The sequence below is a fragment of the Nicotiana tomentosiformis genome, chromosome 8 (assembly GCF_000390325.3).
Source record: "Nicotiana tomentosiformis chromosome 8, ASM39032v3, whole genome shotgun sequence".
Lineage (NCBI taxonomy): Eukaryota > Viridiplantae > Streptophyta > Magnoliopsida > Solanales > Solanaceae > Nicotiana > Nicotiana tomentosiformis.
The window spans coordinates 57,180,677-57,252,405 of NC_090819.1; the positions used below are offsets into that span (position 1 = coordinate 57,180,677).

The 71,729-nt window shown below is 35.6% G+C and overlaps 5 protein-coding genes and 3 long non-coding RNA genes across 15 annotated transcripts; 3 read left to right on the top strand and 5 right to left on the bottom strand.

The window, feature by feature from the left end:
- The first annotated feature begins 6,408 nt into the window (after positions 1-6,408).
- On the top strand, positions 6,409-13,153 carry LOC104095940 (syntaxin-22). Its single transcript, XM_009602192.4, is given in 8 exon segments — positions 6,409-6,981; positions 8,244-8,337; positions 8,566-8,705; positions 9,157-9,231; positions 11,086-11,243; positions 11,325-11,425; positions 12,833-12,839; positions 12,842-13,153. Coding segments are annotated over 8 exon segments (825 nt in total). The 5' UTR covers positions 6,409-6,793; the 3' UTR covers positions 12,904-13,153.
- Positions 13,154-13,861: 708 nt separating this feature from the next.
- On the bottom strand, positions 13,862-17,012 carry LOC104095941 (uncharacterized). 5 transcript variants are annotated; one of them, XR_001969224.3, is made up of 7 exons: positions 16,778-16,909; positions 16,510-16,569; positions 15,640-15,727; positions 15,103-15,445; positions 14,862-15,028; positions 14,283-14,642; positions 13,862-14,188 (listed from the first exon to the last, which is right to left on the bottom strand). XR_001969224.3 is itself a non-coding variant. In XM_070182354.1 (6 exons), the coding sequence occupies exons 3-6, from the start codon at positions 15,718-15,720 to the stop codon at positions 14,349-14,351; spliced, it is 885 nt and encodes a 294-aa protein (XP_070038455.1). In that variant the 5' UTR covers positions 15,721-15,727; positions 16,510-16,569; positions 16,778-17,008; the 3' UTR covers positions 14,304-14,348. The 5 variants fall into 5 exon arrangements, 1 of the variants encoding a protein (XP_070038455.1); XR_686213.4 differs by lacking the exon at positions 16,510-16,569 and having other exon boundaries at positions 13,862-14,159; positions 16,778-17,012; XR_686212.4 differs by lacking the exon at positions 16,510-16,569 and having other exon boundaries at positions 16,778-16,999.
- A 3,725-nt stretch (positions 17,013-20,737) lies between these two features.
- On the top strand, positions 20,738-21,311 carry LOC108945093 (uncharacterized). Its single transcript, XR_011410041.1, has 2 exons — positions 20,738-21,023; positions 21,117-21,311. It is a non-coding gene; the product is annotated as an uncharacterized lncRNA (long non-coding RNA).
- Positions 21,312-36,084: 14,773 nt separating this feature from the next.
- On the bottom strand, positions 36,085-36,683 carry LOC117276710 (uncharacterized). Its single transcript, XR_004506981.2, has 2 exons — positions 36,271-36,683; positions 36,085-36,181 (listed from the first exon to the last, which is right to left on the bottom strand). It is a non-coding gene; the product is annotated as an uncharacterized lncRNA (long non-coding RNA).
- A 1,840-nt stretch (positions 36,684-38,523) lies between these two features.
- Positions 38,524-43,412, bottom strand: LOC104095943 (uncharacterized). Of its 3 annotated transcripts, XR_001969227.3 has the most exons (4): positions 42,725-42,880; positions 42,476-42,596; positions 40,135-40,211; positions 38,524-39,030 (listed from the first exon to the last, which is right to left on the bottom strand). It is a non-coding gene; the product is annotated as an uncharacterized lncRNA (long non-coding RNA). The 3 variants fall into 3 exon arrangements; XR_011410352.1 differs by lacking the exon at positions 42,725-42,880 and adding an exon at positions 43,257-43,412 and having other exon boundaries at positions 38,524-40,211; XR_001969226.3 differs by having other exon boundaries at positions 38,524-40,211.
- A 1,321-nt stretch (positions 43,413-44,733) lies between these two features.
- Positions 44,734-47,355, bottom strand: LOC104095944 (uncharacterized). Of its 2 annotated transcripts, none has more exons than XM_070181907.1 (3): positions 45,596-47,355; positions 45,082-45,506; positions 44,734-45,002 (listed from the first exon to the last, which is right to left on the bottom strand). In XM_070181907.1, the coding sequence occupies exon 1, from the start codon at positions 46,831-46,833 to the stop codon at positions 46,246-46,248; it is 588 nt and encodes a 195-aa protein (XP_070038008.1). In that variant the 5' UTR covers positions 46,834-47,355; the 3' UTR covers positions 44,734-45,002; positions 45,082-45,506; positions 45,596-46,245. The 2 variants fall into 2 exon arrangements, with proteins under 2 accessions (XP_070038008.1, XP_070038007.1); XM_070181906.1 differs by having other exon boundaries at positions 45,082-45,515.
- Positions 47,356-49,282: 1,927 nt separating this feature from the next.
- On the top strand, positions 49,283-52,537 carry LOC104095946 (protein SAMBA). Its single transcript, XM_009602196.4, has 3 exons — positions 49,283-49,545; positions 52,157-52,267; positions 52,347-52,537. Exons 1-3 carry the CDS (start codon positions 49,380-49,382, stop codon positions 52,403-52,405), a joined length of 336 nt encoding a protein of 111 aa, XP_009600491.1. The 5' UTR covers positions 49,283-49,379; the 3' UTR covers positions 52,406-52,537.
- A 12,977-nt stretch (positions 52,538-65,514) lies between these two features.
- On the bottom strand, positions 65,515-70,030 carry LOC104095947 (heat shock factor protein HSF8). The gene is given in 4 exon segments (XM_070182355.1): positions 65,515-67,506; positions 67,600-68,130; positions 68,133-68,382; positions 69,639-70,030. Coding segments are annotated over 4 exon segments (1,443 nt in total). The 5' UTR covers positions 69,897-70,030; the 3' UTR covers positions 65,515-67,102.
- Positions 70,031-71,729: the final 1,699 nt, after the last annotated feature.

Genomic DNA, 71,729 nt, shown 5'->3' on the forward strand with positions numbered 1-71,729 from the left:
CACTAGGCTGAAACGACAGAACACCCATGCACAAGGCGACGATAATAGTCCACCCAAATACGCAGGGAAAATATCCTGCACCATATCTGCATCGCCACTACAACTCTTCGATGCCCAATTGATAACAAGTGCTCAACATCGTATAAGAATGAGTAGGAAGGAAATGAAGACATAATCTTCAATGAAATCAAACTGCACGACGAGTAAATCAAGAAGGAAGTTCTCCTAATAGCCATGTAGCCTCTCAAAGATAAGTACAGATGTCTCTGTACTGATCCGCAAGACTCTACTCGACTTGCTCATGACTCGTGACACGTAAGTGAACCTAGCGCTCGGATACCAAGCTGTCACGGCCCAAATTCCATAATAAATCATGATGGCACCCAACTGTGTTGTTAGGTAAGCCAATGCGTGAACCTCCACTAGATAATCCATTTTAATTTTTAAAATCAGGAATTTTGTTAAATAAATTAAATAAAATCTGGTACTCATAGAAACCTGTGCTTTTCATTACCAAATTTTCGAATATAAATAAATCATAAAGTGAACTACAATAATGAACATCCACTAGGAACCCCCCCAAAACCTAGTGTCACAAGTGCATGAGCATCTACTAGAATAATACAACACTACTACAACATCTGTCTGGAAATATGAATTAGACAGGATAAAATAAATGAACATGATGGAGACTCTGTATGCTGCGAATTGTAGCATGGAATGCAGCTCACCATAAAGTCCCCTCAACAATGCGCCAAGATGACCACCTAATATACATGCCTCAGTACCTGCACATTCAGTGCAGAAGTATAGCGTGACTACATAATCAATGTCGACCCAGTAATTATCTAGCCTAACCCCAAAGAGATAGTGATGAGGGGTCGATATTGACACTTACTAGTGGTCCAATAAATCAAATATAATAAGGTAGACAAGTATGAAACATGGTAAGTAAACTGTGAGAACAGATATAGGCAAATAATACGATTTACAACTGAACAGTGGACACAAAGTCCTCAATTACGAGATACCTCCTCAAATGGAATATGTAATGATCAACACCAAATTAACGGTCACATATCAAGTCAGGAAAACTCATAAGTACGTTGACTTCTCATCAATTATTTCACATAATTCTGCCTAGGCGAGCGGCCCGATCCCATAAGAGTAAAGGCATGTATTCCTGTCATGGTGTACGACCCGATTCCATAATAGTACTGTTGAGGCGTTCAACCCTATCCCATAATGGTGTACACTGTCGACGGTCGACCGGCACGAACCATAATGCATCTCATAATATTGGCGAGGCGAACGGCCCGATCCCATAATGATACTACTAAGGCATTCAACCCGATCCCATAGGAATAGTAAAGACTTGACGGGCCACTGGCCCCACCCACGAATGTATGTGTGAGTTGTGAAATTCAAGAAACTTTCGGACAAATACGTACAACTCGGGGAGAATCCGTAAAAGGAAGTGTAATCTATACTACTAATCAAGTAGCTCACCATATATCACAAATCGTAAGTTTGATACTTTACGCAAGTCTAGTCTTAGGCAAAATGTATATTAAAGCAATTAAACATGCAGGAATAACTCAAATATTAATTTTAAAGTATGGTGTGAGTCTAAGTCTACCCGAACCTAATCATGAATTCTAGCAAACGCACGGATACCCATCACTTCATACGTGTGTAGCCCCCACAACATGTAGCACATAGCAAGTATAATACCTACGGGGTAAATTTCCTCTTACAAGGTTAGACAGGAGACTTACCTCGCTCTGAAATTCGATAACCGGCTTCAACACCTCTCTAACTCCTCAAACTGATGCCAAACGATCCGAAACTAATCAAACAACATACAAACCAATCAAAATATACTCTAATACTCGTAATTTAACAATTTGTAATAATTCCCAACTCAGCTCGAAAAGTCAACAGGGTTAATCCCCGGACCCACGTTCCCAGATTTCACAAATTATCAAAAATAAATATTACCCTTAACTTTTATAGTATATATCCAAAAAATTATCCAATTTCATCCATGAATTGACCCTCAAATCATGGATTTACCATTTTTCAATTTAGGGCTCAAAACCCTAATTTCTACCATTCAAGTACGGATAAAAATAATAATCAACGAAATAATTATGGAAAAACATCAAAATAAAGGTCAGATATTTACCCCTTTTTAAGATGAGCGCCGTAAAGATCACCTCAAACGGAGTTCTAGAACTCAAAATATGCTCAAAATACTAAAATACTCGGTTTAAAACACTGCCAGATAATTTTTGTTCCTCGCCTTCGCGGGACACCTTCGTGTTCGCGAAGAGAAACCTTTCGCATTAACCAGTCAAACCAAATTTCCTTCTTCGCATTTGCGGGACCTCCCTCGCGTTCGCGAAGAACAAAAGTTTGCACCAGAAACCAGCAATCTTTTCTGACACGAAAATGGGCATAACTCTTTCGTACGACCTCGGAATTCGATGATTCTTATTGTTGTGGCTCCATAATTATGATACAGATCTAATGGTTCAATCCAATCACAAATCAAAGATTGTTTTCTCAATATGGTCCTATTTATGCCGAAAGAAACGACATTGAAACATCAATAAGAGCGCGATACAATTCAAACCCATCCGAAACTCATCAGAATTTAACCAAAACTTGCGGACAAGTCCAAAATCATCATACAAACCTGTTGAAACTTTTAATTCATGAATTCGAGCTCGTTAAATCCACTATTTGATCGTGGTCAACTCATTTTCTTAAACATAACTAGTATGCAACTTAAGTGTCCGAATCACTCTTAAACATTTCGGATCATGACCAAACTTCACACACAAGTTCCAATCAATAAAGTGAACCTATCCAAGGTCCCTAAACACCACCCGGAGTCCGATAACATTAAAGTACATTCTAAGTCAAACTTAGCAAATTTCAAACATTCAAAATGTAAACTTCCAATAATAAGCGACGAATCGCTCTCGGACCATCTGATACTCAACCAGAACATACGCCCAAGTCCGAAATTATCTTATGAACCTATAGGAACCTTCAAATTCCGGTCGTTTACTCAAAAGTTAAACCTTGGTCAACTCTTCCAACTTTAAGCTTCTGAATTGAGAATCAACTCCGAACTTCTCGAAAATCAAATCTGACTACATGTGCAAGTCATAATGCTTGAAGTGAAGCCACTCAAGGTCTCAAACCGCCGAACGACATGCTAGAGCTTAAAACAACCGGTCGGGTCGTTACAGGGGCTCAAATACGCAAAATAATCGGTCGGATCGTTACAGTATTTCACCCAAATCATGAGGGTAAGTGTTCCGAATCTATTTTGATTATATATCATGAATCTCCATAATTTCTACGCCTAAAATATGGAATTTCAAAGTAAAATTTGGGGGTTTTGGTACTACACTTTAAGAGAGTATATTTTGGAGATTTAAGTATCGATTTGGTCTCTATTTTGAAATCTAATCATATATTTGATCTCGGAAGGTTATGATTCATTGAGATTTTGTATTGGTTCTAATTTCGGGCATGCGAGCCCAAGTTGATTTTTATTGACTTTTTGAGAATTCTTTAAGGATCGAAGCTTTATGGATTGGGATTGATTCTTATAGCATTGGTTGACTTCCTTGGATGATGTTTGGCTAGATTTGAGTCAGGTAGAGATGATTTCCCAAGAAAATATGACTTTGGAGCTTTAGATTAGCCCGAATAAGGTAGGTGTCTTGCATAGCTTTGATTGGGAGAATTTTTTCTACTAATTTATGTTGTTTGCTACATGCAGAGATGATGTATATATGAGGTTACAAACGTATATATATGTGCCATGAGTATTCATGCTCGGGGTAGATTCTATATTACTTTATGTCTTGTTTGGTTGCGTATTCTACTTGATTCTATATTTACTCAATTGATTGACTACGTGAGCATGGTAAAACATGCTAGGTTTAATGTTGAGGCTAATGGTACCTTATTTTGAACATGATAAACTATTCTTGAAATCATTGTTATACTTACTTTAGACGTAATCACACGTATATTATGAACACACACTCGTACTTGTTATTCTTGTGTTATGCCTTAAATTGATATATGATTACTTGAGTACTTTACCCATGTTAAAGATTATGAAATGGCTTTTAATGCTTATTAGGGCATGATGATAGTTTGGATGACGTATTACGTGTTGGGTCTATTGTCATATATATTATAGGCATACATCCTACCTAGGGATCATCCCTTGTATACATGCATACATCCATGCATATTTATTTCTCTGTCTATGTGGATTTTTATTATCATTTATTCATATGCATACATCACTACATATGGTTCTTGGATATGGACTGAGGTTGTGGTGTGAGGTTTTTTGTTGTGGATATTGTGATATTATTATTGATTTGGGCACGAAATTTTTGCTATGCGAATACTGTGATATTGTTATTGATTTGGGCACGAGGTTTCTGTTGTGCGGATATTATGATATTGTTATTGATTTAGCACGAGATTTCTGTCGTACGGATATTGTGTTGTTATTGATTTGACACGAGATTTTTATCGTGCGGGCTGTGATGTGATATTATTTTGGATGAGGTCTTTGCCGTGCGGACTGTAATATGATATTATTTTGACACAAGGTCTTTGCCATGTGATTAATATGATTATGACACGTGAATTGTCCGTGCAGTGTATGGGATAAGGATCCATCCCTCTAGGGTCTCCCTCTCATGTTTCTCACTTGATGGCGTATACGTAGTAGTGAATATTGTACGGATTGATAGGAAATGGCACGAGGTCTTTGCCATGCAGATATGATAATATCGTCATTGTTATGGCACGCGGTGTTTACCGTGTAGATTTTGGATATGAATCCATCCTCCTAGAGTCACCCTCTCATATTTCTCTCTTAATGATGTACACGCAGGCCATGAGAAACCGACGAGTTTCTGGTTGATTGTGATGTGGGATTCTATGTGATGAGTTATTGAGCATAAAGTTGGAAGCTTGGCCATTCAAGTGATCATTTGTGCATATTCATGCATTTACATGAATTATTCACGCATATCATACATATGCTAGTTGATGCATTTTACATATGTACGAGACTTGTTAATGAGTTGTTGGACACGTGGAGAGTGGCAGATTGATGTAAAAAGAGAGTTATCATCGTACATTGAAATGTTAGACTCATAAACCTGGTATTTGGAAATTGATACGGAATTGGATCATTGTTATGTACAGACTTACATTCATGTATGAGTATTTGAGCACACACACTACTTGGTGCATGTCTCTTTGTGTGCGGAGTTGGTGCAAGTTGTATTTGCTTAATTTGTTTAATTGACAAAGCTTGTTTATCGCCCCTACCCCAATTGTGTACCTTTAATATTGATATCCGTTATTCCGTGACTATCTTTTCTGGATACTTCTCTGTATTGTATATGTTATTGAGCTACACAGGTCACTCAAAGTGAGTATCTTTTTTATTTAAAAATTTCGTGACTACTTCACCGAGGTTAATCAAGATACTTACTAAGTACACGGGGTCGGGTGTACTCATACTACACTTATGTACCTTGCGTGTAGATTCTGGAGCTGAGTAGCTATGGAAGACGAAGTTTAGCATTAAAGACGTACCAGTGTTCCAGATTCAAGCTGCCTCTTGTTCATGGTAAGTTTAGGACTTCATTTGTGTTTATGTACCTTTAAAAAGATATTGTATTTATTCTTCATTCCAACTTTGTAAATTTAAATCTTAGTAGCTCATAACTTGTACTATCAATCCTTGAAATATTGTATGGATTTTTACCTTCTTATTATTGTTATTGATGGTCTTTCATTTGAGTTATATCATATTGTTGGGCTTACATAGCGGATTGGACTAAGTGTTATCACGACCTGATGAGATTTTGGATTGTGATAAATATCCATATTAGGCAATGTATCTATTAATTAGATTTGGTCAAATTAAATATTTTGAAATATTAAAATATTTTAAGGTTTGTCATTATTAGTTAACATGCCAATAAATATAATATTTTTAATGAGGGAAGAAAGATAATTTAAGACGTTATTAAATATATTGATACACAGTATATAGAAGCAAAATGATCGTTGTAATTTTATCGAAACGATGGGATTTAATATGCTCAAACAAATAAGAAAATAATTTTTTATGATTAATTTCTTTTAACAAGGGTTGTGCGGGTTCTTATGCTAATTTAAAATTAAATAGCAAAAAAGAAATTAATCAGAAAGAAGGTTAAGTTGGGGGAGAAAAAATAAGGTTAAACAACTAATAAATGCTAACAAATGCATAAAAAGCTGCCGACATCCACCTGTTATACATTATATAACCACGAGTCCCGCCGCCTATTACATGGCCCCTAACCTTCGCACCCGGATCCGAACGCATTATCAAATCATTACGTCCCTTTCTCCACTATTTCCCCCAATTAAAAGAGTAAATCATTTTTTTTAATTTTTTTTGTTCAGCTCTACTCCTTCAATTTCTACCTCAATTGTCGCCCAATTCTTCTCTTTTCCTTTGCCCAAAGTTCCCAACCTCCTTTTCACCTGACCAATATAGCAGCTGGAAATTTTCCTCTTCTCTCTTCCCAAATTCCGCCCCAAAACCTCCAAATTCTAGGGTTTTCATTTTCAATCATCTGTTGAACTTTGGATCAGTGTTTCATTTTATTTCCCTTTTAGAGGTTCCGATTGTTGGGTTTGTGGGGAATTTTGGGGGATTATTAGAAATATATAAGAGAAAGAGATGAGTTTTCAAGATCTTGAATCGGGTCGGTCGTTGGGGCCCCGACGGGGATATATGAATGGAAAGCAAGACCCGACTCAAGCTGTGGCGTCTGGAATCTTCCAGATTAATACTGCTGTTTCAACGTTTCAAAGGCTGGTCAATACACTCGGAACACCCAAAGATACCCCCGAGCTACGTGAGAAATTGTAAGTTTTCGTAAATTTTATTGCAAATTGTTATAAATTGAAGTTGACTTGCGTAGGGTTTTAGAATCTATTTATTAATTAGAATTTTTTGGATTAAATTTCATTTTGTAATAGGTTTGGAATAGGATTCGTTACGTGTTGAATTTGATGTTTATGTTGAAGTTTGGCTGTTTCTTGTTTTGTGGACTTATTGTACTTTCAATTGAGGATTAGTTTATAACTTCTGTGGTGATTGAGGTCGTATAAACTTGTTCAAATGATACTATTTTAGGTTTGTTCTTTGGGGATTTCATCTTTAACTGTTAATTCGTGAATGTTATAAGCGCACACATTGAAAGACAACATTATACTTGATATTTTACATTTTGAAGAAGGCTCTGCACATGCTAAAAGTGATGTCTAATTTATCAATGGACATGTGCAGATGAATATTTTTAATGCTTGAGTGTTTTGATAGAGAGAAAAAGCAATAAGCTTGATGAAACATTATTAAACAAAACGAGAAAAAACCATGTTCTTTCGTCCACCTTGACTTTGTCTTGATGATTAGGAAGGACTATTTTGTTCAATACATGCTTCTGATGAACGATAAAACATGTTATCGTGGGAAAAAGTTTGAAGTGTAGGTTCATATGCCTTATAGAGGTTCAAAGCTGTGCTTGACCCCTTTTCATCGTCAAAGTGGAATTGATTTTCCGAAGGCATTAACTAGCTGTATGGTGCACAGATTTTCTATGGAAATAAATCTAAAAGTGCTGCTCGCATACTATGTCTGATACTGAAACATTTTTTGTGTGCGCAACCGGTGCTTATTGTGCAACATTCTACAAAATAGCATTTGAGTTGTTTAGTGAGTTCTGGTAGGATGACTCAAAGAGGTTTGCCTATCAAATGCCTCTAGCCTGGACTGCTGTTGAATGTTGTGTCACTCATTCCTATGTGAAAAGTAAATAGAGTTGGTGATGGTCACTGGGAAAAATTGGGGTGAGGACAGAAATAATATGTGACCATCATGAATCATGAATCAGAATCTGACATTCACGTTTAACCATTACATGAGCAGATCTCTATAGTTAATACTACCTCTTCAGTTCTATTTCTGTTTTCCCGTTAGTGCAGCAATGCTGCTGCTATTGCTGCAATAATGAGATTTTATATTGTTTCAATATGGATTCTCTGTTATCCTGTAGTTAGTACTGGTTATCATTCGATTAAAAAGCTTGGTTTCTGTTGGCGCTTATGCTGATTTTGCTCAAGTACAGGCACAAGACGAGGGTACATATTGGTCAATTAGTGAAAGATACATCTGCAAAACTTAAGCAAGCCAGTGAAACAGATCATCGTATTGAAGTCAGTGTAAGTGTTAAGAGCTCACCTACTTCCTCTTGCCTTCTGTGTTTGCCTTTGCTAGTGTGCACTTTCATGACATATTTTCTGAACACGCATGCTCTTCATCTTCTGTTCTCACTATTTATATGAGGTTCTCATGATTTTGGTTGATTAGCCTTATCTCTATGTCTTACTCTTCTCTCGTCTAACTTTTCTCTTTCACTTATAACATATACTTCTGCTTTCAACTATCAGGCTAGCAAGAAAATAACAGATGCTAAACTCGCTAAAGATTTTCAAGCGGTCTTGAAGGAGTTTCAAAAGGCTCAGCGGCTTGCAGCTGAGAGGGAGACAGCATATACACCTTTTGTTCCCCAAGCAGTTCTTCCTTCTAGGTAGTACTAATTTTTTCCAGATGGTGGTTTATAGTACGAATGTTCTATTAGCTTTATAAAAATAGGAATTGTCTATTAGAAACCCGCACATGAAATACATATAAGCAACACCCTCTAGGGCTTTGGTCTAATGGCAAGAGCGGAGCGCATGATGTGTGGGTGAGGTCCGCGTTGAGGGTTCGAACCCTGCCGTAGACAATAGCCTGGTATTTAAGTGGAATTTAAGTGGAGAGGGTAGAGGGCAAGTCTATTGTTCGTCGAGTTTCGGGCATTGCCCCTGTAGCCCTCAGAGATTTCTAGGTTATAAAAGAAGACATATAAGCAACTTCTGATGCAGACTGCAGTAATTATAAATTCATGATCTCTTTAGTTTACAATCTCAAGTGAAATCTTTTATTTTCAAGTTCACGCATACCTCTCATGTTCTGTTTGATGATATTTTGGTAAACAGTTATACAGCCAGTGAGATAGATGTTTCTACGGAAAAGAGTCCAGAACAGCGAGCTCTCCTTGTGGAATCTAGAAGGTCAGTTAGCTGATCAGGTTCTTCTACAGGTTGAATCTTTTGTGCTTGTCTGTGGGATTGTTAATATCATAATTATCAAATTCAGTTATGCATTAATTGAATAGACACAATGATGATTAGACTAGACTGATTGCAAAATGTAGCAAGCAAGACTGATTTCAATCATATCAGGAGATTAATTGATGTCTGAATTTGGATCCGAGATGACTGTTGGGTAGAGTAAATTTGATGGAGGATTTTCTTGTGCAGCATAGAGAAGTTAGATGGCAGTTGAAGTTTGGGGCTTATAGTGTTAAAATTTTAGCATGCAGTGTAAACAACTGGAAATTTTGTTAGTGGTAGTATCCTGTGAAGAAAATGTCCAGAAGAAATGTGTCATTTATGAGTGACTCAACTTGCTGTTTGCTCACTACCTAAGTCATTTGGTTAAAGCAAACTAAAACTGGTGATCCAAAATTTTGGCTTGTTCTCAACTGTCAATCTGAGTTGAGCAACTCCTATACTTTTGTGAAAAGACGAGGTAGAACTGTGTGTTAATTGTTTAGGCATTCAACAAATGATAAGGAATAAATTTGTTACATGAATGAGAGGAACATCAGAGGATGGTGAATTATATATCCCCCTTAATTTGGGCAGTTTTTAAAAGCAAAAGCTCCAGAAAAAAGACTAGGCGTTGGGGCTTCGGTGTTGCAAAAGATTTGACTTACTTTTCTTTCTATAAAATTCACAACTTTCAATTATTCAAATTCATCTAACTATTCAAGTTTTGAAATGTGATGTGTTATTTTCTCTTTCAAACTAGCTTTCAACCATTAATTTAATGTTCTCATTATCACTATGCAATACAAGTCAAAATTAATATCTTTAGCCGTGTCTAGTCAATATTGTCATATAAAAAGTGACAATAGTACAAAAATCAGCTAACATATATGAATTTAGTAGACATTGAAATGCAAACAACATTGCTAATTTCAATATACAACAATGACAATGTTACTTAGAACAATTAAAAGGAAAGATCATCTCAATGTTATTTCAGCAAACCTATAGAAAGATAACTTCAAATGCAAATTAACTTTCAGCTTTGAATTAATCACTAATAAGAAGTTAAATTCTAGCATTCAAATTCATATTCAGTTGCCTTCATAGTCATACTAATATTTAGTTTCAAATGGACAAGTATTTTGTTAATGTATCATCACAGAAAAACATATTTTGTTAGTATATATATATATATATATATATATATATATATTTCTGACAATTAGCCTAGAAACCAAGAATAGGAGAACAGAATGTGAAGAAAATACAAGAAAAAAGAAAGGAATAATGTTTGACAGCAGATAAGAAGCTTAAAGGCAGAATTTGTAGGAGAAGAGGCTTCACGCAAAAGAACAAATAGAAATAGTTATGTTTAAGAAGAAAAACAGAAAGAAAGAAGTAAATCAATACAAGTAGGGAGACTGAAAAAGAAGAAGAAGAGAAGTTATTATAACGAGAAGAATATTAGAAAGTACCTGGATACTGACTCCTTGTATTCATATTGTATAAGGCCTGCATTTTCTTCTCCTTTTTCTTTATCCTGTTCATGCTGCTTCAACTATGAGAAAGTGGTAATCATCGATGGGATAATCATTTTTACTAACATTGAAACTGCAGGCGTGGATGTGGTTTTAATGAAGCTACATATCAGAGCTCTCCTCAGTTGGTCATATGTTGAAGTCATATTTTATTGAGCTTAGATGTGCTATATTTTATGATGTTGTGATCTAAGATCAATGTTGTTGCCTCATCAGAAGTTGTATCTCCTTCTCTTTTCTGTATTCTGTAACTTTATATTGCATTGTGCTGCAGACAGGAGGTTTTGCTATTGGACAATGGGATTGCTTTTAATGAAGCAATTATCGAAGAAAGAGAGCAGGGAATACAAGAAATACAACAACAAATTGGTGAAGTGAATGAAATTTTTAAGGACCTTGCTGTGCTTGTTCACGAGCAAGGAGCTATGATTGGTAGATCACTCCTCTTTTGTTTTAGTATTCAAATCTCCATTTTGAACATCATTTTGATATTTACAATTCTGTTTTCTGCAGATGATATTGGTTCCAACGTTGAGAATGCTCATGCTGCAACTGCACAGGGGAGATCGCAACTTGCTAAAGCTGCAAAGACCCAAAGATCAAATTCATCTCTGGTACTTCATCACATTTAACCATTTATCTTCCTGAACATAGAACCCTATGATTGGTATGCTTAAGCCTATTGCGTTTTTGTGAGATGCCTTTTAGTGGCTCTGTTGAACTTGTATCACTTATAAGACTATTGGCCGAATGCAAAGCTTCTACAGGTTTATGATTCTGATACTTACCACCACCAACAACAACAAAAAACCCAGTGAATTCCCACAAGCGGGGTCTGGGGAGGGTGAGATGTACGCAGCCTTACCCCTACCCTGAAAGGCAGAGAGACTGCTTCTGGAAGATCCTCGACTAAAGAAAAGATAAAAAGAAGTAATGGCAACAAGTATAAACAACAAAAAGATAAAAAGAGGATCAAAGCCAAGGTAGCAAGTAAACGGTAGTAATAGCAATCTAAGAATAAAGAGATAACAAATTTACTTTAATGGTATCGAACTGAGGAAGACAAAGGGAAACGCTCGACTACCTACTAACATTTTACCCTAATCCTCGACCTCCACACCCTCCTATCAAGAGTCATGTCTTCAGTAAGCTTCAGCTGCGCCATATCATGCCTAATCACCTCTCCCCAAAACTTCTTTGGCCTACCTCTACCCTTCCTCATACCCACCGAGGTTAACCTCTCATACCTCTTAACTGGGGCTTCTGTGCTTCTCCTTTTAACATGCCCAAACCATTTCAACCTCGCCTTCCGCATCTTATCCTCCCAGGGGGCCACTCCCACCTTATCCCGAATAGCTTTATTCCTAATCTTATCCAACCTAATATGCCTACACATCCATCTCAACATTCCCATTTCAGCTACTTTCATTTTCTGGACATGCGAGTTTTTGACCGGCCAGCACTCTACCTCATACAACATGAACGGTCTAACCACTACTTTGTAGAACTTACCCTTAATCGCGGTGGCACATTCTGTTATTGACCGACTACCACTAATTGCGTTTTTATGCTATACTTAACGTTATTGCTTATATAGAAAAAAACAAAAGTGAAAAAACAGTAAGACCATTTAGAAGATGGTGAGTAGTGCTTTGCACTTGGGCATTATCATCTTTTATAACTTTTACACTTTAGAATATGTTTGGTATAGTTGTTAGAAGGTCGATCATGGCAAGGTGTCTCATTGGTCATGTTTTCTTAATGGAAGTCATGAAAGGAGAACTTGGGGGTAAGGTTGGGTGTCCATCTTTTTGGGGGATGCTTTGGATGGTTTTGATTTTAGGTCATATGACCCGTTCTATTTTTACATGATCCTTTTATCAAATTGGGGCGAGAAACCGTTCATATTGTTCATTTTCTTTCCCCTCGGAGTACAACTTCTAAATTTTGCACTTAATATTCCTTACACTGAACGATATACACTCTATAGATGATTTCCTGACCTGTACTATTTTCTGCAGACTTGCTTGCTCCTAGTGATTTTTGGAATCGTGCTCCTCATTGTGATTATAGTACTTGCAGCCTGAGCTGAAAATTACTGGGATATAGAAAAAGGGCCCTACACTCTGTTCAGTCACAGAAGTGATTGTTTTGATTCGAAAAAAGGTGACTGCTGTGATTCGCATCGTTTCAAAGGCACCCTGGAGCTCAGTCATCCTGATCCTTGGTTCTTCTAGTCATAGGAGAAGTTGCGTAATTAGGGAGGTGGGAGACCAAAGGTTTCCATTCAATGTAAACCTGGTGCGATGGTTGCAAGATGTGTTGCTTTGATGTAATGATGGGTCTGTCAATAAAAGTTTATTCTTGTTTGGAGGGGCAACCTCTTCTATTTGCACTTTGGGTACTCTTAAACCAGTTGACATTTGACATTCAATTCTTTGTTGATTCTTGTGTGTGAAGCTATCATTAATTTGATTTGTTGATTTCCTTGTCTTGCCCTGGTGGATAAATCCTGCATGGAAGGTTTCCTGCTTCTATTTTCTGAAGCGACCTGATTTGTTGGAGTACTACTTTGCTCGAGCTTCTTTTCCTTAGAAAGTAGCATGTTCACTGTTGCTGGAAAGGGGACAATCGGGGTAACCGATTTGTACGTAGAATTAAGATCTTAAGGTGGTACGAGGGTAAGATATTAGATTTATATACTTCATGTACTAAGGCCCTCAAATTCCTGAATTTCGAGAATATAGTTTTGCCATCATAGAAAATGTTGTTTATTCCATGGAAATGAGAATATAGCCGTGTACAACTCAAGTAGAAAAATATTTGAGATGAGCTATGGTTTAGTCAAGAGAAGTAGATGAATCATCGTACACAAGTATTTGAGGTGGCCAGGAATGATATAAAAGGTGCACAGAGGTCGAGCATCTGAATGCAAGTTGATTCAAAGAGTTGCTTGTCTAGGCGAAGTCTTTGTTACTGTGAGGAAAAATTGAATTTGCTTATACGATCAGCATGCATTATTTGATACACGTTCAAGAGTATACCTAGTATTTGATAAAGTAATAAGATTTATTAATGTTTGGGCAAAAACAATCGCTCTTATACAATAAGTATACCAAAAAAGTAGAAAACCTACACAAAATAAGATTTTCGACATACTACACTCAATCTTCTATAGCTACAGGGATCTCATGGGTGCACCAAAAGGAAATAAGGATAAGAGAGACTCCTCAACTGTACATAATTCTTCTCTACCCGTCAAAAGCTCTTCTATTTCTATTTCTTTCTCTCCATACAACCTACATAAGTGTTAGTGGAGCAACATCCAGAGCCCAGCTCCTTCTCCGTCTGCCAATGTTCAGTGTTGTAACTTGTAACTATAAAAGTTAACATAAATGTAGTTGATCTAAGAAATTAGTAATGACAAAAGCAACAAAACATTTTTAAACATAGATAACTGATGGAGGTTACCTAACATCAAGTGAGTTTCTCTTGCCAATGGTTAGTCCAGAAAGGGGAAAGAATAGGTTGCCAAAGTTAATCATTATTCAGGGCTGTTTCAATCGCTGTTTCACCAGAATACGTAATAGAGGCAACAATGATGAGAAGAGCTGATACAACAGCTAAGATGAAAGTAAAAGCAGATACACTTTCCATGTGTTGACTACTTCCACATGGTACTTCCCACAACGGATGACCATCATTTGATTCAGCACTTTGTTTGTCTAGCGAAAACAAACAGCTCATGTCATGTTGTTTTCCTTTACTGTTGCAACGCAGAAACAAGTCAGGTGCAGCAAATTCGACTTTTGAGAATCTGTGTCCTAGTGGCTGCCAAGAAAAAGTTGGGATGTTATAGTAAGTCAATAGTTGAGAAGCTTCTAAATAAATGTACATGTGGCCTCCTCCCAGATTAAAAGGGCCCAAAATTATGGTAACTTACATCTTTACTTGTATAAAGTATCAAATAAACTTCAAGAGAACAAAAATGACTACCTTGGATGCTTGATACGTACTTCAGCGATTCCTACATAATTTTACGTGATGTACCTGATAACGTGCATGTAGAGGAAGTTCCATGTGTATTTCCTGTTCATCCTTTTGTTCTGATATTAAATTGGAACCCATTTCCAGATGAACCTCAACAAGTGACCGGTTTGACCGAAATGAGGGCAACTCTAAATTTGTATCTCCAAATACAGCAGCTTCCCTAAGAACTGCAACAAAACGTGGCAAGCCTCAAAATCAAGAGCTGCAGTGTTAGAAACCTATAGAATCTAATAGTAATTACCACCACGCTGCACAAGGTGTTGTAGCTCAAAAGGATCTGCAAAGACTCCAGAAGGCAGTCTTTCAACAATTATCACCTCACAAGATTTTGGAGGCCTGGAAACGGACTCCGATGACATCTTCAATCTGAGAGATGATGACAGACGCCTATGGGAGCCTTCACCAATCAGATTTCGATGTAAAGCAGATAGTTTTGGTGCAAATATGATGTTGTCTTGCAGGGATACACATGCGCTGGACAGTACGTCATGTGCAATAAAATCTTCAAACTTCAAGTCTTCCAAATTGTCATGTTTCCAAAAGTAGGATTTTGTAACATATTTGTCAAGATAAGGTGCATAGACCTGAAGAAGATGCGAAAAGGAGTAAATCTGGTGAATTATGGAAACGAATTAGTGGTGGTCTCGAATTGTGTCTAAAGTTTTGTTGCCGACTAGATTAACAGTTTTCTGTAAATTTGTATATTACTAAACACCCTACTGCACGTATCAAGAAGTAATCGCACATCTTGAGATTGTTTAGCAGCTTGGTCACTTACTTCACTTGATACTGCAGTATCGCTGATCCTAGCAATTAGTATCACTGAAATGATCATTGCCAGAATATCATGAAGTTCCATTGCAAATCTGAGCAGGTTGAATGGAAATCAGGCACTGACTATATATTAAACACGCAGAGGCACTAGATATATTAAGAATTTAGATTTACACTTGTAAATAAAGATTGTAGCATCCAGCATAGGTCATCGGATATTACCACATTGGTCAATTCACTAATGAAAGAAGAACTTCCTACGCTTGTATAAGAAAGTCAGATGACTTCCTCCACATGACAGTTGCACATAACTTTCCCATACTAACATCGATTGAGGCTTATTAGATTCAACTCAAAAATCCATTGCAGCAGGTCAAAGACAGAGATATGATTTAAGCAGATATTAGATGTGAGGGAAGATTAGTTAGATAACTCAAAGTTAGTTACATAATGCTTAGTGAAGATGTGGGTACACATCAACATCAAATAAACTAGTTCATGAATTAATAAAGGAGCAGTGGAGGAAGGTAGCAATGGAAATCTGACAGTCTCTTATCTAAAATTCTCTTCTTCTTCCACTAGCTCTCTGATTCTCTCTCTTCCTTTACCTATTCTCTCGCTTTTTTCTGAATGTCAGTGTTTGTACTTACTTCTTAATTAGAGTTATAATAAAATTCATTTTTCCCTCAGTATTGACTTCTTATGGGTTTATAACAAGATTGAATTCTATTGTATTTTCCTAGCATTAGAATTCAAGCTCCACCCCCATATGAACCCAACGCTTTGTTCAATCTTGGCTCCATTATACGAAAAGAAAGAAAACCATTTTCAAGTGAAAATTCCCAATTTCAGGCCAACAAGAACAAATTAGTACCTGATCGATTCGTGAAATTAGAAAAAATAAATGCAACTTCACCACACATTCACAATCTACCTGCAGATTGTAGCATTACTATAAGAAAAAAGACTCAATATTTTAGGGAAAACCCATCATTATACTTCAATATCCAATCTTATCAATCAAGTTTAAGCGAGCCAATATTAAAAATCAAATGGGACAAACAAAAGGTTAACGATTTTAAGGAAACCAATAAATTTGAAAGTTCAAAGATGGAGAAAACTTGGCACAAATGGAAGCTTACAAGCAGAATCCGGTCTGATGTTTGTAGGGAGAGAGAGTGAGGTGTAGAAGGAGATGTTGCAGCAAATCAGATCCTATTCCAGGGGAGGAGCATTTGGTTGTGCTTTACTAGAACACACATAACATTCCGGTCCAATGCAGGGCCGTTCGATCAGTTCCTCTTTTTTTTTTTTTTCCGAGTTAATACCCTCTCTTTGTCAGTTTCCTATCTAAAGCATCAACTATCTCCAAAACCCACCCCCTGAACTATATCTCATTCATAATAAATACCCCCCGTCTCCAAAACCCACCCCCTGAACTATATCTCATTCATAATAAATACCCCCCGTCTCAATCTTACTAGCGCGTATGATACACACTCTAAATAAATATTAAAATCTGCTATGTGGCATGCCACGTGGATAATTAATTACCTTAATCTTAAAATGAGCTTAATTAGTATACATTAATTTAATTACGTGATAAAAATTAAAAAGGAAATTTTAACTTACTAGTCGGTCATTTCTTCTCGGTAAAAATGGTCTCTTTGCTCTCATCCGAAAACTTCTCTCATTGGAGATGAGAGAAACCTTCGATTTCTCTTCTTAATTACCTTAATCTTATTGTTGCTACCATCGATTTCTCTTCTTATTGTTGCTTCTATTTCGAATTGGGAGTAAATATAGGGTTTTGCTGGTGAATCGGTATAAAAAATTAGGGTTTATGGTACTGAAGATTCATTTAGTTCTGAAGATTGTTTGAAGATTCTGAAGATTATTAAAGAAGATAGCTTCAATACAGGTCTTATTCTTTATTCTCTATTATTTTTGTTGCGAAATTATGATAGGTAGGTGCTGCGATTTGGTTCGGAGTAGAAAAATTTGGGTCTTTTTTTTTTGAGTTGTTATATCTTTCTACTTGTTGATGTTGGTTTGTCGAATATATAGTTGCATGCATGCATGCTGCTTGTTGTTAGTTTTAGATTTCGGGTCTTTTTATGCTAGCAGGGTTGTTGAAGGTTTCAATGCATCTTTAGGTTTCCAAATTGAAAATATTAATTCTAGTGGTCAAATAGAACCCCCATGAACAGTCAGATGTTGTAGAAAAACTTCCTAGATACTCCTTAGTAGATGAGGATGATTCTGACATAGAAGATGAAGATTTAGAGGAAGATGATACAGAAGTTGTAGGTGATGCTGCAGATAGTGATAAATCAAGCAGTTCTGATGATGAAGAGCATGAGCCTGATTATTGTAGTGATGTGCATGAAGAGTTGAACATAGTTAAAACAGATTTGAGGGCTTATAAGAAGAAAAAAAGAACACCAAGAAAGAAAGTTGTTGCTGAGTGTTTTCTTGGACCAGTTGGGATAGATCCAGGTTTTGAAGACATAGATAAAGGGAAGAAAAATGTTTCTGGTAAGTTAGTTGGTGATGAGCCTTTTTATGACAGTTCAGATGCTGATAGTTTTGAGAGTGACAATGGGAGTGGTAGTGAATCAGGAAACATAAGTGGTAACATGAAAGCAAGGAAGGAGAACAAAAGGGTAATGTATGATCTAAAATGGGAAAAAGTGGTTTGGAAACTTAACATGGTCTTTGAAAATGTATATAAGTTTAGGGAAGCTGTCACCAGGTATGCAATAGAAAGAGGTTGTGAGCTAGAGAAGATTACAAATGATAAAAACAGAGTTAGGGTAAAATGCAAAACTAGTGGATGTCCTTAGTTATTGTTGGCAAGCAGAAAGCCCAAATCTGTTGATTTCATCATTAGAACTTATAATCCTAGGCAAAATTACAACAAGACCAACACAAATTCAATATGCAATACCAAGTATCTTGCCAAGTACTATAAAAGTAGGATAATTTCACAGTCGTGCATAAAGGGATGGAAGATGCAAGATTTGGCAAGGGGGGATTTGAGTTTGTATGTTGGGAAAAAAATTTGTTTGAAGGCTAGGAAACAAGTATTGAAAGAAGTGATGGGTGATCATGTGAAGGAGTTTGGAAGGATTTATGATTATAGAGATGTGTTCATTCAATCAAATCCAGGGAGCACATGTGTGGTAAAAGTGACAGATTCTGAAGATGGGAAAAAATTATTTTACTCCTTCTACATTTGCTTTGCAGCAATGAAAAGGGGATTTATTGAAGGGTGCAAAATATTTGTTGGGTTAGATGGTTGTTTCTTGAAGGGAATATCTAAGGGACAGCTACTTGTTACTATTGCAAAGGATGGGAACAACCAAATATTTTCAATAGCATGGGCTGTAGTTGGGACTGAAAGTAAAGACACATGGTGTTGGTTTATAAGGATATTGAAGTCTGATTTGGAGATAAATGATAAAGGAGCAGAATTGACAATCATTAGTGATATGCAAAAGGTACTATCTTATTTAAACTAACAGTCTCTTTGTTTTTAAACTAACAGTACTATCTTATTTAAACTAACAATGTCTTATTTGTTTATTATATTATTTTACAGGGTTTGTATTCAGCAGTTCAAAATATCTTCCTGAATGTGAGCAAAGAATATGTGCAAGACATATTCTAGCTAACTGGCAACAGGAATGGAAGGGTATTAAGAGAAGAAATAGATTTTGGAGTTGTGCAAGGTCAACTTATGAAGCTGAACTTAAAGCAAACTTGGACAAGCTAAGTAAAGTAAGTCACAAGATCTGTGAAGACTTGGTAAACTACAATCCTGAGAAATGGAGCAAAGCATTGTTCAGAACTTCTTCCAAGTCTGACGGTGTGGATAATAATATGGCTGAAAGCTTCAATGCTTGGGTTTTGGGTCCTAGGCACAAGACAATCATTATCATGCTTGAAGAAATTAGAACAAAAGTTATGAATAGATTCACTAGAGTAAGGGCATTTATAGATACTTGGAATGAAGGCATATCCCCAATGGCAATGATGGTATCGGTTACAAATATGGAGAAGTCAATGAAGTGCACAATACACTGGAATGATGATTTTGGGTATGAAGTTAAGGGGGCTACAGGATTAAACACATTGTCAAGTTGATTGAGGGAGCGTGTAGTTGCAGAGCGTGGCAACTGAAAGGGATACCTTGTGCACATGGTGTAGCAGCAATTCATCACAAAAGACTTTATCCACTTGACTTCATTTCTGAGTGATACAAGAAAGAGACCTACTTAAAAGCTTATTCTTATTTCATACAGCTAGTACCATGCATGGAGATATGGCCTGAGTCAACAAATACAAAAGTTGAACCACCTCCTGTTAGAACAATGCTCGGAAGGCCCACAAAAAAAGAAAAAAAGAGGTTGGGGAGATAAAAAGTAGTGGAAAGCTTATAAAGAGAGGAATATCGATGAGTTGCTCAATTTGTAAGTCCACACCTCATAATAGAAGAAGATGTCCAAATAAACCTCAAAGCACTTCAGAGGTACTTTCTTTCCATTTCATAGTACTTATTTAGATTCTGTCTGTTTGGGACTGTTAACTTCAGTTAGTTGTGATAGTTGTTACTTAATATAGCTTCTGTTAGCTTTTGTTATTTTACTTCTGTTAGTTTACTTCTGTTATAGGTTGTTTACTTCTGTTAGCTTATGGTAGTTTATGTTTCACTAGGTTGTTTCTGTTAGTTGATATCACTTGTTTGGGACTGTTAGTTTATGTTAGTTGTATCAGTTGTTTGGGACTGTTACCAGAAGTTAATTTTATCAGCTGTTTGGGACAGTTAGCTTCAGTTAGTTGTATCAGCTGTTTGACACTATTAGCAGTTGATAGTTGTATCAGTTGTTTGGGTCTGTTAGCTTCAGTTAGTTGTGATAGATGTTACTTCTGTTAGCTTCTGTTAGCTTCTGTTATTTTACTTCTATTATAGGTTGTTTACTTATGTTAGCTTCTGGTAGTTTATGTGTCACTAGGTTATTTCTATTAGTTGGTATTAGATTGTATCAGCAGCCTTACTAAGTTCAGTCTATTATTTCTGTTTCTGTTTATGCAAAGGGAGTGGCCCACTCACAAAAATCAACCTCTAAAAAGAGATCAAAGGCTGACTCCCAAGCATCTACTAGTAAGAAGAATGCTAAAACTAAGGGTGGTAAAGGAAGAGGAAATAGCAACATGGTGCAGAACTCACAAACCTCAGATGTGCAGCAATCTCAGGTTTTAGAAGTGCACCATTCTCAGGTTTTAGAAGTGCAGCAATCTCAGGAAATAGAGGCGCTCTTACTGCATTTAAGAGGCCAAGAGTAGTGGGACATGGAGTATTTGTCAGCAAAAGTGGCTATACATGTGTTGAGGTAATGAGCAGTTTGGTGTGCTAGTTTTGAGGTTGCATGTTAAACTCTCTTGTTTGATATCTATTTTTTTTCATTTAATTTTCAGCAAGGGAGGCATGTTAGTAGGGTAATCGACAGTGGAAGCAACAGTGGAGCACTTGAAAGTTCAGCTGTAGTGACTAGTGATCTTGGTTATAAACCAAGTAAAGGCTTGAAATGGAAGGGAAAACAAGCAATCACAACTAGACAACTTCAACATAAAAGTGCTTTACTAGAATATTTAAGGTCAAAATCATCAAAAGCTAATGAAAAAAATTAGAGGTGTTTGAGCTTCAATACTACTCTATTAGTGTCACGACCCAAAATCCACTATAGCTCGTGATGGCGCCTAACGCTGCCGTCAGGCAAGCCAACGGTGATTGATCAACTTAATTGCTCATTTTTATTACTTGAAATCATAATTCCCATTAATTAAATAGTATAAAATAAAGATTCCAGGGTGAAATGATAATAATTACGTGAACTACCATACTAAATATCCAGTAGGAACCCCCAAAATCCGGTGTCGCAAGTGCATGAGAATCAACTAGGAAATATAATAAAATACAACATTTGCCTGGAATACAAGTTAGACATGAGAATGTAAATAACGCTGATGGAGACTCTGTATGCTGCGGATCGTAATATAGGATGCAACTCACTGTAAAGTCTCCGCAATAGCTGCGCCTCTGTGCCCAAAAGACCACCAGAAATGTAAACTTGCACAATAAGTGCAAAAGTATAGTATGAGTACGTAAATCAACGCGTACCCAGTAAGTATCTAGCATAATCCCAGAGAAGTAGTGATGAGGGGTCGACATCGACACTTACTAGTGGTCCACTAAATCATGAACAATAAGAAGTAAACAAGTATGAGGAAGAGTATAAAAAAATATAAACACAAGGTACAATCCTCGTCAGAATGGTAAACTCAAGCTCTCAACTAGCAGTTACCTCCTCAACCGGAGTATATATAAAATGGGCCTCACCAGATAGGTCATCACAACTCAAGTCAGGAAAAACACACGGATACGCTGGTTCTTTGTCAATTATTACGCACGACGCTGCCGAGGCGAACCACCTGATCCACAAGAGTATTTTATAGAAATGTTGTGGTGAACGGCCCGATCCCATCATACTGTGTGCACTACCGAGGGTCGAACGACACGAACCATAGATGCATATATTATACTGCCGAGGTGAATGGCCCGCTCCTATAAGAGTGTGGTACATAATCCTACCGGGGCAAACGACCCGATCCCATTAGAATAAGAAGTTTTAATGAGTCCTTGACCCCACTCACGAGTAAACGTGTGAGTTATAAATTTTTAAGGAAAATCCTTCGATGAAAATGCATAGCGCGGGAGAAATTCGTAAGAGGAGCACAATTATTCCATGACTAATTATGAAGCTCGTCAAATCTCTAAATAGCAAATATATCACTCTACACAAGTCTAGTCTCAAGTTGTAACATAAAATAAAAGGAATTTAATAGGCAATGGACAACTCAAATAGTACAATTATAGCATGGCGGGAACCTAAGTCTACCCGGACATAACATGAATCTAGCTACGTACGGACTCTCGTTATCTCGTGCGTACGTAGCCCCCGCAACAAATAGCACATATGAATTACATCACCTAGGGGTAGTTTTCTCCTCACAGGGTTAGACAGGAGACTTACCTCGCTCCGAAGTTCCATAACCGGCTCCAAAACCTCTCTAACGCCTCAAACCGATGCCTGTCGATCCAAAACTAGTCAAACAATGTGCAAACCAATAAGAATATACTCCAATATCCATAATTAATCAATTTGTAACAATTCCCAACTCCGCTCGAAAAGTCAATAAAGTCAACCCTCGGGTCCACGTGCCCGAATTCCGAAATTTATTGAAAATAAATATTACCCATAACTCATATGGTCTATATTGAAAAAATAATCCAATTTCTTCCATGAATCGACTCTCAAATCAAGGATTTACCATTTCTCAACTTTGAGGCTCAAAATCCCAATTTCTACAATCCAAACACGGATAAAAATAGTAACCAACGGAAATAATAATGGAGAAACATCAAAATAAAGGTCAGATATTTACCCCCTTGTTGAGACGAGAACGACGCTGCAAAAATTACCTAAATCAGAGCTCTAGAATTCAAGATATGCCCAAAATACTAAAATTCTCTGTTTAAAACACTGTCCAGTTGATTTTTCTTCATCGCCTTCGGGGGAGACGTTCGCATTCACGAAGAGCAATTTTTTGTGTTGACCGGTCAACCCAGAAATCCTTCTTCACATTCGCGAAGAACAAAGCTTCGCACCAGAAACCAACAATTTTGTCCCACATGAAAATGGGCATAACTCTCTCATACGACATCAGAATTTGACGATTCTTATTGCTATGGCTCCGTAATTACGATACAGATCTAATGATTTAATATAATCACAAATCAAAGGTCTTTTTCTCAATATAGTGCCCTTTATGCCCAAAGAAACGACGCAGATACATCAAATAAGAGCACGACGCCATCCAAACACATCCGAAATACACCCGAGGCCCCTGGGACCCCGTCCAATCACACAAACCAGTCCGAAATCATAACATGAATGTACTCGAGGCCTCAAATCACACCAAAGTATCTAAATCATGAATCGAAGATCAAAACCTTCTTTAAACTTTCAAACATTCAAACTTCGACGAACGCGTCCGATTCATACTTAAACATTCCGGAATGACGCCAAACTTTGCGTGCAAATCACAAATTACGATTGTGAATAACTAATTTTTTACCACACCTGAATTCTATACTATTTTAGTGTAAATATTTCTTTTAGATCTAATCTTGATATTTTAAACTTTTAGCTTACTTTTATAGGTTTTATTTGAGAAAAATTAAAAATTACAAAAAATATTGCACGTTCTTAGAGTATATGTTTTGTTCCTATTTTTAAATAGAAGAAAATTATCAAAAAATATGTTTTTTTTAAAATTAGGATCTTAATAAGTAAAGTAGTAACTTTTAATTTATTTTTAATGTTATTTAAATCATAGTCCAAGTATATGTTTGTATTAGTCTAAAAATAGGTAATTAATGTTCTTATCTTCAAATTTTCTTTTTTTTTCTCTGAACAAAAAAAAATGGAGAAAAGATCCTAATTTAATCCTAATCTCAAATCTTTAACCTCCCAAAAAATCCACAAGCCTCACGTCTCTCATCCCACACTCCCTAACTTTCACGCCACTCACACACACACGACATCACATACACACACAATCTCACCAATATTCATTTCTTTGAATGCATAATTCCATTAATTTGTATAAAGACATAAAAGGGAGGAGTATGAGGGGATGGGAGAGCGAAAAAAATCAGCAGCTAAGAAAAAACTAGCATTGTTCTTTTAGAGTGAAAATTACTTGGAGTTAAACTGTTTGGTGGACTTATTAGGTTTGGAGTCAAAAATCAAAGTATCCTTCGTGGTTTTAAGTTCGCGGGTTCAATTCAGCAGATTGTAAATAATTTTTTTATATTGTGAAATCTTACAAAAAAGGTAACACTCAATCTCCTCTGTATAGTTTAAACATGATATATGAGATCTCTGTCTTCTTAAAGTCTGAAAATTTTCTTTAATTCGTTTGTAAGTTTTTTGTTAGAATTTTTTATTTTTTATTTTTTGCCATCTTTTCTTTTTCTCTGGTAAGATAGAGAAAGTGGCTACAGTTTGTTATTCCTCTTTGTATGCAATATTTAATATATTAGAAATACTTTTATACTAATTCATGAATTTGGAGACAAGATACAGTGAGAATTAGCATGTTATTCTTAATTAGTTAAGTCTATATAGTTTGTAAAGCTCGGTCTTGTTTTGAATTAGTAAATCCAATTTGGAGTGGTGGTATTAATCAATTTTATTAGATTGGTCAAATTATTTTAATAAGGCAGTGAATTGGTCGAATGACTTTTGTCAATCGAGTTTAGTAGGTTGGCAATTTTGTAAGAATTCCGTTGGTAAATCTATTAAGTTTGGTCATGTTATTTAATACATTTATTTTTACATCTTCTGGATATGAAATTCAACCTTGGTCTCTGTTAAGGCATTGGTTTTTGAAATTAGTTTGTATTGGTAATATACTTATTGTCAAATAGATTTAACGAATTAAAAATATTGAGTCAAAAAATTTTATATTTGATTTTTGACGAACTGATTGTATTCTTTAGTGCAAGTTTATTTGTTTTAGTCACAGATTGTATTTAGGCTTCAATTTTAGATAAATAACAATTAAATTTTTTTTAGAAGAATGTAAGTTTTAAGTTCTATATTTTCCATAATATTGATATATAAATTTGGTAGTTTCTTATATTGACGTGTGCCTTTGTAAAAGAATAATTTCATATCATATTTAATTGCTTCATATTGGTTATCCACTGTTTTTCTTTATGACAGATCAATGGTTGAGGATATTTAATTGTTCAAATATTATAGCTTGTTTGGTAAGCCTGCTGCAAGAACAAAAATAATTAGAGTGGTAAGAACAAAATTATTGTGAGGGAGCGAAATGATCCACGAACTAATTCAAGACTCGTTCCAATAAGTAAAAAAAATATATAATAAAAATGTACAATTAAATATCTCGAATCTAAAAGAGACAAAATAATTTAAATATTCTAAATACAATATTAGCCCATGTGTTCATACCCGAACCTTGGATTGATATGCTTAAATAATAAAAGGATCATGTACGCATTCCCCGCGTCTTGATACCTTTAAATTTAAAATAATTATGTTTTAACCATGTGTACATTACGTACCTTGGCTTAACATCTAACTTCAAAGAAATACCTTGTGTGCGTATCATATCTGGGTCCAAACAATTAATAAAATATAATAATTAAGTGAAGTGGTAATAGATAGACAAGCCATAACCAATAAAAATACAAAAAAGAGCCAAAAATTGATTTAAGCCGGACATATGCCAATAAAAGCGACTGTGCTAGAACTACGGGACTCGAGGGGTGCCTCACACCTTCCCCTCGGTCAACAGAATTCCTTATTCAGTCTTCTATTTTCGTAGATCATAAATTAGGAGTCAAACCTTCCTTGTGATAAGGGATTCAAATGAAAGGGGACTTGGAACACCAAAACTCAATTCCAAGTGGCGACTCTAAATAATAAATAATCCCTTTTCAAAACGTCACTTCAATTGAAAAAACTCTTCTAACTCAGCCTCGTAATAAGGGTTGCGTGAGAAAAAAGAGGTGTGACAGCTCTGGCGACTCTGCTGGGAAAAATTAATAAGAATTCGAGCTTTATACATTGATTCTTGTTTGGGTTTTATCATGTTTTGGATATTATTGTGTTTCGGAGCTTGATGTGCTATTTGTTGTTTATTTACCGCTTTAATATTTATTTGAACTGTGATATAAATTGTATTCTCTCTCGCACCCCTCTGAATCTTCTTCAGATAGGTAGTCTATGTTGTGTTTTCCTACCAGCATCACAAAAATTCTGTCTTGAGATAAAGCCAGTTAGCCTACCAGCTTCTGGTGAAGGATTTAGTCAGACATGTTTAGGCGGGAGAGCCGTTAGCTAGCCAGTGTTGTTCTACTACTGGTGACGCTTGATGCTCCTCGGCTTGGGTTGTCCACCCGGGTAAGCCAGGTCTAGATACCATCTCCTTTAGGATTTGAAAACTTAGAAGAACAAGCCACAAACAATGAATATCCCTAATAGGTTACGCTTTATTTGCATCATGTGCATTGGACTTAGCGGGACTCGGCACAAGGGCCGGGCCCGTCTAGGACAGGTACCAATTTTTTAGACCAACATGTTCATTTTTATGTGCTAGATGTAACATTATTTGATAGGCTTTACTAAAATGTTGACAGGGTTTAGGATAGATTAATTTAACAAGGGAGAGAGAAAGAGCAAATTTCCTCAAAATTTCATAAAGTACCTATTTTGTTTTTAATAAAATTTTGAAGGGTTCTAATGTGTAAAATCACAATTTTTAAAATAGTTTTTTAGTTATTTTAACCGAACTACGCGAGTCTGATTCTCACCGGATGTGAGATACGTAGGCAAACATCATCGGTTCCGGCCCTCAATTTTCAAAAAAAATCGAAAAATATTTTTCTTTCCTTAATTCCTTCTTAGAATTCTTTCCTTAGAAAATTCAAAAAAAAAATCATTAAATCCAAATTTTTTTTTCCCGAAGTCTATCATTCGAAAAAAAATAAAATAAATTTGCAAATCAAAATTCAAATTTTTTTTTCTTCTTTAGAAGTCTTTCTTCCCAAAATTCAAAGAAAAATCAATCAAAATCCAAAAAAAAATATTTTCTTTCTCTTTTAAGAAGTTTTCTTTTTAAAAATTCCCAAAGAAAAAAACAGAGCTAGCTTATGTACTTTGTTCCCGGTATTTTCGAACTACGCAAGATCTAATTCATACGGCATCATGATACGTAGGCAATCCCCATCAGATTCGATCATTGCTATCAAATAAACTGAGTAAAAAAAAGGAGTGACTAAAATAACAAAGAAAAACAAAGAGCGAAAAACAACAACAAAAAAAAAAAAAAAAAGCAAGAGTAAAAAAATACAAAAAGAGAACTCTTTGTCCAATTTGAAAAAGAAAAATGTGGAAACTTTTCGTGAATGCTGTCAAATGGCGCAAGTAAGCCGCCAAGGTAAAGCTTCCAATAGATGAAGCAGAAATGGTTACGGTCTTCCTACAGGCCCAAGAGGCGGACTACTTCCAGAACATGATGTCCGTTATGGGTAATTCGTTCGCCGAGGCTATCAAAATTGGAGAAATGGTCGAAAGTTGTTTAAAAATGGCCAAATCTTGAGTCATGCTGCCTTGAAGGCCACATCACAGACCGTTGAGAATGGTTCGGGGAGTTTGATGAACAGAAACAGGAGGGAAGAGGGAGCCATGATGGCTTTGAGCTCGAAGGGGGCCCGCAGGTTATTCAACCAATCATATATGCTTCCTAAGGTCCCACAACAATATTATCCATATCAAGATGTTGTTTATGCCGTGGCACTGCCTCTTTATGCGGTGATAAACGCGCAACCTTACATGCGGCCACGACATTATACACAAAACCGAGCTCCACCTCCCAAAAATGCCCGTCCCTACCAAGCTCCATATAACCCCCAACCAAATGTTCCCCAATATAATCCTCGCACAAGAGAGCTCCTCAGAAGGAATCAGTTCACTCTTATAGGTGAATCATATTCAAGTTTGTTTCAAAAGCTAATCGGGCTAGGTCTGCTGCAGCTAGTGGCCCTGAACCGGCCAAATCCTGAGTCCCCTCGCACCAAGCTGATGCTAGATGTGAATACCACTCTGTAGCAGTAGGACATGATACAGAGGACTGTCAAAAGGGCAATTAAAGAATTTGATCCGGCTCTGAAAGCCATTGTAGCTATTACCGCAATAGAAAAGAAACCTAAAAATGGACGCCAAACCTGAAACTTTCCCTATCAAACGGGAATCTCGGTAGCCGGTCTTGCTATCTTTTCTGTATTTCGGGTTATTTCAGGGTGTAATCCGAATTCCTTTACTTTACTATCTTACTTTCTGATGTAAGTCCTTCTATTTTGTTTACATATAAAATTCAAATAAATGAAATCAATATTTCATCATCCATGAATGTTTCTTTTATTAATCTTGTCACCTTTCTTATTCTCTTTTCAGTTTTGTTAATGTAGATTTTAATAACATGACATGCTTGCGGACTTTATGCCTAGATCCTAAAATGATGTCAGACCTTGAAATAATGAATCAAGAAGTAGAATGTGTCGAAGATAAGGCTTGTAAGAAAATAAACAAAGAAGGGAAAATAAGCCTAAACCAAGTCCAAATGAAAATCGCCCTTACTTGATTGGTTTATGGCACTGTAGCCATGGAATCAGTAGAAGTTAAAATTTCTTCTCTTCAGATCATTGTTGAAACCGAGTTCGAGGATGGAGATTGAGTCAAGACCCGATTGAAGAAAATGACTTTGGTTGATGAAAAGTGATTGATTGCAGTTTGCCACAGGCAGTTGTACCAACAAAGAATGGCCCGTGCCTACAACAAGAAAGTGCGGCTCAAGAAATTTGAAGTAGGGCAACTCGTTCTGAGGCGTATTCTTCCGCACGAGGAAGCTAAAGGAAAATTTGTCCCGAATTGGAAGGTACATACATTGTAACAAGAATGCTGCCAAAAGGGAGTACTGTATTTGGGAGACATCGAAGGAAATATTTCTGATACAAATGTCAATGCAGACGCGGTCAAAATGTACTATGTTTGACCCTTTACGCAACTTTAATGCTCTCTGATTGGGATGACGAAGGCTTTCATTCTCACTACCCAAATACTATTAACCCTTTGCTAACCCTTTGAGCCAGATACTTTTTCCTTGGCCACCCTCTTTGGAACCTTGTATGTAATGAGAAAGAAAAAGAAAAGAAAAAAAAGAGAGAGAAAGAAGAAAAAAAAGAAAAAAAAAAAGAAAAGAAGCAAAAGAAAACAAAACAGAAGAAAAACAAAAAAAATATCAAAATAAGTTCAAGTTAATTTAACTACGTTCGACCTGATTCCGAAAGGATACGTAGACAGCCTCAATCTAGGGTTCGGTCACACCGGGAAAAAAACCACATTCCCCCAAAAGTGAAAACTGGGGCAGATGTCACAATGGTTCGGCGATGATTTCGCCCAAAAGATTCCAAAGTTGTAACTCAATCCAAATTCTTTTTACCCAAATCCTTTCAAGTCATTCCGATCAATTGGCAAGAATGTTCAAGAGTTGGAGGATACGATTACTAGGATCGGATGCAACCAAAATAGAGAAATAAATAAGAGAGTCCTATTGGTGAAAACCCTCATGGGCACTGTAGGGCGATGGTAAATAGAGAAAATAAAATGAGAGAGTCTTGCTAGTGAAAACTCGCAAAGGGCACTATAAGGCGATGGCGAGAAGACAAATAAGAGAGATCAGCTAGTGAAAACCCTCAAAGGGCATTGTTGATCGAAAAGAGGAACCACGCAGCCATGGCATCAACACAGCAACACAGTCCTGAGCGAGATTTTTCGGTTTCAAGTCAAAAGTTGTGATGTGTTTCTAAGAGTCGGACAGTTTACACAGATCAGGCATCCAGTCCAAAAGGTATGTCATGTTCATTGAAGTTCGTATGTACTCCCAGATAAGTCCGTCTTTCTGTTCTCCGAAAGGGACACCTTTTGTTTTAAACTCATTTTCTATTCCATTGTTTTATATTTCTTTTAATCCCTTTAGGTCTAACTTTGTTTAACAAATAAGGCAAAGAAAAGACGGCAAGACCGATTTACAGGGTTCTCGTTTGAAACGAGCTGATATATTCAAAAGGCACCCAGCCTCGGCAAGGGCATCAAGTCGACCCCGACTGGCCATGATTGGCCGATGCTTTGAAATGGAAAACTTTGAAAGAAGCCAAAAGCAAAATTCCCACAAAGGCAAAATAAAATTGAAAAAGGTTTAAGTCCCACACAACCAACCGTCATGGAAAAGTTTGGAAATGCCAAAGGTTCTCCGGAGTCAGAAATGGAGTTGGTATTCAGGAAATAATTAGTTGCAGTTGATAAGAAGATGAGCCGAGATCAAGAGATCGAAATAATCAAGTCCACAAACTGACCTGTATTTTAAAACTAACGATTCTTTCTTTGTTCAGAACAGGAACAGAACACTTGTAGGAAATAGTTCGTGAAAAGACGAACACCACCAAGTGAAGTTCTCAAATCCTTGATTTTCTTCCAATATACATGTAATCATTTTATTTTTAGTTTCATTTTAGGGAACCAATACCCTATCTTCAACACAGGGTACTACATCCCATGGTTGCATTACTTTCTGCCAAAATAGGGTACAACATTCCCTAGTAGCATCCTAGAGTACCACACGCCTCATCTTATTACCAACACAGGGTACTACATTCCCTGGCTGCATTCCTTTCTGCCAAACATAGGGTACGACATTCCCTAGTAGCATCACAGAGTGCCAAGAGCCTCACCTTATTGCCAACACAGGGTACTACATCCCCTGGTTGTATTTCTTGTTGCAAACATAGGGTACGATATTCCCTAGTAGCACCCTAGAGTGCCAAGAGCCTCACCTTATTGCCAACATAGGGTACTACATCCCCTGGTTGCATTTCTTGTTGCAAACATAGGGTACGACATTCCCTAGTAGCATCCTAGAGTGCCAAGAGCCTCACCTTATTGCCAACATAGAGTACTGCATCCCCTGATTGCATTTCTTGTTGCAAACATAGGGTACGACATTCCCTAGTAGCACCCCAGTGTGCCAAGAGCCTCACCTTATTGCCAACATAGGGTACTACATCCCCTGGTTGTATTTCTTGTTGCAAACATAGGGTACGACATTCCCTAGTAGCACTCCAGAGTGCCAAGAGCCTCACCTTATTGCCAACACAAGGTACTACATCCCCTGGTTGCATTTCTTGTTGCAAACATAGGGTACAACATTCCCTAGTAGCACCCCATTGTGCCTCGAGCCTCATCTTATTGCCAACACAGAGTACTACATCCCCTGATTGCATTTCTTGTTGCAAACATAAGGTATGACATTCCCTAGTAGCATCCTACACTACCACGTGCCTCATCTTATTGTCAACACAGGGTACTATATCCCCTGGTTGCCTTCCTTCTTGTTAATATAGGGTACGACAATCCCTATTATAAAATATAAAATAAAATAAAATCTCATTTCTTTTTCAATTATTTATTTTGCAATAGAAAGATAGTTTATTTTATTTTCAATAACTCACAAAAATTTTCTAGTGCAAACTGGGGCAGAAAATTTTTGTTCGTTTTGTATGTTTCTGATGGCTTGTAGGTTTTTCTGCAAAGCACGGATCGGATATGCAAAAATAAGATTCCAACTCTTGCTAGATAAAGTGAAACGTTTGATCCCAATACCAGCCGTGACCAGCTCTGACGTAATGCATGCGGATACATAGGGTTTCAAGATCCATCTTCTCATCATCTGATCAAGAATCAAGCCCGGGAGAATATTTCATAGTTTGTTACATCAAGAGCATCAAGTTTCAGTCTAAAGTCAATGGGGGAAGCAAGTCAAGAATTAAGACAAGACTCCAGATGGCATTTAGATAGAAATTTTGTAACTCTTAGATTTCAAGAGTATGTAATTTTCTTTTCATTTTGATGTAATAGTAGGAATCGCGGATCGGAACCTCGACGGAACTTCGCTCGACTCTCCATCTAAGCATACTCTATCAGTCATTTTTCACTTGAACTACACATGACCTGATTCCCTTATAACTTGGGATATGTAGGATGCCTAAAACCAAGGCTCGGTCTCATCTTTTTCTTTTATCTTTTTTTCCTTCTCAAATAATAGTGAGGTCAAAAATCAGTCACCTTGTTTATTTTCTTTGCCTGAAAACTCTTCATGTTTCCAAGCAAAGAGGGGCATGCTGTGAACAACTAATTTTTTACCACACCTGAATTCTATACTATTTTAGTGTAAATATTTTTTTTAGATCTAATCTTGATATTTTAAACTTTTAGCTTACTTTTATAGGTTTTATTTGAGAAAAATTAAAAATTACAAAAAATATTGCACGTTCTTAAAGTATATGTTTTGTTCCTATTTTTAAATAGAAGAAAATTATCAAAAAATATGTTTTTTTTCTAAAATTAGGATCTTAATAAGTAAACTAGTAACTTTTAATCTATTTTTAGTGTTATTTAAATCATAGTCCAAGTATATGTTTGTATTAGTCTAAAAATAGGTAATTAATGTTCTTATATTTATATTTTCTTTTTTTTTCTTTGAACAAAAAAAAATGAAGAAAAGATCCTAATTTAATCCTAATCTCAAATCTTTAACCTCCCAAAAATCTCACAAGCCTCACGTCTCTCATCCCACAGTCCCTAACTTTCACGCCACTCACACACACACGACATCACATACACACACAATCTCACCAACATTCATTTCTTTGAATGCATAATCCCATTAATTTGTATAAAGACATAAAAGGGAGGAGTATGAGGGGATGGGAAAGCGAAAAAAATCAGCAGCTAAGAAAAAACTAGTATTGTTCTTTTAGAGTGAAAATTACTTGGAGTTAAACTATTTGGCGGACTTATTAGGTTCGGAGTCAAAAATCGAAGTATCCTTCGTGGTTTTAAGTTCGCGGGTTCAATTCAGCAGATTGTAAATAATTTTTTTATATTGTGAAATCTTACAAAAAAGGTAACACTCAATCTCCTCTGTATAGTTTAAACATGATATATGAGATCTATGTCTTCTTAAAGTCTGAAAATTTTCTTTAATTCGTTTGTAAGTTTTTTGTTAGAATTTTTTATTTTTTATTTTTTGCCATCTTTTCTTTTTCTCTGGTAAGATAGAGAAAAGTGGCTACAGTTTGTTATTCCTCTTTGTATGCAATATTTAATATATTAGAAATACTTTTATACTAATTCATGAATTTGGAGGCAAGATACAGTGAGAGTTAGCATGTTATTCTTAATTAGTTAAGTCTATATAGTTTGTAAAGCTCGGTCTTGTTTTGAATTAGTAAATCCAATTTGGGGTGGTGGTATTAATCAATTTTATTAGATTGGTCAAATTATTTTAATAAGGCAGTGAATTGGTCAAATGACTTTTATCAATCGAGTTAAGTAGGCTGGCAATTTTGTAAGAATTCCGTTGGTAAATCTATTAAGTTTGGTCATGTTATTTAATACATTTATTTTTACATCTTCTGGATATGAAATTCAACCTTGGTCTCTGTTAAGGCATTGGTTTTTGAAATTAGTTTGTATTGGTAATATATTTATTGTCAAATAGATTTAACGAATTAAAAATATTGAGTCAAAAGATTTTATATTTGATTTTTGACGAACTGATTGTATTTTTTAGTGCAAGTTTATTTGTTTTAGTCACAGATTGTATTTAGGCTTCAATTTTAGATAAATAGCAATTAATTTTTTTTTTTAGAAGAATGTAAGTTTTAAGTTCTATATTTTCCATAATACTGATATATAAATTTGGTAGTTGCTTATATTGACGTGTGCCTTTGTAAAAGAATAATTTCATATCATATTTAATTGCTTCATATTGGTTATCCACTGTTTTTCTTTATGACAGATCAATGGTTGAGGATATTTAATTGTTCAAATATTATAGCTTGTTTGGTAAGCCTGCTGCAAGAACTAAAATAATTAGAGTGGTAAGAACAAAATTATTGTGAGGGAGCGAAATGATCCACGAACTAATTCAAGACTCGTTCCAATAAGTAAAAAATAATATAATAAAAATGTACAATTAAATATCTCGAATCTAAAAGAGACAAAATAATTTAAATATTCTAAATACAATATTAGCCCATATGTTCATACCCGAACCTTGGATTGATATGCTTAAATAATAAAAGGATCATGTACGCATTCCCCGTGTCTTGATACCTTTAAATTTAAAATAATTATATTTTAACCATATGTACATTACGTACCTTGGCTTAACATCAAACTTCAAAGAAATACCTTGTGTGCGTATCACATCTGGGTCCAAACAATTAATAAAATATAATAATTAAGTGAAGTGGTAATAGATAGACAAGCCATAACCAATAAAAATACAAAAATAGTCAAAAATTAATTTAAGCCGGACATATGTCAATAAAAGCGACCATGCTAGAACTATGGGACTCGAGGGGTGCCTCACACCTTCCCCTCGGTCAACAGAGTTCCTTATTCAGTCTTCTATTTTCGTAGACCATAAATTAGGAGTCAAACCTTCCTTTTGATAAGGGATTCAAATGAAAGGTGACTTGGAACACCAAAACTCAATTCCAAGTGGCGACTCTAAATAATAAATAATCCCTTTTTAAAACGTTACTTCAATTGGAAAAACTCTTCTAACTCAGCCTCGTAATAAGGGTTGCGTGGGAAAAAAGAGGTGTGACAACGATACGAACCTATTCCAAGGCTCGGAACTTCAAATGGATATCGATAACATCAAAATCCACTTCAAACCAAACCTATAAAATTCTAAAACCTTCAAAATGCTAACTTTCCATAATAAGCGCCGAAATACTCTCGGACTACCCGATACTCAACTGGAACACACGCCCAAGTCCGAAATTATCATACGAACCTATTAGAACCTTTAAATCCCGATTTCGAGGTTGTTTACTCAAAAGTCAAACATTAGTCAATTCTCCCAACTTAAACCTTCCAAAATTAGAATTTTTCATCCGAATCAACTCTGAACTTCTCGAAATTCGATTTCGACTATGCGTACAAGTCATAAAACATGAAATGAAGCTACTCAAGGCCTCAAACCGTCGAGCGATGCGCTGGAGCTAAAAACGACCGATCAGGCCGTTACAATTAGGAACTGATGTATGTTGATACTTTGATTGTAGTTTGGATAATATTTTTACGGTGCAAGTTATGATGTAAACTATTAAACTTGTTTTACTTCTATGCTTATGGGATACAAGTTGTAATGTAAAACTGATTAATTGTTGGCCTTTTGATCTCTAATACAAGGTGTTATTTATAGCTTTCCTTGTGGTTGTACAACAAACTTTCATGTGTTATTTCTAGCTTTGTAAAGGCATGTCGCCATGCTTTTGATTCTGAGAAAAAGATCAAATTTGAGTGTACCACTTGCAACAAGAGCTTTCACTCTTACCAAGCTCTTGGTGGTCACAGAGCAAGCCACAAAAGGACTAAAGACTGTGAAAATATTAGTATAGAGATTGAACATATGCAAAATCAAGCTGCTGATAGCAAGCTCACAAACACAAAGAATAGCAGCAATGACAGTACAATTGATGAATTTGGTGTAAAGGTTGAGACAAGTTTTGTGTCCGAGAAACAAAAGCAACAGCCAAGTTCATGGTTACACAACACCTACTAGCATTTGAACAACCAAAAATACACATTGAAACATAAACTAATAACAAGCAACATCTTCAAATTTTTTTTCTTATTCAATTCAGCCTCAAGTTCCATTTTATCCTTCTGTAAGCCAAGAATTAACGCCTTTGATTGGCTAGAAAATTCTGAATCATACCACTGAAAAAACCCACATGCCATGCGATCCTTAGCCTGAAAAATTTAACCAAACCATTAATAAAAGAAATAAAATCTTAGCCATAATATATCACATAACATATGATGATTTGAAAGATGATTACCCCATAGTACTTGCATCCCAAAAAATGCCTTCCTGGGTTAGCATTTGTCGTTGACATTCTCAAAGAAGCAGGTTGCCCATAACCACAAAAGACATTAAACCTCATGACTCTTCTATAAATACTTGAAAGGGTGTTCTTCTTTCAAATAAATTTGGGTAACAATGAAGGATGGATAAAATGAGAAAGATAAAAAAATAAACTCAATCAACAGAGAGAATTTCAAATGGATTAAGATGAAGAAATGGAGAAGAAAGGTGAAGAAATTGAGAAGAAAGGTGAAATAATGGAGAAGAAAGGTGTAATATAAAGAAAAAGAGGAGAAAATATAAGTTTTTTAAAAAGGGGGGCTAATTAGCCGTTAGTTGCTGTTAGGTGGGCCCATTTTAATGGTTATTAGCACCCTTCACGCGCTCTTAGGCGACTTATTTCACACAATATGCCACATAAGCGACGAGAGGGTTTTATTATGAAGGGTGATATAGTTCAGGGGGTTTTGGGGACAGTTGATAGTTTAGGTAGGGAACTGACAAAGATCGTATAGTTTAGGCGGGTTTGAGTGTATTAACTCTTTTTAAAAAGAAGGCTAATTAGCTGTTAGACACGCCATTTTAATGGCTTTTTCTTAGCCTTCGCGCGCTCCTGGGCTATTTATTACACACATAATGCCACATAAGCGACGAGAGGATTTTATTATGAAGGGGGATATAGTTTAGAGAGTTTTCGGGAACATGCGATAGTTTAAGTAGGCACCTGACAAAGGTTGTATAGTTTATGCGGGTTTTAGAGTATTAACTCTTTTTTTTTTGGGTAATAGTCCTTTTATACTACTAATTTTGTTTTAAAATTTATATTTTAACACACTTTTCTTTTTAATCTGTTCTTCAAAAGAATGACATCTTCCTCTATTTTTTTATTGGTAGAATGTAATTTTTTAAATATTAAAAAAATACGTCCCTTCTTTATCCTTAATAAATGATTTATTGAAACCTTTACCACTAATCGTTTAAAATGAAAAAAAATATATGGAACGTTGGTTATTATTCATTCAAAGGACGTATTTGATACTCAATATATAGTTGGGTTTTTTATTAAAAACAATTCCATGCCCATTAACACCACATAAATTGAAATAGAAAAAGTATTATTTATAATTTCGGAAAAGGGTCATAAATGTCCTTAACATATTAGAAATGGCTCAAAAATGCCACTCATCCATCATTTGGCCCAGAAATGCCATTAACGTTTTCTTTAGTATCAAAAGTGCCCCTTGAACTAACAGTTGACTGTGGGGCCTTTTGCAAATCCACGTGGCACTATTTGATTGGTCAACATTAAGAAAAACATAATTAGACCCAACCCCCACATATTCTAATAGGGTTCTTCAACTCTTTCTTTTCTCTCCCGGTTACTTAAATTTTTCTTTTCTTTTCTTCCTTTCAAGTTTATTATCACAATTCTATTTTTTGCTGTGTAAAAAAATTTGTTCTTCTGGTATAAGTATTAATTGATATGGTTGTATGCTTTCTTTACCTAAAAATTGGTTCGATTTTTCAAGTTGGTGTTACTGTTTTCGGTTAATGTTTGGTTCTTTCATAATGTTAAAATTGGTTTCATTTATTGGGCTAAAATTCTAATATATTTTAACATTTCTAAAGTTGCTATTTTAAAGTTAACTAACTGCATTTTAGCAACTGAAAAGCTACCGTTTTTGGTGTTAAAATACAGATCTTGACACCCACTTTAATGACAAAATCTAAAGTTGTCTAATGTTACCAATCAAAGAGTGCCACGTGGATTTGCAAAAAGCTACATACAGTCAACTGTTTAGTTCAAGGGGCACTTTTGATACTAAAAAAAATGTTAGTGGCATTTTTGGGCCAGGTGGATGGGGGTATTTTTGAGTCATTACTAATAGGTTAAGGGTATTTATGACCCTTCTCTGTTTATAATTTACTAGATGATGTGTGCCCGTGAGATGCCCGACATTTTGTCTCCAAATTTCAAATCACTAAAGCTGCCTTACAATACCTTTTGCATACTTGTTTACTTGGATAAAGAAGTTAGTTTACATATCTCTTTATTTGGACACCATCTCACTGCTAAGTTGGTCCAAGTTTATATGAGGCCAATCGACTAATAGGCTTTGCTATAGATGTACGTAACATGCAAATGCTTCAACCACCAATCCATATTTTGGTTACAAAAGCTTACATGGTGTCTTGCTATCAAAATATAAATGTACAAGCCAGAATATAAAAGAAAAGTTGAGTCTGCAATCTTGTATATTGTACTGTCTGTAGAAAAAAGGACAGATGAAACACAAATCTTATAAATAATTACAAAGGCATACCCTAAGCAAGTGGATCTGTAAATAAACAGCAGATCCACTCATGTATGGTCCACGATTTCAGATTTAGGCATTTTCAGTGCATCTGCTACCAGTTCACAAACTTTAAATATGTTGTCCAATTCAAATTAACATTTTTTCCACAAAAGCTCCATAGTACGTCGAAATGTTTCTCAAATCCTTAAGACACCATTTTGGGAGGTACATGCCGTCATTGATTGGTTGAAGCAGCAAAATTGCAAAAGACAAAAGGAAGATAAGTGCCAGAGAGGATATTTCTAACTGTAAAAAGTCCTATATCTCCCAGTTTCGCCGTCTTCCACCTGTAACTAACTTCAATGAACTTAAATTTTTACATTAGTCCTTATAAGAAAGGAGGACGCTTACAAAAATCAACGAATTCAAGTCTCCACCTGCAATACAGAACTACCAACTTAATCCTTAGAGAATAAAATGAAACTCAAGTAAACTTAAATCCTTGAAAAGAGTGTATTTGAAATCTAGAATGTCCAGAGGAATCCAAAATTAATGTACTACTTGATTATCTAATGAATCTTGGAGTAGATGCTTAAAGTTTCTGGTGACATAGAGAATGTTAGAACATCACCTGCTTTTATAACAATATGTAAACAATTGAGTTTATGAGATTATAAAAATAGTGATGATAAAGAATGAAAGTATATTCTTATATTGATTATTAAATCAGAACCCAACACTATTCAATATGCCAGTGAGACTCTTTTGCTAGTCTAAGAGCAGCTAGAACCTTATATAATTGTTAACTTTTTGCCCCACACATTCCTTTTTTGTTAATGAAGTTTGCCCCGCACATTCCTTCTGTTTTAAGGTATTACAAATAGTCTAAGTTTAACTTACAATGTGTTGCCACTAAGTCAAAAGACCATGTTAACAATAAAACATATACTATAATATATTCCTTTAATAAGTTTTTTCAATATGAGTATAAAAACATATATTTTATCTCTTCCCTTCACTCAAAAGCTAGATGAAAACTGTTTTATTTCATTATAGGTTGCAATCATTTAGCAAACACCAAGAAAAATTAAATATTCTCTGTTCTCTTCTTTTATGGTGACCTTAAACCTCTGGAATATGCATGGAATTATTTTTCTGCTACAAATTGACATTCATTATCTTAACCATTATTGAGACATTGAACCTAGCAAGCAAATAAAAAAATAAAGCAGGACACAACTATAAATTAAGTAAGACTTCTGATCTCATATGAGATCCAAATCATTTTAACCTTATGGGCTCAATTATACATTTCAAAATGTCATACTCGATAAAAAGTGGGAGCTATTTACTTCGACCAAAAGCTCCAAATTTATCAAACTTTTAATCTGCAATTTAGTTCAAAAGGACAACCATGCCAAACAAATGAATCGAACTCAATTTGTTATATCTGTTCTTCTTTTTTCATTTTAATAACAACTTTGCTGTATAAATCGTATTACAAACAACCCATCACAAAGAAAAAGTTAATAATTTACTACCTTGTAGATAGAATGACCTCATCTATTTCCTCGCTTTCTTCCTTAAAGCGTGCGATTGTGGTACTATTTTAAGGAACCTGAAACAGAAATTGAGGTTAGAATCTATAAGTCTTACCAAATTTAAAATTCAAATAAGTACATAGTTAAGTTAAACAAAGCAGCATTGTTTCTTTATGGGAATCAATCATTCTGGAGGATACTAAAACTTTGGGCCTGCATTTGACAAAGTTGATGAGATTTCAGTAATCCACTATGCTTTGGAATGACAAAGAACAACCTCAATGAGTTAGATACAGACAAAACTCAAACTAATTCAGCTCAACTATACTTTTTCAGTTTTCTTAACCATCAAATATTTTTCTTTCTTAGTATCGATATAAATGTACTCTAAACATCCATAACCATAAGTGAGAGTGAATCCTCACAAGGAAAACAAATCTAAGTTGAAATTTTAAGACCAAAATGAATTAAAAGGAAAAGAAAATGACATCAGCATCAACTAAGAAGAGTAAAATAATAATCAACACATAGGAAAAAACTGATAATTATTTCTTTCTTTTCCCTCTGCTTAGATCCTTCCAATATGGTAAACAAAACACAACCTAAATTAACAAAAATTTCAATTCAAGAAATAAACTAAAATTGCAAAAGAAATACTATAACTTGAAACGCCAGGAGAAATCAAAGTCCAATATCAGCTAAAAAGATTGAGCGAGAGAATGAATTACTCAGTGACGACTTCTTTATTCTAAAGAAAGAATGAGTTACTTGGTGATGACTTATCTACCCTTACTATGAAAAAAATATAACAAATTACAGCTATTGTTCATAAAGAGGAGGAAAAAAATCTTAAAATGATTTCACCTCAGTTGACGAGATCAAGCAAAAGAGAACACAAATTCAGAAACTTGAAATCAATTTCGGCATTCAACATTATAATTCAGAGAGAATCAAGGCACTTTCTTAGAAATCACAGTGGTATCACATCCTGTAGCACACTGGCTTCTAACAGTCAAACTAACAATTAAGCTCACATGGATCGCCATTCCTATTAACTCAAACAAAAAAGATCCTACCTGAACCTATGTGGAAATCCTTTATTCACTTGACAAATAAAGTAGTGCAATAACTTACTATATTACCTGGAAGGCATATACTGACAACATTTCCATTGTCAGATACAACCAAAAGTTCCTCAGGCCTGAGAGATAATTGAACTGAATTTTAACAAAAGAGTACTCGTCTATTTAAGCCTTAGAAAACTTGATGTTTAATATCCTTGATTCTTTACTTAAAAAGTTTTTATGCCTTAATGGATTATCAGTAAAAAGATTATTTTATTTATACTCCAATCTGCTCTTTTCAGCAACTATCAATGGCATATTTAGCAAGTAATAAACAAAGAATGATGCTAAAATTAATTTGTGTTCTTTTCTCTTTTCCTTTATGGCCTCCGTCGGACAATATCTTGATGCACTTTGTGTTTTCAGCTGTCAAAGACAACCCATATCTCATATATATTGGGAAAATTTCTGTATATGAGTAGCTTTGAGTATTTGAAGCCACAAGAAGACATATTTGGCGGTAGGTAGAAAAGTGAACTTTGTTATATTGGTTTGTCTAACGTAAATAAGAAAAATTTCATAGATAACACCCCAAAAGTAGTTGAAGCCTTTCAAGTTTGGGATTCTTCAACCGCAAAGGCGCAATCTTTATAAAAGAGAAATTAACAAAGCAATAATGAGAATTGAGGGAGACTGACATGTTCAACTAATCGTTGCACAGTCAAAATCCAGGGCACTATTAAAGAATTATCCATATTCATTTTCTTTCATGAAAAGGCTTCATCTTTTTAGATACAAATGAATTTGCAAACACATCCGAGTAAAGGATATGCTGTATATTTCACGACCATACCTACAGTTACCGAAACATCTTATATTTGTGCGTTCAAAAGTTCTGGTCTTACAAAAGGATAGATACTTGTGATAAATCCACCTATGAAAAAAGAAACGGTAGAACGTTATTTAGTTTTAGTCATATTGTTGAACACCTTAAGCACAATAAAGTTCTTCCCTTTTAATCAACATTTTCTGTTGAGATGGAAACTCAATATGGTTAATGCTAGAAGCGCTCAAACAACAAAGACCACATGCATACACAGAATCTACCCAGAATTTTTTTTAAAAGAAGGAAAAATTAGATACTTGTAGTTGTAGACCAAAAATCCACTTATACATTGCATTAAGAAAAATAAAGCACAAATGCAAAAATAACTTTATAGGCAAATGAAGATTCTAAATCAATAGTCTAAAATAGAATCAATGGTTTAAGTTCTCACCAAGAAAGAATTGAGGAAAATGTAGCAATACTCGAAAATATTCTCTTCATTCCGTCCTTACGCTTTTGGATTTTATCTGGCTTATTAGGATGCATGTGTGGTTTGGAGAGTGTATCCATAGCTGCATGTATACAGAAAACCCAGAGGATAAATTAACAATACAAAAGAAAAAAATAGAATACCAGGAAAAGATTGATAAAAAAATGAGAAAGGAAAAACAAAGAAAAATTTCAAACACAAAAAACTCACCAGAACACTATTAACTCTAATGGAGAAGATAGAGAAAGAGATAAGTAGGAGAAAATTAAAGATAAAGAAAGTGTGAAAACATGTAGAATTAGAGGTGACCGATCAGTTGCATCTGACAAGAAAAATACAAATTATAAGAACCCAATCACCAAAAGCAACAACACTTGAAAGAAAAATACAAATCAATTAGGAAAAAGGACCGTTTACCCTAAAAATTGAGTAACAATTAAACTTATATTGTGGTGGTTTTAAGGATATGTGATTTAAACCAGTACCAATTGATAAATAACGAATTAAATAGATAAATTTGACAATAAAATAAACAGCAAAGGGCCAAATATACCCCTCTACTTCCGAAAATGGTCTAAGAATATCACTCGTTATACTATTGGGTTATCTATACCCCTGCAGTCATACTTTGGGTTCAAATTTACCCTAGAGGCAACTCCCCTGCCAACGAAGTCGGGTATTCCTGATTTCGACCGTATACAAGGACCCAAAAATCAACGGAAAAATTAAAACCAAAACTCACTTGCAACAGGTAAATCCAGTCGGAGCATGAAAAGTGGAGAGAGAGAAATGGAACAAAATGGAGAAATGAAGAAGGCATGAATAGAAATACTAAGGATGAAAAATAAATAGGCTGATGAAGAAGATGAAATGACCAAAATCAGTAGCGTGAAAATCAGTGGAGTGAAATCCAGTTGTACCTCACAAATAAAACACATGTCTGCAATAAAAGGATTGAACTAAAGTACTAAAAAGCCCATAAGATGTATTTGTATTACCTAAAGTACCCTTCGTCGTACCATTCACTTTCACTTATTAATAAATTAAAGGCCAAATATATATATACAGATCCTTAAAGTTGCCAAAAATCCTATTTAGACATTGAACTTAGCTTTGTTCCAATTGAACACAATACTATGTTCATAACCATATCTATTAGGCACAACTAGCTAACTTGGCACATAACGTGGGGCGCACAACATTTGAGGTCGTGAATGTTATTACACGTGGACTCTAACGGTAATATTTTAAAAAACAAATTAAATATATACCTTTTTAGGCCCACCCGAATTTATATAAACCCTCATTTCATTCCCTTTCGTTTAGTTCTACCCCAATTGTTTCCAAATTAGGTCGAGAGACTTCTTCGTTTCTTTCCAATTCTTCTGAATGCTGTCCACAATTCTTGCCTCTTTTCTTCGTCAAAGCAGTTATAATGTCGAACTCGTCGAGTTCATCGAAGGAATCTCCCACTGATGTTGTGTACTGTAATTGCGGTCAATTAGCAAATTTCAAGATATCATTGACTGATCGTAATCCAGGATGAAGGTTTTACAGTTGCAAAATTGGAAAGGTAAGTTTAATTCATAGTAATTTCGTTATAATCTACATTTTGGTGATTCTTCTTAAATTCTCATCTTCCGTTCCTTGGTTGTATTTGTAGAAAAGGGGTGGATGTAATTACTTTAGATGGTATGATGAAGACTTCTCTTCTCAAGAAAATAGGGTGATTTGTGGTTTGTTAAAAAAAGTCAAGATTTTGGAGAGGAATCGGGCAAGAAAAAAATGGACCATCATACTGCTTACAGCTTTGTTGGTGCTGATTTTATGGATATGGATATGGCGCGATGCTTGTTGTGTTTGTTCAAATTAGTGGCAGTAGTCGATTATTCATTTTGCTGGTTTGTATTAGTAGGGGTGATTGTATTGTCTAGTGTAATTTTGTTTAGAAGAAAGCTGCATACTTGCTTCAATTAGTACAATCGCTGGCCTAGTACAAGGTTATGTAATTTTGTTTGAATTAGTTCAAGGGACGAGTTTGAATTTGTATGTAAGAAATTTGCTGCCTTGATTTTTATAGTTGTCGTGTGATTTCTGTCTATAAAGAAATGCAACATTTAAAAGAAGTTGATCACAATTTAGTGCATATTCAAACTCGATTATAGTAACTCTAAATTTAGCATCAAAATAATATTAATCATCCACATAACACAACCATATTAATGTACTTAAAATATATTAAAATACATTAGAAGCAGTCAATAATATGTGTTTGCTGCTACAAATTACATTGCCACACAAAAGCCTAAAACTAAGCAAACTACTTGTTATTGTTGGAGTCCCTCATCTGCTGCAATTGGCGAGTGGTAATGGCATCTATACCCTTCCATCTCAATCCTCGAGGCTTAAAACCAATGTCAATATTTGTTGGAGTTGTATTTATGACATTTGAACCAGCATTTACTAGTCTTTCTGATGATATTCCTGGCTGGAAAAAATTTTCAAATCAGTATTGATATCTTTGTGAAACTATAATAATTAATATATGATGGTGCATATAAACTTACATTTAGTATTTGAGTTTTAGTTCTGCGGTCCTGATAGAGACCAAATCCAACATTATTGGGCCTCTTTTGTCCTCCTGTAGTAGCATCTGTTGGTCCCCTGCCCCTCTTCTGCCCAGAAATTTCTCTTCCCCTGCCTACCCTGCCTATTCCCCTGCTTGTTCCAATAGATGTTGGCGGTTATTGGCTTTAAGGTTTTGAAGCTTGAACCTTTCCAACTCTTGAATTATCTGCACAAAGAGAAGAAGGTTGGCTACAAGTTGTAGGTTTGCTTGAACTTGCAGGCTGACTTGAACTTAGAGGCTGAAATGATGTTGGAGGTTCAACCCTTCTAACTCTTGAACTATCTGCACAAACAGAAGAAGGTGCTGCAGGTTGGCTTGAACTTGCAGGTTGCTCAGAATCTCTATTTTGCTGTGAAGGCATGCCTATTCCAGCTTTCAAACATTGAAAATTATAAGGATTTAGCATAAAAAAAAATAGTTTGCTAACTTTAAAAGAATCAGCAGTTGGTTACCTTACAAACTCTTCTATTGTGGCCTTGTTGATGACACTTGGAACAAGTCATTTTCACCCCTTTTCTGAAAATCTTTCCATACTTCTTGTTAGGTTCATCTTTTGCCTTTCTTCTACATCTTTTTGATCTGCCTGCCATTAGTTTAGGAGCAGGAGTCTCAATTTTTAAATTTGTGGTTTCAGGCCACATATTCATTGTGGGAATTGGTTGCAAAAAGTATTGGTATGCCTTTAAGAATGTATCTTTCTTATACCAATGTTCCACATAATCTTCAGGCTCTTGGTTTAAGTTATATAATGCACATACAATATGTTAACATGGAATGCTTCTAAGCTGCCATAATTTACAAGTACATGTTTTCCTTCTCAAATCAACAATAAACCTTTTCCAACTTCAAATATAGCCACAATACAATCATCATCATAACTTAGCTTACTACTCTTTCTTCTAGCAGGTAGATCAACACCCCTAACAGCTTCAAGATCTAACTCATCTTTACTGTCATCACTATCTGCCTCTGAACTATCAATAAACTGCTCATCACCCCCTAACCTTCCTGTATATCTAGCAACCTTGTTCCTTCCAATGTCTTCAAAGCCTTAATCAATTCCAGCTTCTCCTAGAGGTATTTCATTCTTTACAACAGTTTTTTATCTTTGGACCTTACCCTTTTGTTTGCTCCTTCTTTCTTCCCTAACAGATCTCAACTCTTCATCAACCTCTGAGTCATCTTCTTCAGGAATACCATCTTCTTGTGAGTCAGAGCTACTTTCCAGATCTGTTTCAGCCCCATCCACATTTTTCTCAGCATGTTGATTACTCTCATCAACTACATCAACATCAATCCTTTCATTTTCTTGAGTTAATCCTTCATCCACCTCTATATTAATATTTTCTAAGTTTTCATTCTCACCACCTAGGTCTTTCTTAACAGTAATTTGAGTATTAATATCACCATCATTTGTTGCCCTAGCACTACCAGAAATATTATCTGTCTCACCTACTTCTGGCCCAGTTAGTAAAGCTATCTGGCCCACAGTTTCAACCACCTCTGGCTCATTAACCACATGCAGCACATACAAATCCAAAAAATCATAATGTACTAGGTCTTTTACATTGTCTAACAGATGAGAATCAGATTCAACCTTGAAAAACTCATCACTTTTTGAGGTTCGATAGTAAAATCCTTCAACAGTGGGGTACCCTAACGTTTTAGTATAATATAGCAGTTCCATCATTGAAAAATGGTCTTTATCAATAGGAAAAACTGCTTCAGGTTCCTTTTCCCCGACATATGATAGGCCCCATCATTGATAAATGCACCCCCATAGTAAAAACGAGTTATAATATAATCATCCATAAGATTCCCTCAAAGAAAACCCCAAAAATATATCACCAAAAGCTGACAGAATATTTCGAAGGAAACCCTCCAAAAAAATCTTAACTTTACAGAGAATTTCGAATACCCTAAAATTGATCAATGCATGCTACATAAAGGGCAAAACAATACCTCTTGAGTCATGGACAGTCCAATAACATTAGTCGTTGACAGTCTTCCCAAAAAACCAACTCGAATCTTCAAATCGTAATTGATAACTTCTGCAAATCAACCGTAAATAACCATACAACCCATGACATACGAAACAAGAGATGCTTTTAGTGATAAATCGAAGAGAATAAATTAGAAATACAGTAAGAATCGAAGGTAACTGATGGAATTTTTTTAGGGATTTTTAGAACCTCTAATCGCCATTCTTGAATTGGGGTTAACGGGAAGAGAGAATGACTGAAATAATGAACGAGTATTTTAATTTAAATGGGGGACTAATTTAAAATCTGATGTGGCGTATTAAAATAGTTGACGTCTTTTAATTGGTTAGCTTTCCACGTCAGTTGCGCTTAGAATCACGCGTTTCACTTAATATAACACCTGGCCGAGTAGTCAGCTAGTTGTGCCTAATAGGTATGGTTATGAACATAGTATTGTGTTCAATTGGAACAAAGCTAAGTTCAAGTGTCTAAATGGAATTTTTTGGCAACTTTAAGGGCCTGTATATGTATTTCAATCGCCAATTAGGTCTTAGTTAAGTTCGAACTAATTATATAAATAATATTTATTCGACTCTATTCACATACATAATCATTTTAATACTAAACATGGCTGTGACCTCTAAATTTAAATTTAATTACATCTAAAACTAGATGATCTCTAAATTCAGCACTAACTCTTTTTATAGATTTTGTGTTTAAGTCTTTATTTACTTTTTTTTTGTTTAATTTCCCTTCCCCCTCTAAACTACAAATTAGCAAATATTACTGGAACGACACGACAATAATATCATTACATATATACTTACTAATAAGAGAGAGTAAGACTTACCTACCCGAGAGAGAATGTAAGAGTGAATCCTCCTATCACTTGAAGGCCGAAAGAAAATAATTTACGACTAAGTCTCTAACAAACAAAAATGAAGTTCTTGACAAACATTAGGTCTTATACAAAAAACAACTACTAAGTGTTAATTCTAACTAGTTAGTATGATCTATCCTATATGAATCCTTTATTTCAATTGCGTTTAATTTTTCTCTTTGAAATTTACATTAATTTAAAATTAAATATGTAATAATAGACTCAACTTGTTGTTTCCTACTTGTTGCAATTACCTTTTCTTTTTTCATCCGTTTTCCAGCTGAGAGTCTATCGAAAACAGTCTCTCTTCCCTTCTAAGGTAGAGTTACGGCTGCGTACATCTTACCCTTCACATACCCCACTTGTAAAAAATTACTAGGCTTGTTGTTGTTGTTGCAGTAATAGACTCAACTTGCTCAAATATTCAGGCTAGTATCTTATGGCTCTAGTTAAAGTGTCTAAATGAAAAATTGGACTAAGAGCTTGTTCCAAAAACGGATCATTTTGAAAAATGCTTTTTTCAGAAGTATTTTTGGATAAAATACTTTTGGAGAGTGGCAGTTTATGTTTGGTCAAATTATTTAAGAAGTACTTTTTATAATATTTGATAAACAAATTGTATTTGACACTATATATGAAAATTACTATATATTCTTGAGAAAATAATAAACTAGACACTATTGCCTTCTATCAACTATAATACATGCATGCGCGGCCAAAAAGAAAAAGAAATAAAACTACAAACTAGATAATAAATTGGTATACTGCAAAGGAAAAAACAATTATACCTCGAAAGGAAGTGCTCAAATCTGGTGATAGAGAGACTATGAGCCCGTTTGGACATAAATTTTTTTTAGGTTTTTTCCGAAATCAACGTTTGATCATAAATTTTTTAATTTTCACTTGAAAATGCATTTTGGAATTTTTCGAAAATTTAAAAAACTTTAAAAGGCTGTTTTTCAAAATTTTCACTCAGATCACTTATAAAACTTCAAAAACAACCCAAAATTATATTCATGTCCAAACACCATTCTAATTTTCAAATACCATTTTTACTTAAATTTTTTTTTCACTTTTGTTTTTGAATTTTACAATTCTTATGTCCAAACGCCCACTATAACAAAGCGAAATAGAAAAAAAAGAATTTAGATAAAAAAGAAAAATAAAATATTACAGTAATAAGAAGTAATTTGAAAAATATAAATTTATGATAAAAATATTTTTATTTTTGAAAAAAATACTATTTTCTACTTCTAATTCTGAATCTATCATCTTTTACCTTGAAAAACAATGTCCGAAACTTACAACGGATAGAGTAGTATTTCTATAGGGTTTTGTATTTTCGGATACGAGGAGGGAAAAAAAAGAGGGAAAATGAGTACAGGCAGTTCCCTGACATCGTCGCCGGCGAGGTCATCGAGTTCGACGATGGCGATGATCGGAGGAAACGCAGGGCAGTCATCGTCTTTAGCCGCTGATGACTTTAACTTCCCTACTGATCTCATCTCCATTCAAGATCGCAAAGATGAAGCTCTAAATGGTCAGTGACATTTTTTGCATTTTCTTTGTGAAAATATGTTTACGTTTTTAGTTTTTCATTTGGAAGTATATTCAACTTCAAGTAATGATCTGTGTGGCTAGAGAAGACCTAATTTATTTCGCAAATCAGCCGAATAACGATCTGAAATTGATTATCTAATGCAGTGGAATATTATTCTATAGCTAAAATTGATTATTTAATGCAGTGGAGTATTTAAAAATTCATTTGAATAATATTCTAATTTGAAACTCTCTTCAAAATTTTGAAGCAAAAGCCAGTAATTTGTAGCCAAAAGAATTTTCCACTTGCACAGCATGATTGCCAGTACCACATGTTTTTACTTTTGAATCTAAAACTTGGAGAATTTTTTTTTTTTTTTTTTTAACGTCTGTAGTGTGTATGTTTGAAAAAGAAAGAAAATTCTGGTGTTTCATTGGATATCTCTGATTTTCATTTTTCAAGATATGAGTGTTTTAAGACACAATATTATAATCTTCTGATTATTTGAGGGACTGTTAACAGCTTTTGCATAAATTTGGTGTGCATCTCCTTGGCTGTAAAGAATAACATAAAAGTTGCAAATAGTTAAAAGGAAAAAATTGATTGATCTCATCGTGATAGAAACTAGATGGTAAAAATGATGTGGTCGTGTGAGTAGGACATGTAAGGGGGGGGGGGAGGGGGGGGTGTATCTGCACAGATCGAGACAGATGCTTTATAGTAGGGGCTGGAGGCAGCTGGAAATTGGAGTTAGGTATGGTTTGCACACAAACGTAGATGCAGTGGATGTAATTTGAAGGAAGATCAAATGTAAGACCTCATTTACTCAAAATTTAGTAGCTGAAAAATGTTGATAGAGCTCAATCTTAAGTTCTTATAATTTTGCATATCACTTACATGTCTATATTGTTCTACATCGAGTGAAAATAGATAATTTTCTTTGATTGTAAGTGCTTTTTCTTCTTTTTTATATCACTAGTTGGTTAAGTGTTATAGATGCTTTTTTCTCCACTAATAAGTAAAATGTACTACTACTACTACTATCACAGCTCTTCAAAGTTCAAAAAGGCCAGTACTTCATTATATTACTCTTTTGTTGTTTGATAGCTTTTTCAATTGTTGTTAGATATACGTTGATAATAAGTTTTGAGTAAATTCACTAGTTAATTAATGAAAGTGAGTGATTTCTCTGCCTGAAACAAGTCCAAAGGAGTGCCATATTTCTGACCAAATGACTATGTACCAACAATCAGTGTTATCGAAGGCGCGCTTAAGCTCTGAAGCAAAGCTCAAAACATATTGAGCGCTTCGCCTCGCGTAGTGGGCGCTTCAGCGTCGCCATCAAGGCTCTAAAGCATACTTTTCCTTGCAAATGAGCGTAATCCTGAAGAGACGACACTAAACAATTGATATTTTACTTTATCATAAAATTTTCTTCAATTTCTTTGTCCATATATTTGGTATTCATGCTTTTAGATATTAGTCATGGAATACACATACAATAGTTTTTCTCCATTTGCACCTTTCTTCATTAAAGCCCACACTTTATTTGCGCTTTGCACTTAAACCCCCAACAGACCTTAGAGTTTTTTTGCGCTTTTCGCTTTTGATAACACTGCCAACAATGTTTGCATAGATTTGTAAGGACAAATCTAGAACAGCCTTAGTAAAGGTTTAAAACTAATGGGAAGTGTATTTCAGCAGGTTATGTCTATCATATTAAGGATTTTTCTTTTTTTGATAAAGCTGTTATATTAAGTACGTTTAGCATGCAGTGGCGGAGGCATGATTTCCTCTAAGGGGGTTCAAAAAAGAAAAATTTTAAAAGAAATTGTAGCTAGTGGGAATTGAACCAATGATCTCACAAAGATTTTGAACCCCCTTGACCACTAAGCTATGCTTTTGGGCTTTGTCAAGGGGATTCAAAACATAATATATAGAGATAAAAAACAGATTTTGCCTTACATATACAGTGTAATTTTCCGACGAAGGGGATTCGGGTGAACTCCTTCCGCCCCCCTAAATCCGCCCCTGTTAGCATGGTGTCATATATAAGGTAGCAAGATGTTTAATTTTGTGGCTTATACTAAGAATTTTTCATCTCATACCATTTACTGCTTGTAAAAGGACCAAAATGGTTCATGTGACCTACTGTTTCTATCTGGTGGAGAAAGTGTCTGGCTTCGGTTTTAGGCCATCCTTGGTTCAGCAGGTTGGGTTATAGGTTCCGCAAAAAGTGGGAGCTTTGGGGTAGCAGAGCAGCTTTATCATAGATAAAGGCGTTAAAGTTCTTAGCTCTATAGAACTTGATGATGATCATTGATAATTAGGCAAACACAAATTAAAGCAGCATTAATGGAGTCTTTACTTCCCCTTTCTGAATAAAAAAGATATTGCTAGCAGCTAGTCAAAAAAAGTTTGGCCAGTGAATTTGGCTATTTTGGTTGTTTAAAACAAAAAACATCTAGCTGAGAAAGCAAATGCCATATTTGCATTATTTTCTTGATGTAATGGACTTTGTTTTTCTAAGAAACTTTGAGTTGTTAGCTGATAATATAGTTTGTTTCAGTTTTCATCCTTAAATCCAAAGTTATCTTGGTTCTGCTTGCAGTTCTCAAATCTGATCTGATGGCTTCACTGAATAAAGAGGTTAAATCCTTAGACGAGGATAGCTGGATGTTTGATGGACCTCGGTCTCGCATTCATATGATTTCTAGGCCAGGTAACTCAGGAAAAACAAAATTGACAATTAGGGAACTTGATGATAGTGTAACTGATGCCTTACTGCTATGCATTTACAGGCTATCTTTACAAACATGGAGAAATTAGGAAGCTTTCTAAGCTGCCCATATCAAAATGAGGAATATTTTCCTTCCTTGAGAACTGTAAAACAATATAGCCTTTATTTAATGAGCTTGTCGTGGTATAAATGTGAATGGCACCGATGATTTACTTTGTTTTTGAAGTTAAAGTGCACAAATTTAATGTTTTAGTCCTGTTTCTTGCTCGTTGATTTTACAATTTACTAATATGTTGCTCATGCTGAATACAATGAAAGGACTATAAACCTAATTAAATAAGCTTAAAGACATTAAATAATAAGAAAAAAACACTTACTAAAGGAGAGAAAAGCAAAATTATACAAAGGCTGCTCATCCTACAACCAGATAGTGTAGCAGAGCAGACTGTCAGTTTTGAAATTTTACCCGATCAAAAAAGAATACTACTAAAAGATAGAAAGGTAAAGAGGGTTGAGAAGCTTCTGCTTGCTGCTTGTTGTCTACTTGGTGAGCCGTCATTGCCTCGTTCTGTGACCTCCTTTCCGATCACTTTTCAGCATCATATTCTTTATTCGCCGATGGATAAAATGTTCCAGTTTTTCATTCTCAAATATATGAGGCTGGAAAGTGGTGGAATCAAATCCTAACTTTGAGATTTGAAAAACTGCAAATAGTAAACTTAAATTATCAAAATCATAAGCATTTTTTAAGAAAGCAAACCGTTCAAGAGGTTGAAAGAAGGCAGGCAAATAAGATAAGTACTTTAGAAACCATTTGGATTTTCATAAACAAATTAAATAAAATCATATCAAACATAATACACATACATAGGTGCATATATTCGTACATTAATAAATGCACATCTACGTTCTTGGGAAATTTAAATGAAAGTGAGTTTTTGTAGTGCTTAGCCTTAGACTATTACTTCTAGATTATATTCCAAACTCTAGTGTTATCTTGGGAAATTTTAATTACAAATAGTCATTATATTTTGATATTTAATTAAAGAGACTAAATTAGATATAGTTCCAATTATAAATACCATAAATCTGAAAAGAAGTCAGACCCTTTATATGTTTTAAAGTTCTTTTTATAAAAGTTTTAATTACATAGGAGATATGAAAAGAGGAGGACAACAGATGTTAGAATTGAACCGTCACTTATTATGTGGTAGGCTTCCCACTAATATTACTCTTGGTTCCATCCTACCAGTTATTCAGCTGAGCTTTAATTTTGAAAAATTATACAGTAATAACATTTTCTTCTAGAGAACAGTGTACAATTGCATATATGTATTTTCGAATTTAAATTTCATTTGGTTCAAGTAGAATATCATCTCAGTTCGTGTTAAATGTTTCTTTATCGTTCACGAATTTACTCATCACTTGTTTGAAATAGCATAATGTTTATAATCTCAAAATAGTCTCATTCCCGAACTTACAACGATTAACTTACTACGAAACTTTAACGTACGAAAATGCGGGATGTAATATCTCATTTCCGAGGTTTCATCAATTTACTCTTGGCATACTTTTACGTACGAAAATATAGGGTGTAACACTATATTCCTATGAGATTAGAGATAAAAAGAATGCATTAACAATCTCTTGCAAAATTGGCTAAGCACAGCAAATAGGTAATTTCTATCCGTATTCACAAATCAATTCCCCAATGACTAGGTTAAAGATATCGCGCTCTATTCAATCATATTGCAATCAAGAATTACCTCTTTCAAGTTCAACTCAAGATTCATATATAGTATTTCACTGTTAGCTAGGCAGTAAAACAATTAAACTCATGATATGAATAAACAATCCAATATGATAAATTAACTTGTCAAATCAATATTCGAATATCAACATTGATGTAAATCCATAACCTCAGAACGAATGAGTTTAGCCACACATAGTCATGGTAGCAATCTCCAATAATTCCCTAAAATACATACAAATCAATAAAAGAACAAAAAAGTAAGAACTCAAGACGAATTCTGTGGTTTCCAAACTTTGTGATGGCTTTTCTCCGCTTTCCCATGTGTTCGATGACCTAAAAGAGGCGTTTTTGGCTTATATATTGCGTACACAGGTCGTGGGCCAAAGTTTTCCTTTTCCTAATCCGACTCAGCTTCAGGGATTGATGTTGGGGTGGATGTTTCACGTCCGCCTCAGCTTCGCATGCTGGGGTGGATGCTTCGCATCCACCCTCTGTTCCTTCATCTCTGTTGTGACCAGGTGCGGATGCTAAGGCGGATGCCTTAGCCCGACTTCACTGCTAAGGGTGCACCAAATATAATTTTTCCTAGGTTGGATGCGACGCATCCACCCTCTTCTCCTATAGTTGGAGCACCTTTTCTTCATATTTTTGCACTCCAAACACCGTAAATCATCACGCACAACTCATTTAGTCATAAAACCAATATTTAATACGTGTTGGGAATTTTAAATCGAGGTAAGTCAGATTATGGCAATGGAGTACAAATTTAGGGAAGTCTAAAGTTAGATGATTGTAGCCAATGCTCAGATATGTCAACATAGGCATATTCTGCATTTTAGACCAATCTGAATTTTTAAGTACTTTTGATCCAAGATCCAAGTGTCGTACCTTATGAAGATTGCTTATTTGATATGAAATAACACCAATGATATTGTTGTTATAGAAACTGAGTTGTTCAAGTTGTGTTAATGTAACGACCTGGCCGGTCATTTTGAGTATTATAACCTCGTTCCCCCATTTACTACTCAAGTTATGCTTTATAGTTGTTTAATGACTTACCGGGTTAGTTGGTTCAGGTCCGGAAGGATTCCAGAGTGAAATGAGACACTTAGTCTCATAATTAAAAACTTAAGTTAGAAAAGTAAATCGGATGTCGACTTATGTATAAATGACCTCGGATTGGAATTCTAAGGATTCCAATAGCTCTGTATGGTGATTTTGGACTTAGGAGCGTGTCCAAAAAATTATTTGGAGGTCCGTAGTGAAATTAGGCTTGAAATGGCGAAAGTCAAATTTTTGGGAAGTTTGACCGGGGGGTTGACTTTTTGATATTGGGGTCGAAATATGATTCTGAAAATTGTAATAGGTCTGTTATGTCATTTATGACTTGTGTGCAAAGTTTGAGGTCAATCAGACTTGATTAGATAGGTTCCGACATCGTTTGTGAAAATTTAAAATTTCAAAGATCATTACGCTTGAATCTGTATGTAATTCATGTTTTCGATGTTGTTTGAGGTGATTTGAGGATTTGACTAAGTTCATATTATGTTTTAGGACTTGTTGGTATGTTTGGTTGAAGTCACGAGGGTCTCGGGTGAGTTTCGGATGGTTAACGGATCCATTTTTGAATTTGGAAGACTGTTGAAGTTGAAGCTTTCTGGTGCAATCACACCTGCGGAACATTGGTCGCAGGTGCGAGTTAGGATGTGCAGAAGCTAAGGGCGCAGATGCGGAAGGCAGTGCGCATGTGCGGACACGCACCTACGCATGGACGATCGCAGATGCGGAGGAAGTGCACATGTGGGGGATCGCAGAAGCGAGGATTTGCGCAGAAGCGGGGGGAAATCCGCATAAGCGGTTAAATATTCGGCAGGTGCGGAACCTCTGGATAGTGTACAAAAACAGAGGGGTCCGTGATTTTCTCATTTTTGGACATTCCAAACACGGGTTGAGGCGATTTTTGAGCGGGAAATCACGAGAAATCTTGAGGTAAGTCACTTGTGATCATTTCTACTCCATAATATTTAATTATCATTGAATAATCCGACTAGATTACAGTTTTTTGAGGTGTAAATCGGAGATTTAGAATATATAGTTGAAGAAACTAAAAATATTGTTCCTTGCTTTAAGAAAATAATAATAATAAAGAATGTATAATACCATTAATTAAGCCTTTTTAATGATGTATTTACTGGTAGTTGCCAATGTGAAATTAACCTTAGGTAAATAAAAGTTTATCAAGATTTAACTAGGCAAAAGTTGAGTAATGCGCAAGAAATTACTTGGGTGCATTTAGGAAATCCATGTAGAGGAATAAAGCACTACGCTAGCGGAGGAAATTACCCTCTCCTCGTCAGAAAAGGATTTAATAATTTGGAAATACAAAGTTACCAAAAAATATTATACGAACAACCCCTTAGCGGCTACTTTTAGGAAAGCTTTTCCACATCAAATAAGGATTTAAGGGTTTTCTATAAATATTTTACACAATCATTCATTTAGCTTAACAGAGAAAGAAGAAAGTGAGAAGAGGAACAATGGAGTGGAAAAAGCTTTTTGTTCTAGGTGCGGGGTCTTACGGCAAAGTGTATTACACAGTGAAAATCGATTCCTTTTTATTATGCGCTTCAGCTGCTGCTGTAAAATGTGCAGATCTCCCACGTTCAATTTCACTCCATAGAGAAGCACATATCTTGGAAAGTCTAAGAGGTTGTCCCAACGTGGTTCAGTACTTTCGAGTAGACGTAAGTAGGGGTGTGTATAGGTCAGGTTGGTTCGTATTTTTCAATTATCAAATAAACAAATGATGTAGGGTTTTTAAATTTATAAACCAAACAAAACCAACGAAATCGAATTTTTCAATCTCGATTTTTCTGTGGTTTTTTCCGGGTTTTCGGATTTTCGGATTTTTTTCCGGTATAGTCTACATAGCATAAAATACGTAACTTGTGCTCCTAATATTTCTTAAATCCTAGTAAAATATAACTACATATAATGTATTTTCCAAGAAAATAACACAATAATATGAGATAAGTCATAGCATTATACTAAAATATTCAATAACAAAGATAAAATAATAAAATTACATAAAATAAATATTGCTAATTAATAAGTCATAATAGTATAGCTATTAAGTACTGTAGGCATATAAATTTTATTAAAATTAAATCCATAAAATAATTTGGACTATATTTTAAATTCAAGATATATTGGTCCAAATAAATATTATGGGCTAATATAATTGGATTATTTATATAAGTCCAATATATATGGATTAAATAATTAAGTCTTAATCCATTGGGCTAAATTGATGAGCCCACTTCATTAAGCCCAAAATGTTATTTTCCTAGAGGCCCAGTTTGGTGCCACGTGTCAAATGACGTAGCACGCCAAGTCAAACGGAAGAGCCAATAGGATCGTGCCATGTGTCAAAATGACAAGGCATACCAAGCAAAATTAAAAGGCCAATGAAACCGTGCCACGTGTACAAGTGACATGTTCTGGCCAATCAAATGCGGCCTTGTCATACATCAATTTGATTGGTCGAAAAGAGTTTGTTCTTATCATAACTCTTCCCTTCCACAACTATAAATAGAGGTCTTCATAACCCAGAAAAGACACCAAAAGATATAACAAGAAGCAAGAAAGAGCTCGTAGATGAAACGCTACAAATTCCTCCACAAGTTCAAGTTCAAGCAATCAAGTTCAAGTTCAAGCTCAAAAACGAAGAATAAATCAAGTTAAAGCTCAAGAACAAAGAACAAATCAAGTTCAAGTTCAAGTAATCAAGCTCAAGCTCAAGAACGAAGAACAAATCAAGATTCAAGGAGTACGAGTTCAAATCAAAGTTCGTGCTAGTTGAATTCAAGATCATCGTTCGTGGCAACAACTACATATTCAAGATCAAGCTGAAAGGCCCTTGGATTTATTTACAATTGGAAAGAAGAATCAGAGGATTCATAGAGATTGTACACTCATATTATTTGAAATCAAATACTACGATTGTTGCAATATTTTTCGGTCTTGATTTTATTTTCTTGACGCAAATGTAATGTCTACAAATTATGGCATGCCCAGTGAGACATTCTCTACCTCTCATCTCAACTTTTCAATCACTAAAGTTCAAGAACATCGAAATGGCTTCAAAGAAAATCAACTCCAGATCAATTTCCACTAAGTTGCTAATTCTAAGTTCTTTGCTAATGTAGAAAACAACCCCAATATTACCTTTGTAAGATTTGGGCCAATTACAAGGAGAAAAGTAAGCTCTTTAGGACAACAAACAATTCAAGTGTCGTCCGCATCAACCCCTATTGTCGGATCTTCATACTCAAAAGGAACAAGATCCTCTACAAGCGCGACCCAAAAAGGGAACGATGTCGCCGAAAGGATCGAAAAGGTTCTTGCTCAACTTAGTTTATCTAAGTTCAAGAAACCTTTCATGCAAGCCGATGATGATGACTTGAGCGTTGGATCTCCTCTAGTCTTCATTAATGCGACCTCTAAGATCTATCCCAGCAATGATCTATATTATTCTTTATCCTCTACGGCGATCATGCAAGCAATGGTTATTGAAGCTTCTACTGTAGAAGAACAACTTGCAAATTTGATGAAATCAGTTGAAAGCCTATCAAAGCGCGTGCAAGATCAAGATGCTAAACTTTTCAAGTTAACAAATACATTGGATAGCATAGTAGAGGGAGAAATCACACAAACACCTTTAAATCTTCAAAGAAAGAAGACTCCTTCGAAAAGCAAGCAACGACAACCAATGAGATTCAAGTCTCCGCTGAAGGTCTGATTCCCGTTGAGAAATTAAAGGACTTCATCGTGGAGGCTATCAAAGATAAGCCTAAGTCGTCCAAATTATCTCTCACATATGCAAAGCCGTACACGCAAAGAATCGATAACTTGAAGATGCATGTTGGTTATCAACCTCCTAAGTTGCAACAATTGGACGACAAGGGAAATCCGAGACAACATGTAGCACACTTTGTTGAAACTTATAACAATGCTGGAATGTATGGCGATTATCTTGTCAAACAGTTTGTGCGATCTCTCAAAGGTAATACATTCGATTGGTACACCGATCTCGAATCTGGTTCCATCGATAGTTGGGAGCAGTTAGAGCAAGAGTTTCTCAATCATTTCTATAGCACAAGACACATCATAAGCATGATCGAACTTACAAACTCTCATCAACGAAAGGATGAGCTAGTTTTTGACTTTATAAACCGCTGGAGGAGTTTAAGCCTCAACTGCAAAGATCGCCTTAGCGAAACTTCTAGCATCAAAATGTGCATTCAAGGCATGCGTTGGGGTCTTCGCTATATCTTACAAGGCATAAAGCCCAAAACATTTGAAAAACTAGCAACTCGTGCTCATGTTATGTAACTAAGTATGGCCACAAGTGGAGACCAAGAGCTACCTGTCTTTGAGCCTTACGATGAAGAAGAAGAACAAGAAGGCGAGAATGAGGGCAAGTTTTCATCCGAGAATGAAACTGAAGAGTCTAAGCATGTCACTATGCTCCTTGACGCATGAGCCTAAACTGCAAGTTATAATACTCTTCAATGTACGAGCCTAAACTGCAATTCGTAACGCTCCTTAACGCATAAGCCTAAACTGCAAGTTATAATGCTCATAAACGCACGATCCTAAACTGCAAGTAATAATGTTTCCTGGCACATGAGCCTATATTGTATGTCATGAAGCTTTCCAAATTTGAACTAATCTTTAAGACGTAAAGCTCTTCAAGTTCGAGCAAAGTCTTCAAGTTGTAAAGCTCTTCAAAGTTGAGCAAAGTCTTCAAGTCGCAAAGCTCTTCAATTTCGATCAAAGACTCAAGTCGTAAAGCTCTTCAAATTCGAACAAAGTCTTCAAGTCGCAAAACTCTTCAAATTCGAGCAAAGACTCAAGTCGAGAGCTCTTCAAAGTCGAGCAAAGACTTCAAGTCACAAAGCTTTTCAAATTCGAGCCAAACTTCAAGTTGCAAAGCTCTTCAACTTTGAGCTAAATCTTCAAGTCACAAAGCTCTTCAAATTCGAGCTGAACTTCAAGTTGCAAAACTCTTCAAAATTGAGCAAGTCTTCAAGTTGCGATGCATTTCTAACTTTAAGCTAAATCTTCAAATTACTACGCTCTCGAACGCACGAGCCTAAACTGCATGTCATGAAGCTCTTCAATTTTGAGCAAAATCTTTAGGTTGCAAAGCTTCTCAAAATACAAGCTTAAATTTCAAACCACTACGCTCCTTAATGCACGAGCCTAAACTACAAGTTATAATGCTCCTCAACATACGAGCCTAAACTGCAAGTTGTAATGCTCCTTAACGCACGAGCCTAAACTGCAAGTTATAATGCTCTTCAATGCATGAGCCTAAACTGCAAGTCGTAACGCTCCTTGACGCATGATCCTAAACTGCATGTTCCTATACTCCTGGCCCGCAAGAGTATAAACTGTGTACGACCCAAAAAAAAAAGTTCGCTAGATTGAAAACCTCAAAAGAGGCGGCCTAGGCAAAAGTTAGGACATAAAAAAAAAGTCTGCTAGGTTGAAAACCTCTAAAGAGGCGGCCTAGGCAAAAGTTAGGACATAAAAAAATAATCCACCCATTCTGAACTACGGTATGACTTGATCCTCTTCACTGAGATACATAAGCAACTTAGAGTTTCATTCTAAGTTCAGTCGCATTAGTTCAAAAGATACATATTGCCCCAATCTTTGTCCAAATGAATTATAATGGAAGTAATTCATTCAACCAACATTTGAAAATCGGGCTGAAATATTATTCTTCTGTTGAACTTTGGATCTCATATGACTTATAGGGGAAAGTACTCCATGGTAAACCTGTGTCTTCAATGGGACGACTATAGTCTTTTAGGAAGCTACCAAGTATTTGAAGTTCAGGAATTCACTATGTCTTCATGTTCGCCAAATCTTTAAATCCGCCGATCTTCAAGTTTGATGCTCTTCAAGTTGAAATATTTAAGCCCTCCAAGTTGAAGTCTCCAAATTGAAATCTTCAAGTCCGTCAGTTTTCAAGTTGAAGTCTTCATGTTCTCCGTTCTTCAAGTTCGCCACTCTTCAAGTTGAAATATTTAAGCCCTCCAAGTTAAAGTCTTCAAGTTGAAGTTTCCAAATTGAAATCTTCAAGTCCACCACTCTTCAAGTTCGCCGCTCTTCGAGTTGAAATATTTAAGCCCTTCAAGTCTCCAAGTTGAAGTCTCCAAATCTGTCGGTCTTCAAGTTGAAGTCTTCGATAGTCGGGTCATTTTGAGAGTAATTTCTCCGATATTCGAGCCACATTGAGAGTAATTTCTCCGATAGTCGGGCCATATTGAGAGTAATCTCTCTGATAGTCGGATCATTTTGAGAGTAATCTCTCCGATAGTTGGGTCACATTGAGAGTAATCTCTCTAATAGTCGGGCCACATTGAGAGTAATCTCTCCGATAGTCGGGTCGTTTTGAGAGTAATCTCTCCGATAGTCGGGTCATTTTGAGAGTAATCTCTCTGATAGTCGGGCCACCTTGAGAGAAATCTCTCCGATATTCGGGCCGTGATGAATACCCATCACTTCACATCCTAACGTCTTCTTCATGCATGGGTCATCCCTTTGAACAAGAACTTACCCTTCTCTTTTGACCTACAAAAAGGACAATAAAAAGAGAAAACATAGTAAATAAAAGTGGAAAAAAAAGACTTTTACCTGTCAAGGAACACTTGGACAAGCTTGCAAATGCTGCAAATTGATGTTTGGAAGGGAAGAGCATACGTCTATATACATGTATTGGAGGTAGCGGACAATAATTTGGTCGATGTGGAATCAGTTAGTTTGTCTGTTAAAAGGACTTGACTCTCAAGTCGGTGATGTTTCCTAGTTACATGCAAATTGAAGAAAGAATATTTATAGTTCTAGTTCTAGTAAATTAAGGAAAATATCCTAGCAGGAGTATTACTATTGACATGCAAGAAGTCAAATTCTTTGACAACTATAGTTCGGTTACGTGGATAAGGTTGACATATTTGAAACTACTCTACTGTTATGGTTGTCCGAAGATCAAGTTGAGGTCTCTGCAAATTTCCATGATTGCAACATTGGTCTACGAGGAAGGAAGGCACGTTATTTCTGTTGGAAACTAAAAATGAAGGCATAGTTGTCTTACCACTTCATGTGAATGAAAAAAAAAACAAAAGAAATTCTTCACTAGAATTTCAAATGCAAAGAGGTCACACCCAAATTAACCTTGTGAAATCAATAAGCATAGCTGATCATTTCATTAAATTGATCCATCTATGATTTGATATACTACTTCTGAAATAATAGCAAGTAAAGCTGTTACTTTATTCCTTATTTGACAAAATTAGTCATTTTAAGCTATAAGTGGAAAAGGGATGCGTGAGTTAATCAGTGAAAGCATTGGTAAGAAGGAAGATACAAATTGTCTTCATTAATATTTCAAGTCTAGTCTTTAAAGCTTATACCTTGACAAGTTTTGAAGTAGGGGGCATTTGTAGGCATATAAATTTTATTAAAATTAAATCCATAAAATAATTTGGACTATATTTTAAATTCAAGATATATTGGTCCAAATAAATAGTATGGGCTAATATAATTGGATTAATTATATAAGTCCAATATATATGGATTAAATAAATAAGTCTTAATCCATTGGACTAAATTGATGAGCCCACTTCATTAAGCCCAAAATATCATTTTCCTAGAGGCCCAGTTTAGTACCACGTGTCAATTAACGTGGCACGCCAAGTCAAACGGAAGAGCCAATAGGATCGTGCCATGTGTCAAAATGACAAGGCATGCCAAGCCAAATTAAAAGGCCAATGAAACCGCGCCACGTGTGCAAGTGACATGTTCTGGCCAATCAAATGCGGCCTTGTCACACTTCAATTTGATTGGTCCGAAAGAGTTTTCTTATCATAACTCTTCCCTTCCACAACTATAAATAGGGGTCTTCATAACCTAGAAAAGACACCAAAATATATAACAAGAAGCAAGAAAGAGCTCGTGGATCAAACGCTGCAAATTCCTCCACAAGTTCAAGTTCAAGCAATCAAGTTCAAGCTCAAGAACGAAGAACAAATCAAATTCAAGCTCAAGAACAAAGAACAAATCAAGTTCAAGTTCAAGTAATCAAGCTCAAGCTTAAGAACGAAGAACAAATCAAGATTCAAGGAGTACGAGTTCAAATCAAAGTTCGTGCTAGTTGAATTCAAGATCATCGTTCGTGGTAACAACTACATATTCAAGATCAAGCTGAAAGACCCTTGGATTTATTTACAATTGGAAAGAAGAATCAGAGGATTCATAGAGATTGTACACTCATATTATTTGAAATCAAATACTACGATTGTTGCAATATTTTTCAGTCTCGATTATTTTCTTGACGCAAATTTATTGTCTACAAGTACTAATATTAATCACATAACTAAGCACTAAAGAAAAAAATAAACTAAGTTATGCATTTTCATTATAAACCAATGTAAATCTAAAATAATTATCCAACACTATCGTCATTCCTAGTATTGAATTGAATTTCTTTTGTTAGCATTAGTATTGATTTGAATTTTTGTTTGAGTTACTACATTTATGGGTTATAAAATTTATTTATCATTCAAGAATGTTCAGTCTAAACTTGAAATAATACGTTAAAAGATAAAAGTGTGAAAAAGTTTAAGAAATATTTATAAATTACATTACAATAAATATTTATATGTATAAAATATTTTTAAAAATTATATAAATATACTATCAGGTTGGTTTGGTTTCGGTTTGACTTATTTTAGTTAAAACCAAACCAAACCAATTATGGTCAGGTTTTATTTTTCAATACCAAACCAAATCAAACCAAACCACATCGGGTTTTGTTTCCTGGTTTGACTCGAATTATCGGTTTGGTGCGGTTTATCGGTTTTCTTTGTACACCCCTAGATGTAAGCATCGAGAACAACATTCCAACTTACAATTTGTTTCTTGAATATGCATGTGGTGGTTCACTGCACGATTTGATCAATTTAAAGAGAGGAAAGGTGTCAGAATTGGAAATAGGTTTCTATGCATATCAACTCTTAAAGGGTATTCAAGATGTTCATAAAAGAGGGTGGGTTCATTGTGATATTAAACCTGCTAATGTTTTGGTTTTCGATGCTAATGAACTTGGCATGCACAAGTTGAAGTTGGCTGACTTTGGATTGTCACTGAGAATTGATGATGGAATGGCTTATATATATATATATATATATATATCACTGGAACTCCGTTGAGCAATCGGGGGACTCTACTTTATGCACCCCCTGAATCTTTGATCTGTGGTTTTCATGCAAAAGCTTATGATATATGGTCACTAGGGTGCACTGTGGAAGAGATGATGACTGGGACTCGCGTTTGGATTTATCAGATTTGCATTGGCAGATTACGATTGAATTAAGACCCTATGATTCCGAGATGACCCTCGAAAATATGGACAGCCCAACAGCTACTTCAACATCCTTTTATTCAGCAAGCTTTATGTACTACTAATTCGATGCATGCCTAAAACTCAAGGAATGATAGCAAGGGTTAATCCTTTTGGTTGCAAACCTCCAACTGCAGTACGTGAGAAGGACTCCATCAATTTGCTCTGTGAAAGCAGTTTAAGGATACAATGAAGCAAATACGACTGCAAAAGCACTTAGATGGCTGACAGTAGTGTATTTTGCAGAACCCATCTTTTTTTAATTTGCATTACTTGCCAAAATGAGTAATCTACATTCTATACCTTATAATGGATATGTTGTATTTCTTTCTATTAATATGGAATCGGCAGTGTATTTAAAGAGGTCTTCTTAGCAAAAAGAGAAAATAGATTATAAATACATATTATGCTTCATAACATACATTGTACGTATTTGGTGATTTTTTTATCTTTGGAATTTCCAAACTGCAGTTCTATATAAAGAGATGGCTTGACATTATGAATCTTCTACATTGTTATTCCGCACCAATGAAGTCTGTTTTCCTTAGGTGGAATGCTCTTTGCCGCCTTCTCTAAAATTACTGATTATTCAGTTTCTTCGATGGGTAATCAAAGGAGTTGCTTTCTTTTGAGAAACGAAACTGCAACGTTATTGTAGGAGTCAACATTCGACATTTCTTAGGGAAAAAATGCATTTCATATAGCCAACTAGAACCATGATACTTGGTACCAGCCCAAATAGTTACTACACAAAGTGTACAAGAAGCCGATATACCCTCATCATCTGATAAGTTAGTCTTCTTGGCCCTTGGGACGACCAGTTAAAAAACTAAATAACTAGCTTTTGATCAACTGCTATTTCTTTTATTTTATTTTTTTGCCCGGGGGGGGGGGGGGGGGGCAACTTAGTATCATTAGATTTCCACTAAATGACATCGTCAGTTAGTCCACATCAGCAACAAACCAAGCCAAACTGTGTTAGAAATAGATATTGTACAAATGTTGGATCCAAATTCGGATAGTTGCCAATATTGACACATTTATAGCTACTAAAGAGAAAGAGAATGTAACTGCCCTGATTACAATGCTCATACTTGTATGATGATTCAAATGTTCCAACTCTAAGACAGCTAAGATCCTATTTCTATCTGTGAAATGATGGAACAGATTGGACCACCTACTCTGAAGAAGCATTTTGAAGTTTAGTCACAAAATGGGTAATCGTGTAGACTTTTCTGCCACTTCTATGACCAAGAATCTCATGATTTTCAATGACTAGAGAAGCTAAACTTGTGGAGGATGAAAGCGGGGATGATGAAATCTGCTGCCAAAGAGCAGCTGCTGGAATTTGCAATACAGTTAAGGTCAGGGCTTACTTTAGCCTTCTTTTTCACTTAAGTCATTTCATGTTGGCATGCGACATAACAAATGACAACCATTTTCCTTATATACACTGCCCCCTTCCACCCGCAAAATGGGTATATCTAGTATAGCAGTCCAAGTTAAACAACTCATTACCAACCCAATCCATTGATAGATAGCAGATGTTTGTACGAGTTCAATATGTCGACCTCCGCAACTTGACAACTAGATCAAGTTATTTTGATACCATGACATCAAGCTGAAGTCACATTATGCTATAGTCACATCATAATTTTTTAATAACTACGAGGGAGAGCAAGTGAGACACGCCATCATTGGCTATGACTAACTCGAAGGAGATATATCACCCTACTAGACAATGAATACATACCCAAAGAAAACCCCACAGTGCGAAAGACAACAAAATCCATCACATCTTAGTGAGAGTTCTCACAGTTCAGAAAATAGTTTTTGGAAAATCTCTGTCTAGACGAACATACAAGACCATCACAGAAACCCAAAACCAAGTGCTTTCTCTTATTAACACATGCATTTGATGTTTAATACAGTAGTAACCAACTACAGCGAAAGCCCCAGTAAGCTACGGGTTACAATCTTGCATTGACTTGGTACAGGCAGGATAAGTTTTTTCTCCCAGGATTGCACAACTTTTCCAACTGCCCGCCAAGAAAGATTCTTAAGTTGTTGTGAAGACTGAGAATCTAACTTCTCATGTAATCAACTCACGGAGGCAAATTACTACTAAACACAGAGGCACATAATTTGCCACGAAGTCACAACCAATAAATTAAGTTCTCTTCAAAGCCAGCAACGAAAGATGTTGCTAACAGACTAGTACATAGAAGGATTAAAAGGGCATCGGCCGGTTAGCAGCATTAAGAGTCCTGTAATTTCTACAAACTTGTATGACCAGAGACTTATACAGTGAAAAACTAAAAAGGGAAAAAGGAAACCTCCATAAAAAAATTACTATGGTAGGTCCATTCTGCTTTATGTAAGGAAGAAACAAAAAATTTGAGGTGAACTACATAAGACTAATCCAGATGAATCACGGAGCTAAACGAGTTTCCATATATGCAAAGAATCCAGGAGCAAAGGTGAAAGCAGGTATTAGAGCTAATATCTTATGGGAAGCTGCCCATGATCCAAAACACTAAGAGATGAGATTTCTAGATTACCTCATGTACATTTTCTTTGGTGACCTTTATCATACCTTTTTACTGTTTGATGTTAGTAGCTCCACTTGTTCAGTGAGATGTTCCATGTGTTGAGCTTTGTCCCATCCATTTTCTAGTGGCTCAGTTTCAGTAGTCTTAATATCTTCTATTTCAACCGAGTCCATCTCCTCTGTCTCGGTAGGGAGTGGGCTTTGAAGAAACTTTTCCCAGAAGGGATCACCCAAACTAGGAAGCTCTCCTATATCGTCCATCAAGGTACTCTGCCACTCGTTTTGAGGATCGGGAGAAAAAGTATCAATTCCCAATGGCAAGTTTCCATTTCCACCCAATGTGGGATCCATGAAAGAACCATTCTCCATCTCTGGTCCATCAGTATCCATATTGTTTACAGGTACAATTTCTTGTAGCTGTGAGAGCTCAGGCATAGTCATATCTGATGGAGACAGTGAAACAGAAGGTAAGTCGTGCCCTCCAACCAGGGAACGTATATCTGAAAATTGAATGCCGGCAATTTCAGAAGATTTACCGAGAGGAGATGACTGGATCTCAGATATGGCAGCCGATGAACTTTGACCAGCAACAGCTGAAGTTGCACTTGCAAATGGCTGGGCAGAAGTGGGTGGAACTTCCTGAAGAGTGACTCCTGAAACTCGGTTGGAACTTCCACTGTCTAATGCATTGGATTGGGGTGAACCATCACAAATGAGTACACTTTCAGGACTGTTGCTGAAGTTCTCTAACCTTGGGGAAGAATCTTGTTTCATTATCTGCCTGAGAATTGCTTTTGCCCCCTCATTCATTACAGGCTGGTACTTCACAATCTGTCCATCAGCAGGGCTAACAGAAAGATCATCTGAAGGAAAATCTTGTTTAATCCTGAGTTTCTTGTTGCCTTCCATCGCGCGCCTATTGCCATCATTTTGCTGCTGTACAAACTGTGCCAAGAATCCAGGGCTGTTAACAACTTTTTCCAGGAATGACATCATCTGTTGCTGCCGCTGCTCCATAACCTGAAGGCTCTGCACCATTGTTCGCATCTGATTATCGGTAGTCTGCTCTGTTGTCTCAGCTTAACCAGCTCTTGCATAAGCACATTCTTGTCCCTTTTCAGCCTCTCAACCTCTTCCTCAAGTCCAAACTTTCCAACCTCAACACAAGCCCCAACCGACGCACTCTGACCATGTAGCTGCTGCTGACTGTGTCCATGAGCAGGCTTGCGCCTACTAATATTTCTAAGCAGATGCTTCTGACCTCTTAAGAATCCCTCATTAGAAAATTCCCAACGGTCTGGTTCAACCTTTCTAAAACCCTGTTTGTTGCAAAAGAAATAAATATTATAGAGGACATGCTAGAGGTTTCCTAAGCAGGTATAGTATTATTCTAATAAATGGTAATTATTCAAGTAGGAAAAGAAAGAAAGAAAGATACTTCACAAGTGGCTCCTTTGGTGATCAATATGACTAGCTAAAATTTACCTTACAGAATCGAAGAAAATCTACAAATAATTAGAGCTCCATTCAAACTCAATGCATCACCTTATCTCCTAATTAACTTTTAGGCGGCAACTGGCACAGGAAAAGTTCTTTAGCCTCAAAGAACAAGCAAGCATGATGAGATGGCGCTTAGGAGTAATACAATCTTAGGATGCATTAGGAAAGAACACACACTTCATTGCCCACACTTATCAGGCTCTTACTTATGAGAATAGGATAATAAATCCTAAATAAGGAGCCACATTGTATTGAGTTTCAATTATCAAAACAAGTAGTTTTCTCTCTGCTAGTCTCTTTTTAACTATCAGCGCTGGAGGATAACATCTGAATCTAGGTCAATAATAGTCATGCAATCTTTTGTGGCAAGTTTAAGAAGCAGTTCATTCATAGTCTCAAAATTTGTTTCAGTCCTCATCACCAAATCGGTAAACTGACATACGAGGAGTTTCATCTCGAAAGGACTAACATAGTGATCCAAAGAGCACACTGTTCCCCGGTGCACGCGCCCACATTTGGCATCTCTGTCCCTATCACTAACTGGCGCGTAACTTCAAACGCCACATGTACAGAGGTCATTGTGTATGTCATGTCAACAATATGTCCGCATTCTCTGTCCACATCACTAGAACATGAATTTGGATTAACCACTAGCATGGTGAATTGCTGCTTCTCCTATCAAAATTCTATACTGCCTCCATATGGTTGTATACGTTGACAACAGTGTCATTACTAGAAACGATGGAAGAAGGGATTAAGACACTGAATCAGCATCTTTCACTCACTTCTAGATGAAAGAATTGCGATTGCGATGGTACCTAAACTAATCAGGACAAAACGGATCCATAAAACATCATACGAATCAATCAATCAATTGGTTCTACGTAAGAATCTTCTTTCTACTTAAATTTGAATAGTTAATAATTTCTATCACCAACTTTACCAATCACAAGATTGGCAGCATAACGCTTTCCGTTTCCAATCAACAAAAGCACAACCAAGAACAACTCTATGTTCATTAAGAGCACAAGGTTAAGTCAAAATCAATCAAAAAAAGAAAAAGAAGAATGCATACGTAAGTGTTTAACTGACGAACGAAGCTGGAGAAGTTATTGTGCTTGAAATACTTGGGCAGTAAGTCCTTGGCGAACTCAGGGGGATCCCAAACCACAAAGCTGTTGTTGGTGGGACCCCACGACACAATCTTCTCAGTACTCGGGTCATCTACCATATCGTAAGTCTTCACCAGAAAAGGCGGCGGAGCATTTGCGCTTGGCATCGGAACCAGTGCCGGAGAACCACCACCTCCGGCGTCCCCAGAAGTGGACCCCATGGCTAAGAGAGAAAGTTTTCAACTGCTGAACACAACACTAATCATATATGAACGTACAGGGTTTTAGGAATTAGAAAAAAAAATTTCTTTCCTTAAAAAAACCTTAGAGAGAGAGAGAGAAAGATGAGTGTATATGAACTGGAGAGAAAAAGTAGTTTGTATGGCGGTGATTATGAGCACGTTTGAATTAGCTGATCGTAAATAACTCATAAGTTTGTAGTGCTGAAATTTTTTTTTAAATGTTAAAATTAATTTTTAAAATAAATATTTATGTGTTTGGATAGAACTGGTGAAACTGATAATAAGCAGCTGATGTGTTTGATTAAAAAATGCTGATAAGCTATTCTTTTATTAAAATGACAAAAATACCCTTAAATCTTTTTCAAAAGATTATAAATAAAAAATTTCTTTGTAAAGAAAAGAATTAATAACGAATATGGAATGAAGAGAAAGTTAAAAAATTTATTTTGGGAAAAGTATTTTGTGAATTAAAAAATATTATTAAGGATAAACTAGTAAAAGTGTTGGTCAAACTAAAAGTGCTTATAAGTTAAAAAGTCATAAGTTGGGGGTGACCAGCTTATGACTTATGATTGATTTTAGCTTATAAGTATTTGGCTTATAAACACTTTGAGTGTTTACCAAATGCATAAATAAACCAAAAGGTGCTTATAAGCCAATTTAACCAACTTATAAGCTTAGCCAAACACCCTCTGTAATGGACGGAAAAGGGAAAGAAATAAGTTGAATTTGTAAGGGTGGAACTTGGAAGACAGTGTGCAAGTGAAACGACTTGTTCGCCAATTTCCCGAACTATGCCCCTCGTTTGTCAAAAGTGTCTTTATCCGCGCTCTTTTCCATCTATCTACTGGTAGTAAATATTAAAAAATATTACAAAGGTTCACGCAGACCTTATCTTACTCCGAAGGCGATTTTTGAAAAACTCTTCGCTCAAAAAAATAAGAAAACAAAACGATAAGAGAAGACAACATTAGTATTACCATAACAATCATAGAAAAAATAGAAACACCATGAACTACAGAAGAAATATGTAAAGCAAAAACGATAGCTAGTAAATAGGATCAGACTTGTTTGAACATATTAAATCGTTCACTAGCTACCCTAGACAAAAACGAAGTAGTAAAACACAACATTGTCACTAGCTACCCTAGACAAAAACCCTATGTGGCCAGTTCCACAATTATGATCAGACTTGTTTGAACATATTAAATCGTATTGCTTTAATAAATTTTAATTATTAATTTTATTTGTCAATATGATACATTCAATAACAATTGTCAAATTTTTTATTTAACCAAGTATAAGTATTTCCAAACGCTAGCTCATTCGGACTTTAGTGCTAGACCCTATTTAACAACTAAGAAAGCAAAACAAACATTTTTCTGCTAACAATAATACGTAGCCTTTGCTGTCTACTATTACATTCGAATCAAACTAGCCAGGGAAATTATGCAGCCTTTCTAGATCTTTTTGCCATTTGAGTTCACTCTGGCCTCTATGTATAAGACCAATGTGTTCAAATTATTTTAACGTTTTATTACTTGACGGTCAATTTTGACTCTCCTTATTTAAATTAATTTATTTATACTTAATAATTTATAATAAATATTTTTAAAGTATTTTTCAGTGATGAATATTTATTTTTCACAAATTAACCAAGCGTTAGTTTTAAAATTAATCACATAGCATTGACATTATGTAATTGCAAATATATTTACTATTTTAGGATTATTAAAATAATTTTTATACGTAGGTTCTATAATTAATTTAATAAATTACTCTTTAATTTCTTGTTAATTAGATTATTATGTG

Bases quoted from the DNA above. Each gene is read 5' to 3' on its own strand.
- LOC104095946 (XM_009602196.4), top strand. From the start codon at position 49,380: ATGAGTACAGGCAGTTCCCTGACATCGTCGCCGGCGAGGTCATCGAGT. The intron at 49,546-52,156 runs GTCAGTGACATT...TTCTGCTTGCAG, and splicing joins CAAAGATGAAGCTCTAAATG to TTCTCAAATCTGATCTGATG. The intron at 52,268-52,346 runs GTAACTCAGGAA...ATGCATTTACAG, and splicing joins TCATATGATTTCTAGGCCAG to GCTATCTTTACAAACATGGA.
- LOC104095944 (XM_070181907.1), bottom strand. From the start codon at position 46,833: ATGATGGAACTGCTATATTATACTAAAACGTTAGGGTACCCCACTGTT.
- LOC104095941 (XM_070182354.1), bottom strand. From the start codon at position 15,720: ATGGAACTTCATGATATTCTGGCAATGATCATTTCAGTGATACTAATT. The intron at 15,029-15,102 runs GTAATTACTATT...GTTTTGTTGCAG, and splicing joins ACACCTTGTGCAGCGTGGTG to TTCTTAGGGAAGCTGCTGTA. The intron at 14,643-14,861 runs GTACATCACGTA...TTTTCTTGGCAG, and splicing joins CTCTACATGCACGTTATCAG to CCACTAGGACACAGATTCTC.